Genomic DNA, 60948 nt, shown 5'->3' with positions numbered 1-60948 from the left:
TGGAGGCACTCGCAGCAGCCTTTGCAACTCTGGGGTTTACAGCGCACTCGCACTCGTCTGCATGCGCAGCGCCGGGCGACGTCGCTCTGCAGAAATATCAGCAGTTTTTTTTTTTTACACGAGGAGGAGGTCCAGCCTAGGAACGGCGGAGCATGCATGACATGTACAGCCCTTATTTTCCACGTCTGTGAGCAGCAGCAGCAGCAGCAGCAGCAGCAGCAGCAGACACTTTGTTGTTGTGGCTCCACAGCAGCGAGTGGCCAGCTGAGATGAGAGAGGCGCACACAGGAGAGGGAGGAGATCACCGAGATAAGAGAGGCGAGAAATAATAAAATAATTTTATTTTTTTTCTTTTAAAAAAGGACTTTGAACTACAACCTTTCCACGGATAGTGAGGGGACTGGTTGAAGAGATGGAGATGTGGAGAGTTTCTCCTCCCCAAACGCACGCGCTGCTGTGATTCTGCTCACGACGGTGATGATGATGATGATGTTTGTGTAGGAGTGTTTTATTTATTTATTTATCTTTGGTCAGCCAGTCCCTGTACTGTGTGGAAACAACTCCAGTCCAAGAGGTGGATGGAACTGTGTGTGTGTGTGTGTGTGGATACTCCAATCTACACCAAAGCTGCTGTCATTGTTGGAGCTGGTGTGATCGCGTGTGGAGTGGGTTGTTTTTCCTCTCAGTTCTCTCCCTCTGCAAGTATGGAATGGCACGGGAAATGTTTGGAGGAAGAAGTCTAAGAAACGAAGCTCAATGAGGGAAATCTGATCAAGGACACGTTTTGCTGTTTTGTTTTCTGTCAATTTAAATTTTTAACCACCGAATTGGTTAAATTCTGATCCGATTCTGATCCATTTACTCCTGATTCTACTTTTTATGTGGACTTTTTTTTTTTTTTTTTTTTAATCACACACCCTATTATTCAGTGTCTGACATCCATCCATCCACAAAATCAGCAGAGGTCCGAACCTGAGCTCCCAGGAGCCCAACACTTCCTCAGATGTGACACGGTGAATTCCTCTTATCTCTGAAGGTAAGACTCAAAAGTTTTTGCTCTATTCGCCCATTCATATGTTTTATTTGTGCAGTATTTGTAAACGCGTCAGCTGGCCAAGTCTCCCCTGTAGGTGAACTTTGCTGCATGTTATAAATTGTTAAAGCTACATGGGTAGATCGTTTTTTTCTCCTTTTCAGCACCATGGACAGAGACACACTTGTATAATGGAAGAAAATTGCTTTTCTCCTCTCCTATTTCACCCAGAACATGTATAATTGATTGCAGCCCGTATACCCAACATTAAGCACCATAGAATGTGTTTTTAGGAGCCTTTTGTCTAAAACCATGGTCAGTCTGCAGCAGTGGGTGGGTTTGTGGAATCATCACATACAGATACAGACAGAGAAAGAAGGAGAAGAGATAGATGAGGGGAGGATAAAGGGTTCAGTGCTTTTGAACAGACTTGCTGGTTGGCCCGGGTCTCGCCACATGCTGACAAAACAGCATGGCCCATGAGCCACAGCTACTGTCACCAACTGTTAGCGATGGTCACGTCCAAACTGTTGGCTCCAGATATTTTTAGGGTTTTGGTGGAAAGTCGTAAAAAAGCTGCAATAAAAACGAAGCACTGATCGTGGATAAATTGATTCCATTTGAGGACAAAGAGAAGCGGGGTGAAATCCATGTCGTGTGGTGAAGAATGACATGAATAAAAAATAAGTATAGCCAGGATTATTTACAATATGTTAACAGAGTTAATGGGACACAGTGTTTTCTGTCTCTAAAGCAGCACAGGGAAACTTAATGAACATGAAGATCAGTAAATTGGGCTGCTAGAAATAGAAATACTTATGTATTTTATGTGTTGTAAAAGTGGTCGGGAATAGTTTTGTTGTTCTCCTCCTATAGTATAGACATGTGCCAACATATGACATGTGTATTTCCTATACTGTCCACACTGGACACTAACCTGTGTTGTGTAAAGAAAGACAGGAAACCTTCTTATAAGAGCATCATTTGAGAGCCCAGATTTCAGCCTCTACTCAAACAATTTTGTACACTACACCGGAGGAGGAATGGTATTAATCAATATATGCTGTATTGTATGTCTCTAGAAGGGATCTGGTGTTATTGATCCTACTGTGTTTTTATACCCCAGACCGTTATTCTCATGCATAAATTAAAACGAAAGATTGTATTATCATGGATCTGCTGAGTGTGTGTCAGTGAATTCAGTTTTTACGTAGTCAGTGCTTTGGTCATGTACGTAAATATCACGGCTAAAGACATTGTGATGCTAGCGTATGGATGACAAGTTCTAATATTAACACTAAAACCAAGTCTTTAGCCTAAAAAAGGGCATTTGCAAGTTGTGAGGTCCGAGCAAAAATGTCCTCACAATGATGGTTTTTCAGCCAAAAATCTGTCGTAAACCCCCTCCCTAACACGCTGTGTTTTTATAGTGCCTTCAATAAGGGAAGACAAGGATGGGGCTTTTGTTCCCATGGCGACTTCCTGTGTGACACTTGCCGGAACCTTGGCCCCCTGAGAGATCAGTCATACTCCTGTGCACACACACACACACACACACTCGAGACCTCCTTAAAGCGTGGGGGTCTTGAATATGCGTCTGCTCACTGCTGCTGCTGCTGCTGATCCTCCAGCCTCACTGTCATCACAGTGTGGAGAGAGAGAAAAGAGATGAAGGACAAGCAGATGAGTGGGATGTGAAAGCAAAATTTCAAAAACAAATGGTTGATGGGGAAAAAAAGATGAAGAAAGGTGTGGAGAGAGAGATGGGGGTGAGTTTGAACAGTGTTAGGGTAGCATATCCACCTCTCCTTTTTCAGGGGCGTTTAAAGTGTTATCACATATCAGCTTCATTACCTTTTAAAATGCATGTTTGGGATGGCGGATCATGATAAAGCCACTGTGGCCGAAGCAAAGAGGAGAAAGCAGATGGATGGTTGGATTGAGACTGGGGGAAGGGAATATGGCTGCTCTGTGATCATGTTAAACAGTCACCACCCGTTTTTCCTCCCTTCCTCCACCCGCCGCTCCATCCTTCCTTCCTTCCCCCCCCACCTCATCGGCTCTATATATGCTGTATCCTCTCCCCTCATCGCTACACCCTGACATGCTCACACATCATACTCGCGCACAGAGGGGTTCCTGCGCAGACATCGATATAGGACTGCCGTGTGCACACACACACACACAAACACAAAGTCGTTGGTCATCTGGCCTCATCCCAGGGAGTGATTGTTAAAAAAAAAAAAAAGAAAAAAAAAAACTGAAGCTCATACCAGGGAGTACAAGGGAGGTGAGGGAGGCAGGGATGGAGAGAGCTGAGGAAAAAAACTCTTCTTCCTGAATGAATTTCATCCACCTATGATATAAATAGTGCCAATAATTGTTTTGTGTATGGGAAACAGAGGCTTTCATTGACAGGCACATCAAAATAAAAGTCTAAAGTGAGGATGCTGTTCATTTCATTGGCGACGTCTCACCAAAACAATGATATAATACAAGCTTGAGCGTTACCACAGGAGATGCCATCAAAATGTTCAGATCTGTACTCGACTGCAAGGATGAAACTTGAAGATATGAACTGTTTCAAACGTGCATGTATCGAGTGGCTTATCTGGCCTCCGGTTTAGTCTGTTTATTTAGTCTGAATTCAAGGTCAGAGCAGGAGAGAGAAACTGCAGTTGTTCTGCTGCAGATTTCCCCTCGAATGCAGCGAAGGTCAAGTAAAATAAACATTCAGGCCTGTTTACCCAAGTTAATCCATCCATTACAATCACCATCATGGACGTGGAGAGCTGTACACTCACAGCGCAGGTTAATTCGATGTTGGATATAGTGTTGGCATCTTCTCATGACATTACAGAACCACAACATGTGTAATGTGACCAAGAGAATCTTGTTTTTGCTGGTTTCTCGATGTTAAAACTTCCTCTGTGTGTGTGTGTGGTGTATAATGTATACATTTCCTTTAGCCCATTTGCACAGCTAACCTGTCTGTGTGGCCTGCAGCAAGCTGCATATATTAATAAAGGCATACATCCATGCTTTTTCATCCGTAGGGGTAAAATGCAAAGTCACGTTTAAAGCACATACGCTTTATGATGTTGAATGAGAGAGTGAAAAACGGCAAACGTCAGCATGTTCCTTCTGCACAATTCGAAGCTCAGCAAGGTCATGACTCAGTTAGAGTTGATCGCAGCACATGGGAGGAGTGATGATTCTCATTCATAAATCCAACTCTGTGCAGCGTCGCTCATTATGCATCTCTGCGTTTTCTGCCTGACTGCACTGTGCTTCAGCTTGATCAGCTCCAGAGATTAGCACACTCGGAGCGAGCTCGGAGAAGAAGTGTGTTCAAGTACAATCAGAGCAGAACTTAAGTCGTATAAGCATAAACCACCCTCTCAAAACAGGAAAAAAAAAGCCAAGGAAAAACATTGGTCTATAATAGCCCTGTCGCCATAGTAACCCCGAGACCCCCCTTTCTCACTTTAACTCACACTGCCTCTTCAGCACTGACCATTAGCGCTAACAACTGAGCAGCCACCGTTTCCTGAGCTTTTATCACATTCCCATCAATTATCTATACATTTCATGAAGTGCATGCAGGTTTACCTCCAGTCTGTCCTCTCATTGTTAACCTGTGCTGCCTTTTCGTCCTCTTTATTCCTGCACATTCCGATCTTCTTCTGTCCTCTTACACCACAATCACAACGGCTCTCCGCTGTATTTTTGCCAGCCATCCACCTGTAACCACCTGCATGTTCTCTCGACCCTCAGAACGCAGAGCATTTCGGCTGCTGTACACAGAGGGTATAAGAAGAATGTGCAATATAGTGTCTTATATCCTTTTTTTTTCAGCACAACCTAGGCAATCGAATGAAAAGAACATTTCATTTTCACCAACTATATAAACACACCTGAGCAAACAAAAATAATTCAAAATGTTTAAAATTAGTGAAATTTTTTGAAATACGTCACCATTCAAAGTTCTATTTTGTGTCTTCGGCTCAATTATTGCTACTTTATATCACTGCTAAATATGCAATATAAAATGAATCTTAACTTACTCATAACTCAACAACACATAATATTTTTAAAGCCTGAATATAAAGGACCTATAAACACACACCCCCAGGATGTCCATATAAGGAGTTGTGTATTATTCCCATGGTAAATTATCATAGATGCACCTGTGGCACAGATCTGTGCATCAAGACTCTTAAAACTCTCATAAAATGAGCTGTTTCCTGTAATGAGAGGGGCTCGATGTCACCGTATGAGCTGCACAGGCAAACAATTTAAAAGTGGCGAACAGTAAAGCAGATGTTCACCATGCAGGAATTTTCAGCTTTAAGAAAATTTCCATTAAAAAAAAGTGCTATTATAAGTTTCAATGATGACACTCAAGGTGTTTTTGAGGGGGAAATAATGCTGTTGATTATCCCAGTCCCTCTTTATTGGCCGATGATCACCATAGTTTTGTTTGTAAGAGATGTTTTTGCTGCTCTAATGCATAGACGTAGATTAGATTGTGATGATTCAGCCGCTGACTTGCTGACCAATTATTTCAATCAGTGGAATTTAATGGGAAGCCTACAGGAGGTCACGATTAAAGTCAAGTGCTTGCCAAGACTGACATCGGTGTACTGGCAAAAGTGGCTTTTTGTTTTCCTGAAGCACTCGTCAGTTGTTTTTCGCTGTATTTTTTTTGTTACCCGTCACTCACAATTCGCCACAGGTCGAATACAGGAACAGGAAAAAGCTGTTCTATTGGCAATCGAGTGTTCTACTGCAATTTCAGTGTCATTTGGCTGCGTTGTGTGCCCTCTGACACACACCTGCTCGGAGCAGATTATTTAAACACTTTTCCTGGGCTGAAGTCCATGTTCTCTGTTTGGTCAGGGGATGGAAATAGAAATGCCAGAGAGAGAGAGAATTTGCCCCAAAAAAAAGAAAGGAAGAAATAGGCCGGAAAATGAATTCATGTGCATAATTTAATGAGGATTCAATGTGATATTTTGTGCATAGTATATTTTCCTAGAGGGTCACAAGGATGATGTAGTGGTTAGCGTTCTGAACAAGGGCCTTTCTGCACACTAAGAAATCAAAGTACGTGACTGTACCTAAAAAGGTACAAATTGTACTTTGATTTCTTGTACATGACGTTTGCATGTTCTCCTCATGTGTGCGTGGGTTTTCTCCAGGTTCTCCAGTTTCTTCCCAAAGTCCAAAAACATGCAGATTTGGGGTTTAGGCAAATAAGTACACCCAGGACTGGAGACCTGTCCTGGGTGTACCCCGCCTCGGCACCAGTGTCCCCCTTGGCCCTCTTGTGGAGGATAAAGTGATGGAAGATGAAATTAATTTATAGTTGTAGCCTATGAAATGTGATGATCTCCTCAGTTTGTGCAGATGTGTAACGTCTGAGAGCTGAGTCCATTTCTGCCTCAGAACCACCGTGTTTCCAGTCGAGGTTTGTGCTTTAAAACATCCTGCGCTCCTTAAGCCAGTGAACGTCCACTTAGCAGAGAGAGTTATCGTGGCGGCGGAGAGCAGAGCAGAGAGGGAGACAAACAGCCATGTAAATGGATAAACTGTCTGAATGGACATTAGTATATATAAAAAAACAACAAAAAAAAACGAGGCCACAGGGACAAGAGAAAGAAAGAGAGCTGGAAAGCACGAGGCACTTGAAAACAAAAGCGAAGTGAATGAGATTACTGTCTGTCAGTGTGCCAGCAATATGGATTAGGACATGAAAACCAATTGCCTGTGTGTGTGCGTACGTGCGCGTGTGTGTGTAATTTAGGCGATATTGCAAGTAGCTCCTTGTACATAAAATATAAATACATACACTCATAACTTTCTAGTTAAATGCTATTACACTTAACAAGAAAATTGCTGCTGCCAAGAGTGGGCAGACCTCTCCTCTCCTCTCCTCTCCTCTCCTCTCCTCTCCTCTCCTCTCCTCTCCTCTCCTCTCCTCTTCCTCTTCCTCTCCTCGCCTGCAGACCATACGCTTTGTCAGATGCGTGCAACAAGAGCAGCAGCTGGGGTTAAGTAGCAGTGAGCGCTGCCATAACCAGGTTAGGATGCTTTAATATGACATGACCTTCACTGCACCACCTCTTGTTTCACTATATTTACTCTGGCCTCCAGAGACAAGGCATGCATGCACGGTGCCTCTGAGTGTGAGTGTGTGCATGCATTCACTGTACGGTGCATTTCAATGCATACATTTAGATTAAATATCAGAGCGTATGGCCTGGTCAGGTAACATGTCCTTGACTCAACAGAGGCTCAGGACTCCTTCACACAGGCTGCAAAAACCAAGCAGCCTCTCTTTTATCTATCTCGCAGCTCAAAGACTGTGGTGACACAGATGCAGACACTTTTTTCTAATGTGAAAAAAAGAGCAACATTTAGAGAAAAGATGAAAATATCCAATGTCCATCAAGAACTTTGCAAAAAACGTCAACTTCAAAGTGCAGTTATGTCAAAGAAAATTTATTTTTACCCTTAAATGCTGTTTTTTTTTTTTGACTGATAAGTTGACACATGTGACAACTGGAAACAGCAGGAGGTTTGATTGTACCCTGGCAAACAAGATCAAATATGAAAACCATAATTACCTGTGATCTTTGACGTGGTTTCCTGTTTTTTATATATTTCTTTTTCATCTAAACTTTAATAACTGTATATGGAAATCAGAAAAATAATGATATTCGATGTCTACTGGAATACCACTGACAGCATTGTGTGTTCCCCTATAGAAAGTATTCCAGTGATCTCACCTCACCATTGTCTTTGCTGTGAAGCCAAACAGATCCAGATATGATCACACGGTATCTTTCTGACATATGGGACAGTGTTACCACAAAGGTATCCATCCAAGTTGCAAGATGACAGCAGCTTATTTGATTTACAACATGTTTCGTGACACTCCAAGTGTAAGATAACATGTCAGCATCCATCTTAAGTGTTCCTATTTCTTCTGTATTGTTATTATATCCTTATATTTCATCATTTAATGGGTCGATATATCCTCCTATATTTTATTCATAATACGCCGTTGCTTGGGAAGAGAGAGGAAAGCGTAAAAATGTGATCTAATGGTGTCTTATCTATCCAGGAAGGGGATTACATTTATTTGAGCGCCAGCATAATAAGACCATGTAGCCAGAAGGAAGGTTCACACACAAGTGTGTGTGTGTATACACTTCACCATGTTCCGTAATAATCTATTAAACTGTCAAAGTGGCAGACTCGGCACAGTATTATCGGTTTGCGTGGCTAACATTTTTTTTCCACATCAGGAGCTCCCTGCGGACCGCGCTGCAAGTGTCACAACAAACCGTCTCATCTGTCACTGTGTTATATCGGCTGCAGACGTGACTGACACTCAATTTACAAACCGAGAGTGAACCAAGTCCAGGCAGTGTCTGGCAGAGGTGAACAGGGCAAGGCAGGCAACTGCTTGGGGCCCCGACACTCGGAGCCTGAGGGCTGTTTTTACTGAAATGTGCAGTGACAAGCCACATCCCCGTCCCCCTTAAACAACAATGTGGCGATTTGCAATGACATCTCAGTAGGAAATCTCCCAAAAGGGGCCCCACACTCACAGCTATTTACAGTATTTTATTGTTCTTTACATTTATATTTTCACATTCTATTTTTAATTACAAGGTTTTTCCACGTTATTTCATTCATTTTGAAAAAAAATGATGCTGCCGTCAAAATTGGTCAAAAAAGTCATACTATAGCATGTCGTCGAAAAATTGTCAAAAAAGTCATTCTATAGCATGTCGTCCAAAAATGGTCAAAAACGTCATAGAATAGTATGTCGTCCAAAATTGGTCAAAAAAGTCATACTATAGCATGTCGTCCAAAATTGGTCAAAAATGATTAAAACGTCATAGTATAGTATGTCGTCTAAAAATAGTCAAAAAAGTCATACTGTCGTATGTCGTCCAAAATTGGTCAAAAACGTCATAGTATAGTATGTCGTCCAAAAATGGTCAAAATTTGTCAAATAAGTCATCCTATAATATGTCGTCTAAAATTAGTCAAAAAAGTCATACTATAGCATGTCGTCCAAAATTGGTCAAAAATGATTAAAACGTCATAGTAAAGTATGTCGTCTAAAAATAGTCAAAAAAGTCATACTGTCGTATGTCGTCCAAAATTGGTCAAAAACGTCATACTATAGTATGTTATCCAAAAATGGTCAAAAATGTCATAGTATAGTATGTCGTCCAAAATTGGTCAAAAAAGTCATAGTATAGGATGTCATCCAGTGTAAAAAAAAAAAAAAATCTATGCTAAATCAACAGTGAAGAAAAAGAAGATCCACTGTAGTGAACCCAAAAATTGGAAGCAGCAGCAAGAAAAAGGGAAAAAAATAGTTTGTTCTCTGTGGGTCCCTGAGACTGCAGACAATTGCGTCTTGTATTTACGCACTAAGCTGAAGCTTTAACCACTGCTTATTTTATTACAATGCAGTTGTTTGAGGTGTGTGAGTGAGAGGGGGAACAGACACATTGGAATAAATTGTTTTCCCCCCGCAGCCTCAAAAACCCTATTACCTCTGTTCGCTTACAAATGAAATGCATCTGCGCGCAAACAACATGCACACAGGTCGGCTGTGACTTGTGGCCTAGATTAAGCGAGAGTGTGTGTGTGTGTGTGCGTGTGTGTGTGTGTGTGCGTGCGTGTATATGGGCCACACAAATACAGAGCGCTGTAGATTTGCATGTTTTTGTCAGAATGTGGTGCTTGCAGTTGTTGCTTGTTAGTATAAGCTGACATTGAGCTGTCATTCTGCCGCTGGAGCAAACCACTGGAATTGGCTTTCACAGCTCTGCTGCCTCATCAGTGGCTCATTGAGCTGGTTGAATCAGCAGCGGAGGAAGTCGACGACACCCTGTAGAAAGACAGAGAAGACCTAGGATTACGACTGCTAGGTCTTCAGATTCTCTCAAACTTATAGCTAATTAAAGTGTGCGATCAAGCTGTGTGGTGTTCTTTAAACTGATTAACTGATGCTGTTTTATTCAGGGCCGATTGTAAATATTCTGTCAACTCTCAGCCCTCATAAGCCCACATACTACCTTCACAATCCTTGACATGCCGTGAGGACACCTGTTCATCAGTCATTATCAGGGCTACGAACTGTCCTCCAACGAGTCATTCAGCTGGTTAGTTGAGAGAATTGTAATATTTCTGAGCCAACGTCAGCGCCTGCCAGAGTCGAGATTATAGGCTGTCACACGCAAACTGCTGGTATTATTTGCACAGCGGGGAGTACAGCATGGCATGGCAGAGGGGAGGAGCAGGAAGTGCCATGGCACGCTGACAGAATGTGACATACGCCATTGTTTCGGGGGGTGATTTGAAAGCAGAGGATAACACAGACCATGTAATGCTTTCAATCCATTGAAATCAGTGTTTCTATTCTATTCTCATTCATTTCATTGTCGCCTTTTAATGACGTTATCCCGTTTGTCTTTCCCTGCTCTAACTTTCACCATGATTAGTCTAAAACAGGGGTTCTCAAAGTTTTGATACCTGAGGGCCAATTTAGGAACCCAACATTGGACTGAGGGCCGCCAAAGGAAAAAAAACAGAAAGAAATCCCATTTGTAATAATTTTAATGACCAGATTGCATTGTGGGCCGCCAGAAATGTTTCTGCGGGCTGCCATTGCTAGTTAGCCGATGTGTTGTTTTTTGTTGTTTTTATTTAATTGTGTGTATTTTTCACTGATGAATCACGACCACTCACAGTTTGCTATGCCCTCAGACGCTAAAGCTCTCCCCATAGTATACACACAATCCCATGCTCAAACAAGTGTTACGGGTCCCACAGTGTTTGACCACGTATCAAATCTAATTCTGTTAAAACAGATATAATGCAGCGACAATGAAGACACGGAGTGTTCGTTATTGTGTACAGGTTGCATCTGTAATCATTTTCACAAATTCAAAACAAAATAAAACATATCAATCAATCTCCCTATTTCAGGTAAACAGTTCATAAATAGTGTTGCAGGGTAAGTAATCAACCATTTGGGCATATAAATGTACACCGAAGTGCAAAAATACCTCCGCAGACTCGCCTGCCAAACAAAACACAGGGCATAGTAACAATGACCGCGTAAAACACCTCCACCGACCTGCCTGCTAGACAAGACACGGGGCATAGCGTCCCTAATGTCCCCGCGAAGCAACGCGATCCTTTTTAACTTTTTCTCCTGATTTAAACTTCATGACACACATCCACATGACCGGAATACACATCCCGCAGACACATATACATCTTATGGTTCATAAACACTATTTCTTTCTCAAGCACTGACCTGTTAAAACCGATATAATGCAGCGACAACGAAGACACGGACGCCCCCATCTGAGACCACCCGGACCGCAACAGCTCCGGCCACAAAGGTTCCGCTTGCATCCTTTTCCATCTATCTCGTCAGATATATACTTATGTACATACATTTAACTGTGAGTGACACATTAGTATTCAACAGGGGAATTAACCCGACCCTTCAAAAATAAAAAATAAAGATTATTTTGCCCATTCAGTAAAATAAATTCAAATAAATGTGGTGACACAATTTGGGTGCACTACACAAGGTTCTTTTTTAGTTTTGTTTTTTTTTAGACGAGAGAATGGTTTCCTCTTAATTTTCATAATGAAATTGGAAGTTCTTGTTCATTTTCCCTGCATGAAAAACATGTTTCAGGTAGTCCCCTTACAATTTCAACTGGGAGAACAGCGAGGCAAGGTCATTCAGATGGATGAGAGGCATTTACTGAGTGGTGTAATTAAATGGGGACCCCAAGGTCACCATTAAGTTTTTTAAATGTCCTCATGGCGCTAAGTTCACACCGGCCAAGAGCCATTTGTATGATATATCGTTCACAGAGGGGCTCTTATTACAGAAACGTTGGCCACGTTGCTAGGACACATGAGAAGGATAAAAACCTATTCCTGGCTCCAGCCATGGCTATCGAAAGAACAAGTCCCTGTCTTTTCTTCACCCACGCCCCAAATTATGTCTGCATCTCTCTCGCTCTTGGTTACCTCTGGGATTTCCTTTATACCCGATTCAAGGTCACTGCTGGAGATGAGCAAGTGCTGGCCATTGCCTTTCATTCCAGGATTGAGGTTAGAAACCTTTGCCTCGGGCTCGGCATGTGATGCCATTATTCTCGAAGGTGGTTGCCGGGACACAAAGAAGATGCAGTAAAGTTAAAAAAAATATTAAAAATAGTGAGCGCAGTTAAATTTTATGCTCAAGCAATCTGAGCCGAGAGCCTGCGAGGGAGAAACAAGTGACGCCACTGTTGGGATCAGCACATTCACACATTGTGTCAAGGATTATGGAGGAATTAGTAAGCTTATCTAAAATTATGTTTACTTCAGCGCATTGTGGAAAAAAAAAAGGTGTCTTTAGTGTTCACCTCTTAGAGGAGCGCTGTTGTTCACGTTAAGTGTGATACAAGTAGTTGTGTAAGTGATGATAAGAAAGGGCAGGAGACAGATGTTGACACCCACCCGTCTGCGCAGCGATATGGTCGCAGCGTGCAAGCGGGTGTGAATGTCAGATTGTCAGTTTAAGGAAGTTAAATGCTGTAACGTCTATCTGACAAAACAAAGCAGCAGGGCGTAGTGATTTCCTGGGGTCTTGTCTTCCCGGCAAAGATGCCAGACAATCACTGAGAAGAGCGATCCGCTGTTAAATGGTCAATTAAATGTATTTAGCATTTCACAACCTCTGTGTAAAGACTACATGTAGATATTGAGCAGTATGTGAATGAATGACTATGATTATGAATAGAAATAGTGTAATTGAGATGACATTAAAATGTGGATCATTCCAATTTTCACAGCATGATGTTTATGCGTATATAGCCTATATCTGATCAGATTACAATGTGCTGCAGGGAACATGAGTGCTATGAGTACATTAGTTGGACTTGTGATGTGAATGGAATGTTCTGGTAGTTCACACAGCAGGAATAATGTATAATTATAATAATCCAGATTATTAGTGACCATAATGTAGTCACTGAGGTTTCCAACAGTTCTGCTGAGCAAAGGTTCGTTACGTAATGAAATAAGACGGAAAAAAAAATAAGATGACAGTGTTCATGGTATGTTGGCCACACAAATACAGATTTGCATGTTTTTTGTCAGAATGTCGTGCTTGCAGTTGCTTGTTAGTATAAGCTGACATTGAGATGTCATTCTGCAGCAAACCACTGGAATTGGCTTTTGCAGCCCTGCTATCTATCTATCTATCTATCTATCTATCTATCTATCTATCTATCTATCTATCTATCTATCTATCTATCTATCTATCTATCTATCTATCTATCTATCTATCTATCTATCTATCTATCTATCTATCTGTTAGCTTAAAGTTGGCTAAAAGAAGACATTGCTATCTATCTATCTATCTATCTATCTATCTATCTATCTATCTATCTATCTATCTATCTATCTATCTATCTATCTATCTATCTATCTATCTATCTATCTATCTATCTATCTATCTATCTGTTAGCTTAAAGTTGGCTAAAAGAAGACATTGTTAGCTAAGAGAAGTCTTTGCTATCTATCTATCTATCTATCTATCTATCTATCTATCTATCTATCTATCTATCTATCTATCTATCTATCTATCTATCTATCTATCTATCTGTTAGCTTAAAGTTGGCTAAAAGAAGACATTGCTATCTATCTATCTATCTATCTATCTATCTATCTATTAGCTTAAAGTTGGCTAAAAGAAGACATTGCTAGCTAAGAGACGTCATTGCTATCTATCTATCTATCTATCTATCTATCTATCTATCTATCTATCTATCTATCTATCTATCTATCTATCTATCTATCTATCTATCTATCTATCTATCTATCTATCTATCTATCTATCTATCTATCTGTTAGCTTAAAGTTGGCTAAAAGAAGACATTGCTATCTATCTATCTATCTATCTATCTATCTATCTATCTATCTATCTATTAGCTTAAAGTTGGCTAAAAGAAGACATTGCTAGCTAAGAGACGTCATTGCTATCTATCTATCTATCTATCTATCTATCTATCTATCTATCTATCTATCTATCTATCTATCTATCTATCTATCTATCTATCTATCTATCTATCTATCTATCTATCTATCTATCTATCTATCTGTAATCATACAACTTGGTCTGCACTGCAGGTGGAAGTTATGGAAAATATTGTTATTATGTTTCTGGCTAAATGTCACTTGAATACTCACTGATTAACAGGTTATTATTGCGCTGTAATTGAATAGACATAATCACAACCCTGGATGAAGCATTTCTCTGCGAGGCTTTCTTTATATGTGATTGGAGCTTTGTTCCTGCGAGCATTAAAGCAAGTTCCCGGCACAGAACCCCTGAGCGCTCTTGAGGGCGTCATTCATACTGTGGCTTTGTCTGTGCCTCCAAATCTGTGTGTGTGTGTGTGTGGTGAAATCACTCTCTGACGGCTACATCTGTAATCGAGTTCATCCCATTGTTCTTAGGGCATGTTATTGTCTCCTGTGTGCGACTCGGAAATCTGCCACCTACTGTGCGCTTCACCCCCACTGAACTGAAAGCCTGTCAACAGCCATTATTCCTAGCAAGACCTCCACTGTGATCCCTGCCATGTTTCATCAAAGCGTGGCAGTTTATTCCAAAGCCCACTGTCTGAGCATGTTAGCTAGTGCTAAAATTATTGCACTTGAGTGTGTGTGCATGCGTGCGTGCGTGTGTGTGTGCCCGATGCTGTTCTTCTCTCGCTCCAAAAAAAAAAAAAAAACACTTGTCATTCCTGTGGATGAATACCAGCAAAACTAGCTGAGCGGACAACTTTTCCCTCCCTCCAGTGCATGTCCCATTGGAGTTACGTGTTTGTATGTCTGTGTGTGTGTGTGTGTGTGTGTGTGTGTGTGTGGTTAAATAATTAATACTGTTCGACGCCTTCCCGCAACACATCCCTCAAACAGTGATCTGATTAAGGAAGCCCCAGGAGAGACACTGCATGATTGTACATTGTGTATATATGTCTCTATATGTGTGTGTGTGTGTGTGTGTGTGTATACATATATAATGACTTCCATAGGGTTTGTTTGCAAGTCAAGGTTTTGAGGAATGTGTGTTTGTTTTTGTGCACTAGACACACAAAGCTACATAATGATTCATATTATTCTGCCACCAGGCTCTTCCCTGTATTGTGTGTATTGTGTGTGTTTACGTGCACCAATTAAAAAGACAAGATCGGAGGTTAGGTCATAGTTTTAATTTGTGATGATCATGAATTTCTTATAATATACAGAATATTTTGTGAAACAGTGTCAGCAAATACAGTAAGTTAGACCCCAAAATTGTATGTTTTATATGGTTTATGCAGTGTCATGAGCATTTTTTGTCTTTTTTGTGTGTTTTTAACCTTGAAATTATTTTTTGGAGGTCATTGAACAAGTTGCAAACACAGGTCCAGACAAACTACCTCCTTAAAAAAAATCGCATCGAGTAAGCACTGCTGCACGTAAAGTCGCAGGCAGCAAAACAAAGATCTGCAATACATTAAACCTTGATGAGGGCGATGCTTCCCCGTCAGTCTGTCTGTTCTAATGACTTTGACTCTCAGTTGTTGGGTCTGTTGTTAATGTGAGACGCATCATTACCGATAGTCAGATTAACGATTTGTGTAAATACCTAATTGACATTCACTGCGCTTGCGACTTGACTCAAAATGTAACTTTTTAAGTCAAGTTTCAGTTCATTATTTACAGCGTTATATGGATTAAAAAATAAAAAAAGGTTGTTATTAACGACTCTAATGCAAGAATGTAAACTTATAGACTATTAATTCTTCAGATTTACTTCAGGCTTGAGAGTGAATAACCCGTAAGTTATTGCATTTTCCTTCTTGGTCTAACTCAAAGCCGTTCAGGCCAAACTGCTCTGTCCTTCTTGTTCTTGTATATATTGATTTGTTTGGTGCACTGTGTGGCCTTCTGATTGGATTAGAGTCCAGCTGCATTACAGCTTTGGGGTAGAGAAGTTGTCTTTGTGTCTGTGGACATGAGCTACTGTAGAAACTGCCTGATCCATTCTAACTGTATAGAGCGTCTCCAGAGAGAGACATATCAGGATGAAAGCTAATACGGCTTAGACAAGTTACCCACACAGGAATTCTGCATGATTTAAAGGTTGTTGTTGTTTTTTTGCAGGGTGAGAAGGTCAGAGCTGTCAGTTATTTGATAAATAGTCGCACAGCAAAATGCATGTGAGTGATAGCGGCTGCTTAAAGAGATTTGTTTGCATGAAGTCCTGCTGGAAGTGATAACTGGTGCCAAGTCACTGTAAAGCGTGACGCGAATAAGCAGGAAACAGCATGACTGTTCATTTATATTTAGTTCCTTTTGCAGTCTTTTTTTTTTTTTCTTTCTGTGTTTCTATTTCCGGGTGTGTCCATGTCACAGCTGAGTTAGACCTATGCTGCTGTGCGCTCGTTGCTGTTAATGGCTTGTGCCATTGAAACATGGCTTAGTCACAAGCCCGCTGGCCTATTTTTGGTTTCAGGCAATTATCCGCAACACGGTCTCGGCTGTGTGGTCCTGTGACACTTCCAGATTGTGGATGTCATGAAAAGGAAAAGGTCTGTCTGTCGCCGCATGTGTCAAATATCCGCAGGCTTTCCAAAATATATGCCAATGTTTCTTTACCTGGGGTGACACTGTTTTTCTGTCTTTTTTTTTTAAAGAAGAATGACTCCATGGTGACAAATACACACTATTTAGTACTTTTACTATATAATAATAATGAGATATGCTAGGTAACAAGCAAAGAAGACCCTAGAATATAGATAATACTAGATTAAGGGCAAAACATTGTGCATTGTCATCAAATTATGTTTAATTAATGTTTTTTCTTGTTATGTTTCATGCATATTGTGGTTCAAATAAGCCACTTAAGTTGCACGTATGGCTATGATACAGCAGCTAATATGTGCTTATACTATATAAGAGGTCACGTGACATCAAATTAGAGGCATCAAATGCAGTTATGGCCTTGAAGACCCCTGTTGCAGTAGTGGTAACTAAACATTTAATGCATCATGTAATTTGGATAACTTGCTGAAGGTTTTTTTGAGGAAAATTACATATAAAATGAGCAACATCTGAGCTTATTTGTGCAGAATATGCAATAATAGAAACACTAATCATTAAAAAATAGGCTGAAAATCCATTATGTGCATCTGTTCTGCAGAGAAGACCCCAGAATATAGATAATACTGGTGTATAAATTAAGGGCAAAACATTGTACACTGTAATCAAATTATGTTAAAGTAATGTTTTTTATTCTTATGTTTCATGCTTATTGTGGTTCAAATAAGCCACTTGAGTTACATGTATGGCTATGATACAGGAGCTAATATGTGTTTATACTATATTAGAGGTCACATGACATCAATGTAATCATGTGAGCATCAACAAAATTAGCTAAATCTGAGCTCATGTGTGCAAAATATGCATTTTAAAATCAACACTGACCATTAAAATAGGCTGCTTTGTGCATTTGTCCTGCTGTGTTCTCTGTCCACATCCGGCAAAGTACGGCACTTCACAACGTGACGGTGTGTGATTCTTCATTACGTTTCCCCCGCGATCACGAGTCGAACACAAAGCCATCACAGCGACAGACACCTGAGGCCCTTCTGTATTCATGAGCAGGAAAGAGTTCAGTGAATTGTTGATGCACTCTGCCTGCCTCTTAGGAAATTAAGGGCCCCGCGTTTGACTGATCTGAATGTCATTACACTGTTTTGTGATGAATGCACATTACTTGTGAGAGCAAAATTGAAATTTAAAGCCTCCCGGCTCTCGACATCTTACGGTATTTCAGCTGCTGTAGAGACTAAAAAAAAAAGAAAAAAGAAGAGGAAATTAAAGGCGAGGTTTGAAATGGAGAATGAGGTCAGCAGAGTCAATCATACGGATGCAAAGGGTTTTATGATATACGGCATTCACAACCCTGTGTTTTTTTTCTTTTATGTGACAGCTGCCAAAGATCCCCCAGTGTTGAGACAAATATCACCCACCTGAATAAATATTATGACTCATAAGGAGATTATGGCTCAGCCTAATAACCCTCACAGCTACTTCATACCACCTATATAAATGTTAATGGAACATAACATAACAATAAAAAGACATGGATATAAGGAAAACGCACCACCCAATAGAATGATACGGTATTAGTCCAATATTAAAAAATATTGCAATATGATGTAAATTAAACAAGCGTATATATTATACATGTATAATTTCAATATAATAACTGTAATAAATAGACTTTAATGGATATTATTTTGTTATTGTTCCCTGTAACAAACATATGATTCTGTCTCTTATTAATCCTAGTCACATGCGTAACTATTTGTATTCAGAACGCTGTTTCATAAATGCAGCAGAAAGCGTTTAAAAAAAAAAAAAAAAAACATGAAATATTGCAATAATGAGCCGTTCCAATTTCACCCACACACCAATCAACTGTAGATCTACACTGTGAATCTGCAGAGTGGACTGAAAATGGTTTTAAAAGCTCAGGGTCACGCAATCTCTCTCTATTTGCCTTTGTTTTGACCTCTGGTTGAGCTGAATTATGCAATGAAGGTCACAGTGTTTTCTCGTTTGCACTGCTCCTCGCACCATTCCTTTCCCTTTGCTGCTCGTTGTCGACTTAGAGCATTAATCCCATCATGGCTGTTTTGTTTTCTCTGCATCATTTGATATTCCCCTTGGTCTAGACTTTTAAATGATCCCTGTTTCATTAGGAGATGAATCTGATTAAGGAGGCTTTCAAAACGCTGTTTCACTGTGACTTTGAAAGGCCCTTTGAAAGGAGTGTCCTCAAACATCCACCGATATCAAGCCATCACTGACATATTGGCTGCGTTCCTGATAGCTGATGCATCGGGGAACAACTGTATAATCGCTATATACATCATTACATACGTTACACACTGTATATGATACATACTATCCCAGTTCACATTAGCTTAATCAATGAAACCTGGTGCAGGCATCATATTTTGGGCATTACTGAGAAATAATTTCATAATAGCCTCTCAGTGCCGTGTAACTCAGAGTGTTCCAAGAGCGAATGGCACTTCTGAATCTCCTCGAGACTCTGTTCCCGGCCTTAGGGAAATCTGGGCACGGCGGTGATGGGGGACTTTGACAAATCGCATGGCAGTTCAGAGAGAGGCCACCACAATTGGCTGTTCTACTAAGCAGTTGGAAAGGTCGCTATTCAATCATTGATAATGACTGCTTACTCTGCAAGGCAACCTAAAAACAGCAAACGGTCTAAAAAAAAAGAAAAAAGAGGCAGTAAATGCAATGAAAGTGTCAACATCAGCACAGAGATTCAGAATTGGGGAGATTTGCCTCAGGTCATCTGTTGCATTGTGTGCATGTTGCAGCTGATGAATGGGGCTCAGGATAAACACATACAATTCCCTCCTGAAGCCAACTAGGAAATAATAATATATTGAATAGCCACTAGGGGGCAACTATTCTGAATGAGAACCAGTGTCCTTTACAATCTCAGTAAACAGTTAATGCTGATTTATAAATAATTTTACAGTTTAGAGGAAATTATGCATCATCCAACAGGAGCCTCGTTGCAGGTGACCTTTCTAACATAGTTCTGGCCGAATCTGAATTCTGGACGCTCCAAAAAAAGGATGTTCACATTCTGTTGCTGCCTGGATAGACCGCTGCTATCCCAAAAAATGTGAATGAAATCCAATAATCGTCTCTTTTTCCCGCCTACAGCAGCTCTCTGTGTCATTGTTGTTACAATCGATTATTACAATATTGACCACACGAGTAGATTCTGACCTTTCAGCCTATCCTCAGAGATTAGACATGTTTAATCCCGGGGACATGCAAACAACCATATGTTATGCATGAGGTCAAAATATTAGAAAATGTATCACATACACCTATATTTCATTTTAAAGGTGCATTATGTAATAAATCTAAAGCAACTGGACATAAACTCCTCCTAAAATGTCACAGAGACTCAGGAATAATGTTCATATAACAAACTGAACTCACCAACAACAACAGTACAGCCAAAATATTTATTTTATTAAAAAAAATCTTTTGCAGACTGCAAATCATCTTTGTGTTTTGAAATCATGTTTTTGGCATGTGGCGCCACCTACCGCCGTCTACCAATCATTGCAGTCAGTAGAGTCTCAGCTGCCGAGCAACCACGGGTTGCCAGTTACGTCAGAAAACGAAACCCAAAAGACCTTGGTATTTTGAATTTGAATGTAGAAACCGTTTTTGGCCACATTCTTACATATGGCGCATTTAAACCTCTGCTCATTTATCTCACATCATCATCTCCGTCCCCCTCGATCACTTTGTCTCCCCACGTCGTTTATCAAATCACCTGCTTGGGCGTTCTGATCGCCTGCTTCCGCTCTCCCGGCCGACATACCTCTTACTTCTCCTCTCATTTCTGCCTCTCATCTTCTGTAAGAACGCTGATTCCCTCTCTCTCTCACACACACACACACACACTTCCTATGTGTTACTGTCAGAGATCCTGTCTATATCAAGAGCAGCATTTGGTGGATGATTCAATTACATGGCGCCTAACTGCTGGATAATTCAATAAGCACCACTGAGGCGACATAGTGTTATAATCTACTTAATAAAGCCTGATGAATCATGTGCTTTCTCCTCCTCCATTTCTCCTCTGTGTCTTTCTGCAGGGTGTTGATGGAGAGCCATTCGAATGACAGCCGGGACAGTGGTCATCACCGGTGGAATTCTAGCGACGGTGATATTACTCCTTATCATCGCAGTACTGTGCTACTGTAGGCTGCAGGTGAGGCCACGGAAAGCGTTTTAACCTCTCTCTCATTCGTTTGATTGCAGAGCAGAAGGTGAGATGTGTCCTTCACAGCTCTTTGGTGATTACCAGGTGTTAATCTCTGGAAGTGTTTCAGAGGATGGTGGAATTTTCGCCCTCCAACCACACATGTATGGATATTGATTTTGGACCAAGCGACAGTCTGCAATCTGCAATACAATTCATCCGTTTCCTGTGAAACATACAATATTTAAGATATTTCAGCCTGAGTTACAGTGATGGACTGATCACATGAGCGTGACCAATATCCATGTCAAATGATATATATAATTTGACACGGATATGTAAATATATATATATATATATATATATATATATATATATATATATATGGAATATATATATATATATAAGGAAAAAAGCTCTTCTACAGCTTGTAGAGCAGAAACTGGAACACACAAAATAAGTTTCGGCTCTTCTAAAGTCACACCATGCAGCAAAAAGCGTTAGCATTTCATCAGCATCTCTGACTCCCACTCCTCTTTACACATTCTGAAGGTTTTTCTCAACCTACTTTAAAAAAACAAAACAAAACAAAACAAACATTTGTCGCTCTCCGTCTTTCTTATATTCAGATAACCCGTCTCACCTGAATTAAATGGAATTAGGTGGAGAAAAAAACACTACTTTGGTTTTTTTTTATGCTCTACAAACTGCAGTTCAATCAAAACATCACACTAATAACACCACCGGGGAGCATTATTTGCTATTCCATCATGTGGAGCTCTATTCTGCTATTTTTATCCGTCCCTGGAGCTGCTTTGACGGCACCGGAGTTCGAACAAAATATCTGGCGTACAGAAAGCACTTTTTATATTTTAGTAAATTTCTAAATGGAGCAGTTTTTTGAACAAATTCCCTTATCTGGGTTTGATTGCTACCACCCTCATGTATGGGTATTGAATCCCCAACCTTCCGGTTGACAGAGAACCCGCTTTACCACTGTTCCCTCGATGTGAAAGTGCCAAAATAGCATTAACATTTTTTATGGTTAGTCTTGTGCTGGACATGTCTCAACTATCACCTGCCTGCCTGTTGCCTGGCAACTACTCAGAGTCAAGAAATAGCCTGGCACGTTACCTGCCTTACAACAAGGTGTTGGTAGGCGATGTTTTTTTTTTTTATCACTTCACAACCATTTAAATGATATCATTGTAGCTCTTTCTCTAACTAACAGTCACATAGGTACATGTTTGGGTGTTTCAGCCTCTCTTTGTCCCTAAATCTGCTCTATCATGTGCTGAAATCAGTTTGAACACCAACCACAGATGAAGCTTAATCTTTTTTTTCATGATGTATCCTAGAGTGCAATTAAACAACTGACCCTAACCCTGACACTTATTTGTTTAGCGTTTAATCAGCACAAAATGTGTGCTCTCAACTTTCAGCAACCATGAGTTGCATCTGTTTTCAAGACATGAAAAATACCTATTTTCCCCCAGTGGAAAAAAGAAAACAATTCCTTCTTACCCTTGTTGTTAAAAAAGACTCCTTTGATATTTAATTAAAATCAACATAATTACTGGGTTTAATGTTGGTATTGTGGTGTTGCTCTCGCCATTATCTTAATTCTATTCTTTGAAGCGTCTTCTTTTTCCTCGTGGATGCGCTGTTTCTGTTTATGCTTGGAGGGATAGGACGGGAATCAAAAACGTAATTGGGCTGAAAGTGATTATAATGGTGTAATCATTTGACTGTGATTGTATCCAAAACTAACGTCTGACACATGGGATTCAGGTTTAGCGCTATAGGAGATTGAAAGGATTGATCTAACTACCGAACACATTGTAGATTCAGACCCTGGCTCCTCTTATCTGTGTCCTCAAGTGACTTTGAGCAAACTTTAAATGGCTCATAATGGTCAAGGCAGGTGTATTCACGGCGTTGTGAGTGGATCAAAGGGCCAATTGTAAAGCACTTTGTATAAAACTGCAATTTCTTTACAGAGCTCAAATTTGCAAACGGATTTAAGTGGAAATGACCATACTGCATGTCATCTTCTCTACTTAAAAGGCTGATTATGGTTCATGGGATTCTTATTAAAGCATATTTAGTTGGATGGATGAATTGGAAAATGAAGCCCAGTCAGTGGAAGACAAAGAACTCTTAGGGAATTCTATTCTTCTCACTTGATTTACAACTTAAAGGGGTAATGAATTGGTGAAGTTCCATGTTCCAGCTGAACATCTCTCACTTCCTAGTGTGTTGGAGAACCTGCGCAGCCTCCATTTAGCATCAAAACTCCAAAAAGATGTTTGATGTTATAGGCTATTGTAAATCCCAAGAACAATTTTCCATATTCTGAATGAAAGGGAGCAGAAAAAGGGAATCATCTTATTCAATCTGCCCCTAAATACTTTACAAAGAGAATCATATATCTAACAAAACAAGAAAACATCATATATCTAACAATACACGTTGAAATTTGTGAAGTAAACATTTTCCTGTGGCGTTGGTGGTCATAAAACAGTCTGCAAACTAGTTGTGATTGTATGACTTTTGTTTATAAATGTAAATAATGAGCAAGAGTCTGATTTTATAGAGAATGTTATGGGTGTTTTTGTCTTTCTGTGATCATGCACACATCTCTTTAGACAGACATTTATCCTTCTTTACTACCAACACCATGTTGGTCACCACTAATGTTCTTCCTTTTCTGTCCTCCGTTCCATCTTTTCCCTCCCTCTCTCAGTATTATTGCTGTAAGAAGGAAGAGTCCGAGTCGGAGGAGGAGGAGCCAGACTTTGCCGTCACCTCCCGCCTGCCGCCGGTCCACTCCAATCACAACATTGTGGCGGCGACGGCCGCCTCCTCCATCCCGAATGGCCCCGCCCTCTTCTCCACCCCTCCACTGGCCAGGAAACTGACCCGCTCGCAGACCTTCTGTCCGTCATGTACGCACTATGAGCTGCCTTTCTACCTCCAGCCTCCTCAGCCGCAGATCCACCACCAGCCAGATGGGGGGCTGAGGAATGGAGGCGATCGGGTCAGCTACCGCAGTGTCCAGCAGCAGGACCTGGAACTCCCTGTGCCTGTGAACATTTCAAACTATCGCAAACCAAACCTTGCCCGGTCGGTCACCATGAGGGACATGTTCACGCGCAGCTGTAGCATCAGCACTGATGTTTAGCTCGGTGTAGGTTTCGTTTATAAATGGCATGGAAAAAGCCTAAGTTGGACTGGACTTGAGTCAGACTTTGTTTTTTGTCTTCTTGACCAGTTTAGTCCAGTCCGATGTTGCTTAATCTAGTCTAGTCTCATACTTCTGGTCACCTCTTGCAGAGTGGAGGACTCAGATGGCTCTCAGGATAGCATTTTCAAAGGTACTATGCTCAGGTCCAGGACCTTACACTTATATAATATGACTTAGAGAATAACATGAAATTGTTTTCAACTTTGTTTTTTTTTGTTTTTTTAAACAAGAATGGAATTTGTGTCTCCCCCTACTTCCCCTGGACCCTGCTCCACACGGAAAAGACAAAACCCTGCTATGTCAGAACGACATAATCGGCAGGGATTTCATCTCCTGCCTTAGCTGCTACAAACAAAACATGATTAGGAGACGTCCGATGTTTTTCTCCTGTGTGATGGAATGATCTGTATTATTCCTCCATCCACAGATTATATGGATTACCGCTCACTACGAGTGGGTGGACGGAAGAGAACTTCATGTTTTAGCTGCCACAGATATTTTAGGTAGATTTAAAGGCCATAATATTTTAAGACCTAAAGGGCTCATTGAAGATGAAGTGTTTTCCACGTCCTTTCGTAGAAGTCTGAAATTTGATTGAGTTCCTTTGAGCTCCTGCTGACAACACAACGTGAATATAGAGGATTTTACTCGACAGTACAGTAAGATTGTGGAGTGGATTGTAGGTGCCAAAGGAGGTTGGATTCTTGTATTTGTGCCCAATTTGTGTGTGTGCTTGCATGCATGTGTGCCTGAAGGTATGCATGTGTGTGTGTGTGTATGAATTGATAGGATAGAATCATTCTTCCATACAATTAAACACAGTCTGTAAACCCCAAAGTACGCCAAACCCAGTGGTGGGCAGCAATAAACAATTACTGTACGGGCCGAATTGTAAAGGTAATGTTTTCATACCCTGAATATTCATGTCAACACAAAGACTCTTGAGTCGGTTTCTAACAACACATTTAAGGGTTGTTTTTTCTTTGAACAGATAAGTGATGTAACACAAAAGAAACTTGAATGGCAACACTTTTAAATTTACGATTCATCTTCAGTTCATTATAGACTGATGTTTCCGTTTGTGGACGTTTCACTGCACTCTCCAATTTGTTGATATCTGGATTCGTGGGTTAAGGATGAATTCACCTCTAAAGACACAATAGTTAACAGGTCAGGGCATACACTGCAGTCTCTCTCTGTCGCTCTCAGTTCTCTCTCTCTCTCTCTCTGAGGACGGAGGAATGTTTTATATTTTGCTATAAAGGACTCATTCTTGGTACATTTCTCCCCCTACACTTGGCAGACCGCGGCCTGGGTTGGAGACCTGATATTGTGACTGGTGTTTTATGGACATGGGACACACATTTTTATGAATGGAATTATTTTCTGGCGGCTGTGTGAGGAGTTTGGAGCTGATTGGATTGCCCTTCTTGGACACCATCCCACCCCCACCATCCCACATGGATGGTAAATGTCCTCCTCTTCTCTCTCTATCTCTGTTTATTTTTAACATGCTCATTTATTTCCCCCCGAAGAGTGAAACAGTAACTGGCTTTGTTTTATGTTTTTTGTGCTTTTCTGCATATATACTAGGTACACACTCACACACATGAACACACACTAGTTAGTTCCTCAGTGCTATGCTTTCCTTCTTTTTGAAACTGAAACCATGTGACAGATGCACAGGAATTGTAGTGCCATAAATAATGACGAGAGAAATATTATTCCAATTATTATTACGAGTGTATATTCAAATGACGTGTTGCTTTTATCTTAAAGTATTTGAATTACTTGCTTTATTTTAATGAGCTAGTTGGTTTTTTTCAGACTCAGTACAGTACAGCAGAAATGTTCCTTGTTTCTAATGTATAACTAACGGACACATTGTTGCTAATAAAATGGTGTGAAAATTCCGTTGCGCTGTTCTGTCGTCGCTCATAATCTCGCCTAAACCGAATGAAGGTGTTTGAAAATACGTTTTACATAGTGGCCAAAAAACGGTTACTACACTCAAATTCAAACTACCGAGGTCTTTTAGGTTTCCTTTTCTGACGTAACTGGCAACCCGTGGTTGCTCTGCAGCTGAGACTCTACTGACTGCAATGATTGATAGACGGCGGTAGGTGGCGCCACATGCCAAAACATGATTTGCAGTCTGCAAAATATTTTTTTTAATGCAAATATTTTGGCTGTACTGTTGTTGTTGGTGAGTTCAGTTTGTTATATGGACATTATTCCTGAATCTCTGTGACATATTAGGAGGATTTTATGTCCAGTTGCTTTCGATTTATTACATAATGCATCTTTAAAATGGTGTTGATGATGTTTATCAGTGGAGTTTTTCTTATGACTAGAATTGTGCAGGATCTGCTGGCTGCCAAATAAAATCATCCATCCATCGTCTTCCTCCACATGAGGGTCGCAGGGGGGCCGTTGGTGCCAATCCCAGCAGACAGAGGGGTCACCAGTCCATCAAAGGGCCACATGGAGACAAACAACCATCCACTCACACACAGAAAGCATGGTGCATCTTTGTTTATCTTGTTTTGTAAGATGCTAAACACACGCATGAATACAGGGTGGTGTGAATGTTTCCATAGACCATTTCCCATACAGTCTTGAATATGATAATTTTGTTTTGTCTCAATATGATTCTGCTTTTGTTTGATGCTGGCAATGTGGTAAAGCTAATAAACCTGTTAAGAGAGAGAAAATGCTGTTATTTTAGCTGCCGAATGTTGTATTCTGTAGGTTGTTCCTGGTGTAAACATGTCAGAGAAGGAAACAAGAAGAAGAAAAAGAACAGTGGAGCCTCTGCCTCGTCCCAGAGGCAATTAGGTGAGAGTCATGACGGCAAAATGTGTTTAATTATATGAGGAAGCATTAAAAGCAGCAAGAATGGGCCTCTGAAGTGTGACGATAAACCAGCCCCTAACAGAGGTGACACATTCATTGTCACCACAACACAAGTGATGGTCACAATGAAATATCACCGGCACAAGAAGACTTAAAGAGGTGGAAATGGAGGAAGGTTTGATTATGACATTAAAACTGATTGAGTTAGAGTAGAAGAGGCTATTTACAAGACAATAGAAAAAACAAATAAATAAACAACCACTGAAAACTATTTCAGAGAGAGGAAATGGGGGTAGTTATTAGAAGGATGAGTCACAGCTAATAAATGAGAAATAGCACATACCACAGACAGATGGAGGCGTAGGGGAGCCGATATTAAACCGATGCCTCTCCGGCAGAGACATGAATAGCCATTTTATGATGGCATTAATACAACAGCGCTGCCGGAGAGACGTCAAAACCCTTTCACATTATGATGGATTCCCTTTGATGCAGATATTCAAACTCCCCACTTATTTCTACACACGAATCGCAAGTACAGTAACCCGGGAAATCAGTGTCACCCTCGCATTTCCACCCACGAGACAAATTGCCTTGAAATGTGTTTATTTGTGCTCGCGGCGCAGACGTCGTCGCTTACATGCATATAATAGTAAGACTCTTGAAGGTGACACTGAAGTGTGACTTTCAGGAAAGTGCCGGTGCCTTTTTGAATCCTGCGTTTGTGTACTTGCACCTTTGAATTTGTGAAAATTCTAAAGAGGGAGAAGAAGACTTCACCTCAGCTTGAGTCAGCTCAGCTGGAATCGCAGGTAAACACCTGTTGATGTGCATCAGTACTGTTCTGATCTTTGCAGAGAGGTGAAAAGGTGGGAGGTATAGTGCATGCCATCTCTCCATCAAATCTTAACAAGACTCTTAGGCATCCTAAAAGGGAACAGCAAGACATTACTGTATTTGTTGGTATAAAGTGTTTGTTGCATATTATTTGTGCGAATAAGCACTTGCTCAGGCTAAATGAATTATTTAGCAGCGTAATCACCTCCAGTGTAAGCAGAGCTCGTAGCAATGGCCTTTTGGAGGTGTATTGACATTTTATGACATGCTTTGAATCATCCTCCTCACGCTGTAGCAATGCACTCACTCTCTGTCCACTGCATCTCTCTCCTTCCATCCATCCTCTGCTATTCCTCCCCCACCCTATGACGTTGTGTATGTATGTGTGTGTGTCTGTTTTATGGTTCCATGGCCATAATTCCCCAGCAGTAGAATTTAGATGCAGCACAGATAAGCAGCTGGGACTCACTGAATTATGAACAGGATAGACGTGAGCTTTCCAGCAAATATTACAAACAAAAGCTTCCTATATCCCAGCTCCTCCTTTCCTCTTATTGTCCCGCTGTTTCACCCTTCTGTCCTGTTCCTTCCACTTGTCCACCATGTCCTCGCTCTCCCCCCTGCTCAGTTTTCCTGTTCCTGATGGCACTTGTGCTTGCTTTTTAAACTCAAATTCAAACAGTAAACAGGGCCTTTTAGATTCGATTTGGCCTGTTTTTGAAAATAAAATAATGTTGATTTGTTGAGAAACACAATCAATGTTTCTTGTCGATGAAGGTCGTCTGGAAATTAAGACCTTGTCTGAAAAAATGTTAGCACTAAAAGTGCTGAATGTCTGTGCACTTAATTGTTAGTGACATGTTGTACACTATACATGCCTAATTAACAAAACAACAGCCATTCCGGAGGCCACACTCAGTGCTCCGTTAGGCACATTTCTCTAACACTCGCAACTGCGAGCAGGAGCTATTACGGCCAAGTGTGCATAATCTTTGGATTTCTAAAAGGAGAAAAAAAGGCCTTGCCTCCTGTTTGAATTTTTCATTCCCTTCCCTCTCTGTCTCTGTATAACCACTAATAAATAAGCAATGAATCCTGAGGACATAAATCAAGAATGGACTAGATTTTATATCCTCCAAACACCAACATCAACTCCTCCTGATACCCTTTCTTTTCATTCTTCACCTTCTCCATATGAATCTCTTCTCTCTCTCACCCACCCATGCCGTCCATTTCTGGCGTTAAAGGGCTAAATCTTCTTCTGGTGTTCGTCTTCCTTTGGTGCTTGTGCAGTGGACCATTCTAGAATAAATCTAGTCCCCATATGCAATGCAAATATATGTGTGTCAGTGTGAATGTGTTTGTGGATTGAACATGACCTTTTGCTTTGCTAATCCACCACTGATTAAATTTGGAGCATTGGTGGCACTGAAAGGCCAGAGAAGCAGCTTGGTGGGTGAGCAGTCCACAGTGGCCTCCGTTCAGTTTAGCACATGCAACAATATCACTCTCTGATTATGCAATATTCGTCTCAGTCATGAAGTGTGTGGGTTGTTTCAGACAGAGGGTGAAAGAGATATAGTCTGTAAGTGCTGAGAGAGGCAATTAAGAGAGAGAGAGAGATGAGATGAGGACAAAAATAAAGACATCAACTTAAGCAATGCTTTGTCACCATCTGGTGGCCAGTAGCAACAGTTGTCCTAGACATAGTATTCTGTAACGTAAGGAGTTTCGTTTCTCTGATTTGTGTGGAAAATAATAATAATAATAATAACAATAATAATAATAATAAAAAATATATATACGCTCTCGAATTTAATGTTGTTTTTTTCTAGTAGATATATTAAAATATGAAGGTTATCCCTCTTTTGTCACATTTTTATTTTTATTTTATTTCATTGATAGAATCTGCTCACAGTACCATTTCCAGGTAGATACAAATAAGAGCCGTGAACGCGTCTTGGTCGCCATTTTCACGCCGTCGTTACTATGGTAACCAAAACTACCCCGAGTCCCGCCTCTTGGTTTCACGAACCAATCAAATTCCAGCGTCAGTCTGTTTTGCCGTCAGGGCGCGAGTTACAAACGTCCTAATGCTCCTCATATGTTGCGCTCTCTGCTCAACGAAACTGACAGATAATAACACACAGTTCCGTCGAATTTAAGGCAGCATGAACACAGAGCAGCTGACTGAAACGAACTCTACTGCTAATAATTGTCCGAATTCAACGCCGGAGGGGAGTGACCTGAAGAAAGCGGCGCTGAAAAGGTAATATCACCATTAGCTCTATCGTTAGCCTATCAAGCCAGCTAGCTAACATTAGAGACGAGTGCTGATATTGCTCTGTCATATCACCATTAGCTCTATCGTTAGTCTATCAAGCCAGCTAGCTAGCTAACTAACATTAGATACGAATGGTGATATTGCTCTGTAGTATCGATATTTGACAAATGGCACTTCCATTGCTATGTACTGTAACTTGTCTGTGATGTTGGTCAAGCGTTGCATTTATTTATTGTAGTTTCCTCATGGGTTTATTCACAGAATGATATGTGGAGTTATATGCAGTGTATCCTAACAAATGTATTAGACTACCTTTCACAGCCATGGCTTCCCTAAATTAACAGCATTGGCAATTATGAAAAGTGTGTTTTATGTTTCTGTTTGTATGAAATGTCTAATAAATTTGTTAAGCGCTGCATATCATAGATTGCATTCCCTATATCTTTTCTTGTTACTGTTGGTCAATCTTTGACTACAGCTCTCCTGAGCACTGAAGACTATCCTCTGTTGTTATCTTCCCTTTCACCCCCAAGACTGTGTTTTTTTATTTATTTTTTTATTTAACCTGTTCAACCATTTAACCATGGCTTGAATAGAGAAAGATTTTAGAGAGCCAAGACTGCTCAATTCCCTACAGTGTCAATATAATCCCATATCCCGCGAAGTTAACAAAATGTTACATGTAGATGAACATCAAAGCAAAAATGACCATAATCTCTTCTGCAAATATAAAAATGATCAGCCATTGTTGAGAAAATGAACACCAAGCTTTTGTTGTGTAAGGTTTGAGGTATTGCTGTACACTGTAAGAGAATGCAAATTTGTTTCCAACAGCACTACCTTAATCTAATATTTTTTTCTTGTAATAATAATATTTATTGCTAGCTGTGCACTGTGATGTGTAATGCTGCCCTATACGTTCCAGAGTTCTTATTTACAACTCAAAGCACTCTTATCGATGCTCTTTTCACTTCAAAGCCTGCACCCTCAAAATATTTAATAAAACACACTTTTAGCCTGTTAATATGTCAACACTATATCATGAAACATCTGTATTAAACAACTCCATGCTCTCCTGTTTCCTTCAGAACTCCATTTTCAAAGTTCAAGAAGATACACTCCAAGTTTAAATCACCGGTAAGCATATCCCTTTCTCTTTCTGTAACACACATTTGGTGTAGAGCCATGTCATGTGCATTTCATCATCACAGTTCTGTACCTCACAGATTCAAGTGTCCGAAAGTGCAAAAAGTAGCGCAGAGGAGGTGGCAGAGCTTGAGAGGAGAAGAGAGCAGCTGGACACAGAGATAGCGCAGCTGGAATCTGAGTGAGTACAGCTGTGTATGTTTGTCTCACTACATTTCTACAAGTGCAGTTTGAAGTGTTGGGCTTAAGCATGCAATCCTGATAGTTTGGTTTAGAATGAAGGGATGTGAGAAAATAAAGAGCTCTTTAAATAATACACAGGAAATATATTTTCTGGATGTAGTTTTGTAATTATGAATCTGTTTTGCCTCTTCTGTAGATGTGTGTGTGCATGTGTCTCTATCTGAGTTATTGTTGTGATGTGCTTTTGTGTGAGACCAGATATGTGTATGTTTCTCCAGGGGATACAGAGTGGAGGAGCTGGAGCGTCACATTGATATGTTACATGAATACAATGACATCAAAGACATCGGACAATCACTCCTGGGACGTATAGGTATGATAATAACTTGAATAGTTGGACTTTTCAGAGTTCTCAACAATTCTGAAGAAAGTCTTTAATTTATACATGAAATTGCAGTCCAAAAAGCGCATAAAGGCATTCAAAGCAATCTGATAGAGTATGAACTTTCATATTCGCCAGTATATAGTGGCACCTGTTGTGGCCCCCAGGCCCCAATACTATTAGGCTTGCAATATCTTCAATAGCATTTTTGTAGCCATGACAGTTGCCCAATAGCAGTGATGACTTATTTTAAGCAATATCTTTGAAAGCTCTGCATAGTACAGAAAAGTGAATGTTGCAAGATGACAGATAACCAAAACTGTCAGCTGAATGAGCGCTGTCATGTCTACATGACTCATGCTTACTCTTCTTTGCTCACTTATTGTCAGGCAGTTTGAACCCTGAGAAGACTAGATGATAGATGAGACACATGACAATATGTCTTTTAATGGTGAAATGTTGATGTAGAAGGAAAAAAAATGTGACCATGTTACTGAAATGCATCTCAGTAGGTCCCCTTCAAAACAAATTAAACATCAGATTCACACATGATCATATTGTTGCCTTGGTCCATGGTAGTTTGGTAATCTTTAAATGTTATAGTTAAGAGTATCATTTGAGGGCTTAAGCAAATATAAGGAAAGGAACTCTTCTGAACCTGGCTCAGTCACATTAGGCTGCACCTATATTGATGAAGTTTTCACAGTTTGCCACTAGAGGGCACCAGAGTGGTGTGTTTGTCTACTTATTAAAATTGAAAAGAAAGCCCAAGTATTTACTTAAAATCTTAAACCACTAGTTACGGGTTTGATATATTTAAATTGTATTGGCCTGGCTGTTGAATATTCAATTTCATAAGATAAGTACATCAGAGACAATGATCAGTGGCCGTAGTGTCACGCTTATTTTGGTCAGCTGGGTAATATTTAGTTTCCCACCCATCTCTTTCTGTTGAAATGCACCACCCCAATGAAATCCTTCCATATCCTAATGGATGATATTATCAGCACTGTGTTCTGACAACATTTGACCTCTCCCCTAAAACATTTATCATAGCTTGTGTCACTGCCTCATAATGCAGTAGACTGCAATATGTAAGTGAGTGTTGCAAGTGTCTATTTGTGCACATGAGCTGCATAAGGTTGATTAAGTGTTAAGTTTGCCCCCTCCTATTGTTTGGAAAGTTACTCTCATCTGTGCCTACAAACATGACTTTTACCCTACTTTGACATACAGATGCTGCTGCTGGTATGCTCTAGTATCACTTATGCTCACATATGTGCAGAAAAACTGGATAAGCCAGTATTTTAAAAGTGTAGTGTGAGTTAAAAGCGGTCTCTCTCTCTCTCTCTAAAATTTCCTCCAGTACAGTGAAGAGTCAGGATGATAACTAATGTCCTCTTGGTGAATGGAGATGGCTTTTCCCCTCTGACACAATGACAGTCTTTCACATGGCATCACTTTTAGACGCACTCACAATTGCAATCTCTGTCTGTCATGTAGACACATGGATACACAAACGCATTTACACACTGTTTAACACAAATACATGCATCCTCTCTTTACCCACACTCCCTGCTCCCTGACTCTCTCTCTCTCTCTTTTACACACACTTTCACAAAGAGTCTTCACTTAAACACTGAGTCGCTGTGTTGTACTGTATGCCGTTATGCTGAGAGGGAGGTGGTCAGTGGGCTGGCTGTGGAGTGAGACAGGGGACAAGTGGAGATGCCCTGCAATACCCTTTGAACACAACTGTCCCTTTGTCTTTCACCATGTCTGTCTGTCCATCTGTCGGTCAGGGTTAAGGTCATTGTCATAGAGAGCTGCCCTTTTTTTGCTTAAAGTATGTCAAATATTCAGGTTCACAGCTGTTTATACAACATTTGAGTGTCTGTCACAATCAATTTGCCCTTTACTTATTTTGCCCTCTTTAATCATTAAGTCACCTGGCAGTCTTCACACTTGACAGTTGCTAGAGGTGATAATATTTCATTCATAAATTTGACACTTCAGGCTCTTAAAGTTGTCATTTACTATCCATACACAACACTTTCTTAACTGAAGTGACATTTGTAAAATGTCAGTGATGACAGATCCAACATAATTATTGTGCTCAAGGGAGAATTCCATGAAAAACCACTTGCATACTAGATATGCACGGTCTACTGTGTATGTACAACGTATATATGGGAAAACAAATAGTTCTTTGTATAAGGGGCCAGGCCAGCAAGACTTAGCATAGCTTGGATTTGCATGAATCAAAGAGGGTGAGTTTTTGCTAGCGGGGATCATTTATCAGTCGTATTAGATGGTAAATAATCTTAACACATGGCTGAAGAAAAGATGATTTAATATTTGTAAGATGAGAAGAAAATAGCATTTGAGTGGAGGTCAAATTAGAGCTCTGTTGTTTTTCTTCAGAGCTGTGGAGCTGCTGTATGAATAATTTAACCATGTACAGAGTCGTGCTGTAAATACTATGATCAGGCCTGGGTAGTGTTTTGAGGAGTGTTTGAAAAGTAGACAAGAGGAAGTTGAACACGCAGTGTGTAGAAAAGGACCTAACCCCCCCTCTTTGCTGTGTCTTGCAGCTGCTCTGAGGGGGACCACTACACAAGACGTCTACAGCCACTTTGGACTGGAACTGGATGACTGAGGAAAAACATTGAGAAAACAGTGGTGAGAATGGGACCAAGGAGGAGGGATGTTTATGATTTAAAAAAACAAAAACAAATGCTTTATGGCTTATGGTGTGATTGGAGGAGGTGAATTGACTTGAACTTTCTCCTTCAGTAAAAGTTTAAATTCTGTTTTTTTGGATAACAACATTGAGCACAAACATGAGGCCCTCCTTTAAATTGCTGTTGTTAATGACTCTCCAGCACACGCAAAAGACACACTTTACCTTTTTTAAACATCTTAGTAAAGGCTTGTTCTACACTCACTGGAATGGAGAGTGCTCTCTAGTACGTTACATGAAAATCTCATGTAGAACTCGACAACAGGTTGAAAAGGCCTTACTGATGAACTGAAGCTTTCAGTGACAGAAATGCTGTTTTCGTATCCTGTGACTGGAGGACATGCCATGTCAAAAAACACAAAGCTAACTAACTTTCATACTCCTCAAATTACTTGGTGAGCTGTTGTTTCCACTATGGAGGTGTTTGTATTTCTTATGGTTGCACTTGTTTGTTCATGTATTTAATTTGTAACACTCTGTAGATGCTTCTGAGACACAGCATCATTTGTTTTGATAGTTATAAGGTCATTTATAATCTTAAGTATTCAGAACTCCCTAGAATTTAATTTATAAAGTATTGGCCTGAGATGTATATATTCTGCAGAGAGAATGCAAAAAAAAAGTGGCATGATGTAGGTGGGTGTGCCCTTTTCTGGCCGACAACCCCCTAACCCTGCTGGAAATGCAAGAAATGTGTATGTGCACTTTAATCTCACATTTGTAGGTCAAAGCTCATCCTATTTTCTTATCCTAATCTTTGTATTGCTTATCTATCGTTTGCCATCTCACATAGTGTGTTTTATTGTGGTAAAATAATAAAAAGTGCAACATGTTTTTGATCTGATTACACTCCACTATCATGGGGACAACAATTTGAAATGGATTACATGCACTGTAAGGAGTTGCTCTATGAGAGTGTTTGATATATGAGGCGCGCAATAAATGAACTGTCACTGATAACTTGAGCACCAGCAGTAGTGACCTTCAGCCATTTCTATAGGATGCAACTTATAACATTTTATGGTTACATAATGTTTTCAGTGACCTGTTGTTGTCACGCTTTTATGATGGGGGGGAAAAAGCACATTGTCCTGCCTTCCACTGAAGTATATGCACTTTGCAAGGATTAAACCTTTATGAAATGACTATTATATTAACAGTGGTGGACAAAGTACACAAACCACATACTTGAGTAAAAGTTGAGATACCTCATTTAAAATATTACTCCAGTAAAAGTGGAAAAACTCCCTTTAAACATTGAGTAACGTACTCGAGTAAAGTACAGATGTGTTTTAAATAAAACCACCCAGCTTCTTAAAGATCCAATGTGTGATATTTAGAAAGGTGTGCGTTCATGCAAACAATGGTTAGTTGCAGTATTTGTGACTCTTGGGAAAATACAACTGCAGGATTTCACCTAAAGAACTGCGGAAATCATCCAATGAATCATTAGATGTGGCATTTGGTTTCAGTGCAAACTAGCAGGCTGGCTGCTAATATTTACTGAACGTCTTGACCAACAAGGCACAAGAGGGAATGGAGTCTCGTCTATTGTGTGAAGCCGCGTCCTTCCCCATTCCTGGGGTCTCCTTTTTGTTGACATTATAATGAATGGATGAGGTGAGGCGGACTCGGAGGGAGGGCTCGTTTTACGCCACATGGTTCCGCGTCAGGCAGGACCTCGTCCCTGCTGCTGGATGGAAACTGCTGTCTCCTGTAGACACATGTAAACGGAGGCTCACAGGCAGGGCCGCGCCGCATTTCCTCTTCACCAGTGCCGCAAACCCCGCCCCAGCCGGATGGGGCATGTAAATAAATGGCAGTCATCTATTGGCGCACGCACCCGTCCGTCAGCACTTATTCCTCATACACTGATGCTACGTTGACGGTGGTGGGCGGGCGCAGCTAAGAAAATTATAAGGTCATTTGAATCAGGCTTGCTAGCGAGGATATCGGCGGCGATGATCACCGAAATCATATAAGTGGTTGTGACAAATGAACGGACGATGATCATAGTGTCAGAGGCGACGCTCGCAGTCGGGACGAACTGACTCCAGATCCTCCGGAGGAGAGGAGAGAAGACGAGCAGCAGCAGCAGCAGCAGCAGCACCGGCCGCGGCAGCAGCAGTGTGGTATTAACACCAGGATAGAGGATCCCGGTGCGTGCGTCTGTCGCTGTGCGTTTCTGTGAGAGACTCCCTGTCAAAGCCAGAGCAGCGGAGGTGGCGGTCAGGCTAGCTCTTAAGCCGATCAAGGTGGAAACGCACACAGCGAGTTTTCACGTCAGGGATTTCTACGCATCTTCATGCTGTAACGGTGTGAGACAAGTGCGAGGTATGTACGCATAAAAAAAACCCATCACAGCCCGGAAAGATCGACTTGAAGTGTGCTGATCATTTGCTAGCCCCAACAATGTCTCCTGTCCTTTGTCAACCTTGTGCGCGCTGGACCTGACTGACTGCTCTGTAGCTGTATGTGTGTGTGTGTGGGCACGTTCATCATCTCTTGGTTTATGTTCGGTCATTAATGTGAACATTGAGCAGGATCTTTCAGCATCGTCCGGATAGAGGTTGCTGATGTTGTCACACCGCCCCCCCCCCCTCACGTTTCCTCGTTCATAAGCTGATGCGCGAAATGAGCTGCGCATCTTTGCGTCCCAGGCGCGCCTGTTAACGGGAATCCAGATCGGGTTAGCACGGTGAATATTGTGCCAGCCCGGGTTATTGCTGTTGAAGGCCCATCTGTCTGAGAGGCGAGCGCACATGGTGTCGTCAAAGCAGCAGTGGGTAGAGCCTCTTTCTGATTTTTCCCCATTATGTACCGCAATATGATGCTACGCGCCTTTTAAATTTCCGGGTAGCAGCAGCAGCAACGGATGATGAAGCCCTTTTTTTGCAGCTGCTGCCTGCATTTCCTTCCCCTAACGTTTGTCACAATCCATAATGATAATGTAGATGCTTTGGATTTAAGTAATTGAATCCACACATGGCGTCGGTTTAAATAGCAGCACAGTTATTTTATTGGTATTTTTCATCACCATTACAACCACATGCTGGGATGAGGAGGAGCACATAGTGTAGTAGTAGTAGTGTCTTATCATCCCTTTCTTGAAAATGCCGTTTGATAAGGCTGCATATTCGGAATCACAAGGGCCAAATTAACAAATACTCAAGAAAGCAGAACCTCTGAAATATTGCAATATGATGATACTGCATCCTGTTTCAGTGGATTGGCTTTATATTTAAGCCTCTGATTACTAGTTGACATCTGACTGACTGAGATTATATTTTTTATATTATTTCTGCATATGACATCATTTTATTGTGGGAGTTTTTTTTACATAATATATAGGGGTGGGAATCACAGGGTACCATACAGTGCACGATACATGGTTCCACGATATCAAAAAATATCACGATACGACGATCTTGTGATAACCAGGACAATCACATAGTGATACATCGCAATATCTGTTTGACTTAAGAAAACAAAATGTCCGTGAAAGGTTAAAAGTGCAGGAAACATCCTCTTCTTTGTCCAGGTAACTTCTGCCCAAGTTTCCCTCATTCTTTTCAAGGGGACACCAAGTAGCGTTAGGGACTTATTACTTTATTAATATTTGCCCTGGCGTATCGATTATCGTATTGCATGAGGATGGACGACGACATATCACCAAATCGATATTTTGATCCAGCCCTAATAGTATAATTTTTAAAGGGATGGGGTAATGATACTATAAGCTACATTGCTTATAGGGTTCCAAAATATCGCAATACGTTGTATTGGTATGTGTATAGTTTCACCAGATTCAGCCCTAAAGTTTACAGTGTTATTGTCTTTCTACTTAGGTGCGTCTACAGTGCGTAGCCTATGGAGAAACAAATTCAATTATTAATTGAAATTAATTGCATAGCAAATTGTAATTATTCTCATTTCTATGAGGGGGGTTTAATTGTAGTGTGCTAAGCTAAAATTATAACACTCAATAGTTTACCTTTTTGGAAAGTACTTGTCCAAACAGAACTAGCATAAGGAGCAGTCTCCATTTATAGCAGTTGAAGCAGTTCTCTACTTTGTGTGGACATTGCAAAGACAATACATTTTGTGCAGACCTATTTTTTTCCCCCCCTAAATGACCCTGTTCCTCGTCTCATAATCGTACACACAAAAACCCTTCATTGTTTTTTTTTTTCTTTTTCTAAGGAGGCCAATGAATAGATAATAAGCAATGTAAATCTTTTACTGGCGTAGGATCATCTTCCTGGCTATCAGGTGGCACTGAACACCAGTGTCAACACAAGCTGTTTTCTGCTCTGTTGTACTTAGCTGTCACAAAAAGGCTTTTAGGTTTTGACAAAGGTCACTGCGGCTGTGGGCTATATCCCAACTGTCATGTATTTATTTCTGTCATTTCTGTGTTATTATGGCCCGTTACAAATTTCATGAAAGACTGGAACACACAATAATAATTGTATTCAGCGCTGATTCATTGGACTGTGCTATATTATCTCATTAGGGGTTAAATTTAGGGCCGCTGCACTTGGTTGCCCATCTTTCACCTGTCATCCAAGAGTCCTCTTCATTTCTGACTGACTGACTGAATGACTTAAAAAAATCACTCTCTACTCCTGTCATTTACACTTGTTGTCACGGGATTCCATAAACAATGATCTCAGGTGACTCCAACGTCTTTAACAACTGCTGGTACAGCAGGTGCAAGCACTAATTAATTAGTGACATCAACAGCCTTGTTAACAGCGTACAGGTTAAATAACTAATACCAGTTGGTCAGAGCGTAGGAGAGAGGATTCTTTGTGACCTTGATGTTGATGTTGCAGGAGGTTGAAACACAATGTTCACAAGATACGACTGAAGAAGCAGATTTGAGAAATGTTGCTTTTGATTGTCGACCAAAACCACATTTGAACTTTCTCCCACTGACTGCGTGTTTGGTCTAAAATGTCTTGTGATTGCTAGTAGCAACAGTCTGCAGCCTGTAACCATTGAAACGTGTCTGTTCTTTCAGGATGATGCGATTAGGGTGCTGCACAGCCCTGCTGTTTGTGCTGAGGCTGCTGGTGGGCTTGCCTTGGTTCCAGGTTATTCCGGCCATCCTGATCTTCTACCTCGGGAGCGGAGGATGGAGCTTCCTGCAGATTTTTGCCAAAACGATTGGCAGAGACTTACAGTAAGCGAGTTTAATATTGTGTGATAATGATGAACAGTCAAACCTACAGAAAAGTCATAACTAGTAGTTCACTCCTAGATTGCTGTTCTACCAGTGAAGTCTTGCTGTCACAGCCATTGTCAGCCAAAATACTTTGCAGTGTGTATGTAATTTAACAGTGACTTTTTTTGCTCTGTACTTCAGAGCCGTGGTTCTCAAGTTAAATAACGACTAAGATTGTATTTTCTTTGGTAGTAGAAAAACCCACATTCAATGAACTATATAGAAATGAAACCCTCTTTATCACTATAAAGTTACATGAATGTTGTCAATAAGACTTTGGACAGAAGAACTTGGATACAAATCTGTCATGTTGGCTCTTTCAAAGACAAATTGTTTTTGACAAATAAAGAATATTAACCCTATAATGCATTAGTTAATGAAAAAATCAGAATGGGTCCATTCAAATATTTCACATCTTTGCTAAGGCCACTTGGAGTTCGCTATAAATCAGAATGATAATTTATTACTGTGGCAGTTTTGGAATAATGTCTGAGTTAATTTTTTCTTGCAGTTTTGTCCGTAGGAAAAACCTTTTGTTAGCAATCTGTGCAATAATGCAAAAGGGAAATCTTTAAAACCAGCTTTTTAAGAACTTAATGACCGTAGTGCCTCGCGACCTAAGGCGCTCGCTCAACAGGCCCCAGATATTGGTGGTAAACAGCTGCGTATTCCTGTTGTGCATGTTTTAGAACTATGCGACATGGCAGGAAGCCTGAAATAGTTACTTCAGTTTGCTCTTTTCCAATCCTATTTTACCCTCTACCACTCTTTCCTGAAGCTAGTATTTACAGTTGGAGGTTGCCATGGTAATTTGTTCGTGATTAACTTCCTAGTGTCCTCAATAAGTTCCAGTTGTGGTAAAACAGGAAATTGTGAAAGATAATTTTTATGACCTCTTCATGAGAGTGACTTAACCAATGGTGTTTTGTGCTTTTCTTTAACACATTGCATAAGAATATGCATAAACTGAGGTTTGCAATGACAAACATCTAAGACTGACTACTAACGACACTTCCACCTCCCAGTTATACTTAGCTTCCAATACCACAAACTATAATAGTATGTGGTTCTCAGATGAAGTGAATTTTTAACACTGTCTTTGTCAGAGCAGAACACTGTTATCTCAATGACTCATAAATTCTTACTTTTGTCATGTGTAGTCAGTGACGAGGCTCAGGTGTGTACAGCGTTAGACACACTGTGATTCACATCTTAATGACTTTGCACAATAAACCACTGCACACATAGTAAAAGCACCACAAATGCTGGCGATTGTAACTTTGTCGCTTGGTTCTCAGACATTTGTTTTGCATTGCTGTATAAAGAAACAATAACTTGTCAAATGTATCCATCATAGAATATGGAAGCTTTCATGTGTAAAATGTAGCTCGGTAAAATGATTGCATATCGCACAGATAATGAAAAAGCCATGCAACAATAAGATATGGTTATCATGCCCAAATATCAGGTCAGTTCAGTTTTATTTGTACAGTGCCAGATCATCAATATGAAATGAATACACCACCACAGTGTTGCCATGCAATAGCTGGGCGCGCTCATTCTATTTTATGATTTCTGTATTTATTTAATGCCCATAAATGAAGAGAGTGAGTGATTGCCCTTTGGACCTACCAAGTCATTATTGTTATAATCGTTTTTACATTTTTAAAAATGTTCCCACACTACAGGGAGTTGAATAGATTAAAAACAAAAAAAAAAGCGTTAGATTATCATTCTGTTTTAATTAAATGTGTGTTTCCCTTCCCTTAGTGCGGCAGGTGTGTTATTGCGAGTGAAGATGAATGTCAGGCGACATGTCAAAGAGAAGAACACAATTCCCAAGATCTTTGCAGAGACAGTGCGCCGCCACGGGGACAAAACGGCACTCATCTTCGAGGGGACGGACGAGAAGTGGACCTTCCGACAGTTGGACGAGTATTCCAACAGAGTGGCAAACCTGCTGCTAAAGCGGGGTTTCAAGGTCGGTTAAGAAAATAAAAAATTTCCTAAAAGAAAAATAGACTTCTGTGCCATATTTAAGAATGTTTTCAGTGCACATACCTGGTTTTGGTTGATCTTTAAAAATGACTGCCAATTTATCGGAATAACCTTATTTTAACCAATAAATGGTAAAAATAAGTGGTTTATCACCTGCAATACGTCTTAGCAGCTACATTGGATTTGTTTGTCATATTTCTTACTTATCTCATTATTCTTGTCATGTTTATATTTCATGTAAAATTTCATAAGTTTTGTCTGTTGTGTTCTGTTAATCTAAACCCAAATTATTTCAAGTTTTATATCAGTGAACCATCAGTTAATGACAGTCCCTCTGTTTGTGTTTTCCCTCTTCAGGAGGGTGATGTGGTGGCTCTCTTCATGGAGAACCGGTCCCAGTACGTGGGTCTGTGGCTGGGAATGGCCAAGATTGGAGTAGAGGCCGCTCTCATCAACTTCAATTTAAGACTGGAGGCCTTGGTCCACTGTGTCACCATCTCCAATGCCAAGGCTGTGGTGTTTGGTTCAGAGCTGACGGACGGTGAGAGCGAGCGAGGGAGATGTGTGGAGTCTGACATTGGAAAACTATCTTAAGGATATGTGACAGACAGATTTTATTTGCTGTGTTCGTAATATCGTCACGTAAATAGCTGCAACTCTGAAGTTTGTCTCAGAGGGGGTTTACAGTCTGTATACTGATGAGTGTTGCTCTGCTTCCGCTGTGATGAGTGAGTTGAGTGGTGCAGCGAGACCGCAACAGAGGTCATAAAAGACAAATGGGTTTTCAAGGAGGTGTCTCTTTAATATCAGTCCATGGAGCTTTAAATGGCTGATGGGTGGGAAGTGGAGAAATGTCTCCATCGTCAATCTGCAGTGGCCAAGGTCTAAGTAGACTGATAAGTGATAAGCTGAGAAGGATAAGGGGCATATAAAGCGAAAGATGGATTGACCTACAGCAACAATATGTACAGTATGATATTCAACTGTAAACTGTATACAAAGTGAAAAGGATATCACAGAAACTGCAAAAGCCCAGATGATCACATCATTTGTCCACTGTGTAGTGGTCAGTTATTTCTATTTAGCCGTCAAATTAAAATGACTTATCTGATTTTAAATCAAATTTTATGTGATAATATGTTCGATCTACTCACCTGGATTGTGTATTGTATCACATAGACTTTGGAAGCACTAATGCTATAAAACCGCAGCACCTAACTGCAGTGGTTGAGCATAAATTGGCGGTTTTTTTATATATATATATCATCATGGGTTAAGATGGTCACCCTGGGATTATTCAGACTCTTTGAATGTATGACTGTGGACATCTTGTCCTGCTAACGTTCTCGTATGTCTTTTTTGGAACCATTTGACGAGTTGTGCTCACAAATTATACACTGTTAACAGTATTTTGTACAGGCCCCATCACTGCATCCTGGATGTAGCACCACCCAAGATAAAAGTGATTGGTTGAAGATACACAAGCAAGCAAGAGCCCTTCCCCCCCCCCAAATAGCAGAGTAATAATGGGTGTGGCCAGACCAGACCATTCTCCTGTGCTGACACAGCACTGTGGTGTTGGCAACTATCCTGGGATTGATGGAACAGTCCTCAAACTGTCGTGCCTTTAAGTAATTAAAAATGCAGCCATTTGGCAACTGAGAAAGCAATTTCCAAGTCGGTAGCATTAGCACTGACTCGATGCTTTTAACTTCACATACTGTACTGATACACAAACATGGAGTCTTCCTGCAGACGCTGACAATGAAATAATCTAATTTGCTTTAATGTGTTTGTCTCCCTTTCAAAGCCGTTTCTGAGATCCACAGTTCAATGGGGAAGAAGGTGCAGATGTTCTGCTCTGGAGACTGGGATCCGAAACGAGTCCCACAGGGAACGGAGTGCCTAGAGACCCTGCTGCCCAGTGCCCCGTCTCACCTGCCCAGCCGACCCCTGCGTGGCTTCACAGGTGAGAAGCGATGTTTTCAGTGCTTTTGGTGACTTGGTACCATATTTTAACACTGAGAGAGTTCTTCAAGTAGGCTGCCATTGTCTTGAGGATTTCCACCAGGCGCGTTACAGCAGCGGAACGTCAGTGGCGCGGTTTTGCACCGTCCTCTGCGTTACGGCAGCCCAGCGGTATTCACTGATGAACATGCGATAATCCTGAACAGACGCAAGTTTGTGAGATCCCGCGACAGATAACGAAACAACACAGCTTCTTTCATTCTCAGACGTGGAAGAACTGTGATTTATGTTTCGCCACTTCAACAATCTCTCGTCATACATTATGACTCTCAGAGACCCTCTGATCAATTGAGAGTTGATCTGGTAGCACCGGTTACGACGTAATATTGATGTGAAGTTGCGATAGGCTATATGACCTGCGTATTGTGTTTTATTTTGAAAGGGGGGCGGAATTGTTTTCTGCTCTGGAACGTTGAGCTTGACGTGACTCAGCAAAGGCAACAGCAAAAATAGAACTGCCACCTATCGATATCGTTGCGGTGTGGCGAGCCACTTCTGGGACGCTGCTGAGACGTTCCGCTGCAGCGCCCGGTGGAAATGCTCACATTGATTAGAATGGAGGCGATCAGCAACGGCGACCGCGCCACTGACGTTCCGCTGCTGTAATGCGCCCGGTGGAAATTTCGAGAGAAAGGAAAGGATTTTCTGTTTAGAATCGCATATAATGCCTTACTAGAGAATATATGAGTACCCATGTACACTATACAGGTCAAAGGGACTATGAAATGAATCCCAATGAAATCTCCTCAGTGGCTGCATAATCTTTACAACACATTAGAATCCCTGTTCAGAAAAGGTTTTTTGTCATCTGTGTTTTGTTAATTATGAAAATGATGCATCAACCAGCTAATCAGTGAGGTCTGATTCAGAATATTGAATCAATCAAGGTTTAGCAATGTGCTAAAGGACACATCAGCACTGCATGGCGCTTACAGGCAGGTGCAGCAATAAATCCTGTGACCTTTGGTCATGTTCATGTTTAACAAAGCGTTTCCCCTCCCAATCTGGACAGATTGCAAACAAAATGCATCAGGATTAGAACTGACGGGTCACATTCAGATGTAATTAAAGTGTAGTGAGCATTTCAAGTGCTGCTGCCCTGAGGCAGCTGTATGTTGTGGTTTAATTAGATTAAGTATGTGCAAGTGCATAAAGTAGAGTAAAAATCCAAACACAAGACCACTGTGATACCAGTAATCTCTCCATTGCATGTGACAGAAATGTGTTTACATCTGAGTGTGGGATTCCCTGTTAGCTCCTGTTTTTGCTTGATCTTATTACCTTACAGTCAGAATTACTGTAAGTCTACTGTAGGAGAGATGAGTATATGACAAAAGAAGGAAGTTGTAATGACGCAAGATAACAGGTGTCAACTGCTGTAAAACAACAGACAATAAATGTAGCCCCCCCCCCTTTATGTTGCATTATAAAAAGTCAGTTTTCCCATTTATAAACTATGATATTGTTTAATTATATCATAGCCACATCTCTTTTGATGTGGTTTCAAAAAATTAAATGATCATTCTCAGTATGTACAGTATGCATTTCTATAAATATTAATTTACTACACCTGTAAGGGCCTGAAAGTGCTTGAATCTTAGAAGAGGTGTATGAACACTCTATTCAAACAGGTTTACCAAAAGCTACTACTTACACACTTGGACAGAAAACCAGTCCTATTGTGATTTTATTGTTAATATGAGTTCTATGTGTGTGCTCTCTGTTTCAGATCGCCTGTTTTACATCTACACATCAGGAACCACTGGGATGCCTAAAGCCGCTATTGTTGTGCACAGCAGGTAGGAAGAAGCCCTGCAGCTATTGAACAGACGCACAGGAACTGCAGCTGCTCTCTTTTGTTGATCTGTGCAGCTTTGTTGTATAGTACAACTACTGGTGGTAGAGAATATGGTTTGAGGTATACTTACTTTCATCTCTTGTCTCCTGCCTCAAACTTTCCTTGTTTTCAGGTACTACCGCATGGCAGCTTTGGTTTATTATGGCTTTAGGATGACGTCAGACGATGTGCTGTACGATTGCCTTCCACTCTACCACTCTGCAGGTAAAGTTATAACCACACTGAACACACTTTACCTGTCACACCAAAACAATGTCAAGGTATTAATCCACTCTGTGACTGAAGCATGTGTTGATTTCATTTCTCCACATTGTGTACAACTCAGCTGTGTATGTTGAGCTCACAGAGTGGGCCTTGTTGTTGGCTCGTCTTGAGGTGTGATCACATTCCCTCAGAAGAGCTACACAAGAATTATTACTATACTACTCTTCCTCAGTGTGGTAGTAACAAATTAAATCCATCACACCTGTTGCTATAATATCTATAATATTTGTGTACTGTATATTTTAACTTTACAACCCCTAATGGCTTCCATTTCTCTGTCCACAGGAAACATTGTGGGAGTGGGCCAGTGTCTTATACACGGCATGACCGTAGTCATCAGAAAGAAGTTCTCTGCCTCACGTTTCTGGGACGACTGTGTCAAATACAACTGCACTGTAAGCAAAGTGTAATTTACTCTCCCCTGCCACACATTTACTTATTGAGTAGCTCAATGTGGACGCACAGAGTTGAAGAATCACTGTATATCCTGTCGCAGTAAGAGCAATTGAAAGCGTTAAAGGTACAGTGTGTAGGATGTAGCGACATCTTTTGGTGAAGTTGCATATTGCAGCTAAATATCGCTCACTCGTTAGATGGAAGCCTCCAGATATCATTATTCCAAGGATGATTCGTTTGTCAGTTTAAAAACATGGTGGTCCAAAATGACAGCCTTCATAGAGATGACCTGCTTCTAATATAAATAAAAAAAAATGTCACTGTCCTCCAGATTGTGCAGTACATTGGTGAGATCTGCAGATACCTGCTCAACCAGCCAGTTCGCGACACGGAGCAGCAGCATCGCGTGCGCATGGCACTGGGTAACGGCCTTCGTCAGTCCATATGGGAAGAGTTCATGAACCGCTTCAACATCCCGCAGATTGCAGAGTTTTATGGAGCGACAGAGTGCAACTGCAGCCTGGGCAACTTTGATAACAAGGTGGGAACATGTTCTGCACAGACTTCAGAGTAGTTTATCTGACACCTGAAGACATCTGCCACTCAAGTGAACATCTAAATGTTCCCTGTATGTTCTTTTATTGTGTTCCTCTCTTAGTTCAGGTAGCTTCTCATTAACACAACACCCCCCAATGATGCCATGTTTTTCTGTATTCTAGATTGGAGCGTGTGGCTTCAACAGTCAGATTTTACCATATGTCTACCCTATCAGACTGGTGAGGGTTGATGAAGAAACCATGGAACTCATTAGGGGACCTGACGGCGTTTGCATTCCTTGTAAACCTGGTATGTTAACACCAATCAAATGTTTGAATTACAGTTAAATAATGCGTTTTTTAAAAAAAAGAGTACATGTAAATGTTTTTGTACCAAGTGGCAACCAGTATTGCCATCACCCATAAGAACCTGGCTCCTATTGGACAATATCAGCTGTCAATCACACTGATGTCCACTCATATGTACCCTGATTTATCATCTATTTTACTCTAAATGTCATCATATTAAACTGAAGAAGATCATAAACTAGAAATGGAAACCATTAACTCCTCAGAGAAATATTTACTGATGTTATAAACTGTGTATATATTGTGTTAATATACATTAACTTCTGTGTACTCCTCAACCTGCAAAACTGTAAGACGATGTCCATTTTTTTTGAAATACAGTCTATCGTTTGTTTGTGTTTGATCTTGGCTGAGTGCATGTGTTTTTTCATTTTGCTTTGTCACATTATAGCATGATTTTAAAAAAAAAAAAGAAAATACATTTAAAATGTCATAACTGCCATTCATACATTCATAACACACTCTGATCTTTCACGCTTCTCTTCTTGTCTGTCTTTTTTCCTCTCCGTCTCTCCTTTTAGGCGAGCCTGGCCAGCTTGTCGGCAGGATCATTCAGAATGACCCTCTTAGGAGGTTTGATGGTTATGTCAACCAATCAGCAACCAGCAAGAAGATTGCTCACAGTGTTTTCAAGAAGGGAGACAGTGCCTATCTCTCTGGTTAGTTACTCATGCAAACATGCACTTTACTGGCTGTTTTCTCTGCTGATTGGAAGAAGAAAAAAATGAATGTGATCTTTTGCCTCCTCTCTCACCAGGTGATGTGCTGATCATGGACAAGCATGGTCACATGTATTTCAAGGACCGCACAGGGGACACTTTCCGCTGGAAAGGAGAGAACGTCTCGACAACAGAGGTTGAGGGGACACTCAGCAGGCTCCTAGACATGAAGGATGTGGTCGTGTATGGCGTGGATGTGCCAGGTAACAATCAGAATAAAATTGTTTAGCTCTCTAATGTGCAGCCTTCCTGACTCATACTCTCCTTCACACTTGAAACATGCTTAATTTGTCACTGCCTCTTTTTGTTGGCTGCGTTCAGCAGTTCATCAACTATATATAATATCAATCTTTTAAAAAAAACAACTCTAAATCACAGCCATTCTATCTTTGCTTATTTTTCAAGCTATTGTGACATAAGTCAATTCTACAATTCACATATAAAACAGGCAGCTGTGAATGAGGCTTTGCAGTGTGAGTGACAGAAATAACAGATGCCACGACAGTTGATTTCATCAGATTAGACAAGGGGGGGGGGCTATTTTGGTCAATCGGTGACAATCAAGTCACAGTTTCCCATATATGGAACAACTGCCCATCTAACATATGAGAAAATAATAATAGACAGGCAGGTCTCATCTGCTAGAGGATGTTCACCAACCTATGAACATCCGTGGTCCACAGAGTTAATCATCTGACGTGTCTGTTTCTGTCCACACAGGAGCAGAGGGAAAGGCTGGAATGGCAGCCGTCGCCGATCCGTCTCACACCTCAGACCTGGAGAAGTTGGTGAAGGACATGGAGAAGGCGCTTCCTCCGTACGCCAGACCCGTTTTCCTTCGCTTTCTCCCAGAGGTCAACAAGACAGGTACTGAGCCCTTTGGAATTCCAGTATATCACATGATCATGTCCTTGATGTAGAATCCTTTCAATAAATATGACATGAAACAAGTTACTGCAAAGTATTTTACAGTGTTGACTGTACAGTGGTGTGGTTTTTTTTGTATTGAAAAAAGCACCATCTTTATTAATGTGTCTGCTTTTTTCCAGGAACATTTAAGTTTCAGAAGACAGACTTGCGTAGAGACGGCTTTGACCCGAGCGCCACATCGGACAGACTCTACTTCCTGGATTCCAGCAGAGGGCGCTACGTGCAGCTGGACGAAACGTTTTATCGCTCGATACTGTCAGGGAAACACAAATTGTGATGCCGATGGCTGAACCACTAGATCTACACATGCACACACGGACACTCGCACACACAAAAACATGCAGAGCGAGAAGGGGGAAAATTGTAAGAGCAGGAAACCTTGAATGCACAACCCGGTCCCTCATATACTCTACTCCACACACATATTAAAAAATAATACGCATACAGTGATAGCCATACTCGTTCTGTGCACACATTCAAATGCCAACACATACACACACACGCCAGATAGCCCGTTGATCCCTAAAGCAAACTTACTCTAATGCACACACACACGCAACACCATTTTACTCATCCCCACCTGAAATCTCCCTGGCAACTTTCTCTCGCTACCTCAGCAAACACAGAGAGGCAACAACTCGGTAACCAGGTCTCACGAGCAGCCCCTGACGTCTTCATCGTGGTCCATCACACCAGATGATTTCCTGCGGCTGGGTGGACATCACCAGAGAGGGTGGGGGGGGTTTGAGGAGAAGCAGGCTGTCTGGCATCTGGAATGTCAAAACCTGAAACTATAGACGGACTTTATGGAGGATAAAGGGGAACGTGATTTGAGTATGTACAGTTTGTGGGACAGAGGAGAGACCCACAAGGACCTTAACACACTTTTTCTCTCTCTCATTGTTATTTTAGTTAAGGTTGTTTTGTGAAAGACTGCAGCCTGTAATCGTCGACTTCACCTGCACAATTAGCCAGCAGGTACAAACCTGTGATAACTACACCTTTTTTCCCATTTATCTGAAGTTTTTTCCCCCCTTGAACCTCCTGATGTCCTGGGGGGGGGTATATGAAATGTGAACTGCTTCAGAAAGCCTTTGACATGCAACCAACGGCTACAGAGTTCGATTTAGACCAGTGGTTGAAGCTGATTTCTCTACTGAAGTGCAATAGGGCTCCGGGCTCCAGCCGTGCAATAAACATCAACACACGCACACATATATAAGAGCTGATATAAAACAAACAGTTTTGCGTTTTAAAATATGTCTGCATTACACCAAATATATTTAAGTTGTAGTCTTTGTTTACATATTTAAGAAAATGTGAACACTTTTAGTTTAATTTATATTGTAAAAGCTTTTCTCGTTATTTCTAGTCCGAATGTATCAGGGTATTTATTTTGCGTATTATGTGTATCGCTCGCTATTGGGAGTCCTCGTAAATGAAGCTGCTGTTCCAGACTGGGTATTGAAAATAGAAGAATTGTCACGGTATCGATATCAGTAACTTTGATGCTGATTCTTCAACAAAAATGTGAATTTTTATGCCCCATATTTCCTCCTTTTCTTCTTTGAGGAATGAGCTCCATCTGTGGCCGTAAACCACCTGCGCTCCTCCAGATCACACAGCCAATCGGGTGCTCCGTTTGTCAAATGTTGACACCTTTGATATTTCGGTGATAGTTGACTGATACCGCAGAAGTATTAAAGTTCGATACCCAGCCCCTGCTGCTGCTTTCATGTTATATCAGCTGCTCAAAACACAAAGTAAAGTAAATCTGACTCATTCAACCCTGGGCTAAAAACACTGGGCCTTTTCCATTTCAAGACACAGCGCTGTTCACTTGCTGAGCTGAGGTGCAGTATCATCCGTGGCTGTATTGTGCAGGTTTTGTCGTTAAAAAAAAAAATGAAGTTGTTGGGTGTGTGTGTGTGTGTGAGTGAATATTCTTCTGAATCCTATGAAGACTTGACTGAACAGAGAGTAGCACTGAATCGCCTCATGGGCAAGCACTCGTGTTTTTAACAGTATCCTGTTGCTATAGACTGATGTTCTGCCAGAATCGGGAAAGCCGAACGATCCAAAGATTCAAAGGCAGGGAGTAGAGGGACGTTGTAACGCAGAGGGTGCATCAAAAAAAATAAAGAAGAAGAGCGGTAGAAGAAGAGGACATGTGAAATGTCATAAATTGTCTTGTCTTATGTTTCCGTCACTGTCATCAGAGCACTGTGCCTTTACTGTGAGTTCACCTCCCAGATTCACAGGCCCTGGCCCACACTTGGTTTCTCGTGATGTTTGCTGCTCACTGAGCTCATGTCTGTCATAATCTCATGTGTTTGTGTCCATGTGTTCGGTCGAGAGTAGCCTCGCACGCCTGGCAGAGCTCAGAGTTTACCCGGTTTCCTTCGTCATCCGTTAAGCGTCGACGTGTCGCTAGGCAAGAGTCGCAGCATCAGGACAAACAATCATAGCATCAGCCAGTCCTCACTCCTACTTGTTATTCTCACAAATGATCAATTTGTTGAAAAATAATAATAAATAAATGTATTCTCTTTGTCCACGAACCAAAGATATTTAGTTTCCTGTCCAAAGCTAAAATCTGAAAATCACTCAATTGTGAAAATAATAAGGGATTCATCGGTTATTGTTGCAGTCATAGTCCTCACTGTAACCTGCTGTCTTCATTTGATAAGCATTTGTTTCTCCCCCCGAAATTACCTTTCAGCTGAGTCACTGCTCAGCACTTACTGAAAGCCTCCATCTTCTGCCAACCATGTTTAGTCCTCTCTCCATTTAATCATCTCTTCCCTCTGTTCTCCATCTTGTCTTCTTCTTCTGGCCGTTGGCCTCCATCCGTTCAAGGAGGCAAGCGATGCCAGGATCCTGTCTGTCCCCCGTCAGGTACTACTGTACTGTACTGTCTGTCTGTCTGCTTCCTCTTGCTGTGCGAGTGTGCTCCTGTTGTTGATTCACACAATGGTGAGAAAAAAAATCCTAATTGATTGAGGTGATTCTTTTAGAGGTGTTTTGCTTGTGGTTCTTATGTCAACTCTTGGGATTGTTCTCCAACTGCAAGTTCAGAAATGGCTCTTTTTCAGATGCGTGTTTGCCATTTTCTTGTCTTTTTCCATACCCTTTTACAAGTGATTCCATCCTACGTCATTCACCAGTACAGCAGTTGCAGGTTGTTGGCGACTGTCAATATGAAGACTGTCAGTCAATTAGAGGACTATAAGTTTTCATCACACGAGACTGATTCTCAATAACGCTTCCCTTTAGTTTGCACTGACTGACGAACACAGTCGACCTTGACTGCTTCCGTTCGTGTGTGTTTATCCAAACTGACGTTCATCCCTGCTCCCTGTTTGTAGTTCAGAGTCACGTGTTCTTTTAATGACGAGTGTGAATTATCATGAATGTCTGAAAAGCAAAACGAGTGACCGATGATGAAGATTTTGTAAAGTGTTGTTTTATATATATATAGAGAGAGAGGGAGAGAGAAGGGTATGCAGTTTGGCTGTTATGATGCTTCTGAGGGGTTACGCTTGTTATACCCGGACCACCAGGGGGCGCATGACTAAACAGCCCCACATTAGAGCACTCTGAATAAGATTTACTTTTTCCTTTTTTTTATGGAATTAAATTATTATTGTTATTATTTTTGAGTAACTGTTAATTATGATTTTGATTGTTTCACTGTTATGTGTTTGTGTGAGAAATTGCAGCGTTGTGACTTTGGTGTAAAAGGGGATTTGTGCACGAGTGGAAGACAATCAGATCACCAATTGTTTTTTGTGTTTTTGTTTTCTGTCTCTTTTTTTTTTATTATTGCACAAGAAAAATAGCCAGTAATTTGTGAATTTATTTGGTTGTAAATGTTGACCAGACCTGGACACTGTAGGTCAGTAAAGAGTGTGTGTGTGTGAAGCAGCTTGAAGGCCTGCAGGGAGTGAAGGGTCTGTGGGAGTGGAGAGAGAGAGTTTGACCAGAGGGGGGCGCTGTACTTTCACCAAAACTGACTCAAGGCAAGCTAGAGAAAGTTGAGGTCAAGTGTACTTGGTGTCTCTTGCAGTCATTGGATTATGAGTGAAATAATTATATTCAACTATGAATAGAAGTGTATGTATCTCACGTGATTTTTATTTTCCAAAATGTGGAATGTTTTCCTAATCCCAACAAAGAATAACGATTAAATGTGTCTATTGACATGATTGTTATAATCGGTCACAATGACTCAAGTTCTCATCTTTAGCTTTTTTTTTTGCGATAAATTTCCTGTCAAACAAATTATAATTTACCAGGTAATCTGTGCTTTATTTACGTTATTATTTGACAGATACCAGGTCCCCTAATTATCACAAGATGGTGTCTTTAGCTGAATAGTTGTGCTCCAAAGTGAACGGGCAAGTCCATGAATTAAAAAAAAAAAAGAAGACTTGTAATCAAAAATGAGATTATTCCTAAGGGCAGAGTGAAGTTTGTAATAATGTGTGAAAGGATTATTGCACATTGTGTGTGTGTGTGTGTTTGTCTCTCATGTCGCCGATCAACATTATTCAACCTGCTTTTTTCCTCTTTCTCTCGCTGTCAAAGTCCTCGGAAATGTCAAAAAGGTCTATACAAGAAAGCAAGTCTGCCTGTGTGTGTGTGTGTGTGTGTGTGTGTGTGTGTGTGTGTGTGTGTGTGTGTGTGTGTGTAGTGGAGGTCTGTGAGGTTTACTAAGTGTGTGTGTACACACTGATGTTCCTCTTGTCCACAGAAGGCTAGCTGTATACATCATGCATTTCAAGAAAATGAGATAAAATCAGTGCTGCAAATGGAAAATGATTTCATCGTTATTATTAATAAAAAAAAACTATTTCAATTGTTCACTGCGGCTCTGATTGTTGTGACACTCTATTATTTTCCTTTACTTCAGAGAACAACAGTCGGAGAACAACATGGCCCATTTACCCTAAAAGGCTGCTGTTGCATCATTGCAGCAAATCTTTGGTTAGTCGGTTCACTTTGGGTTATATTAGACTTTCTGTGAGAGACATTCTGGGTAAATACTCTGTACAATTATTACTCTGCTGTTTGATTCAATTTCTGAAATTCAAAAAATCACAGAAAATTGGTAAAAAATACTGACTTTGGACATTTGGTACATATTTTAACAGCTGGAAGTTGAAGAAAAACACATGTTTGGTTTTTTTTGGGGGACATTTAATTTGTTGTAAGCTAATCTTTTTGAAGAAACTCAAACAGAAGTCGACTCACAACTCTTCTGAAAAGCTGAGTGGTTTGATCTTGTGTCCCATAAACTCACCTCGCTTTCAAACCCACTTTAAACATTGATCGTAATGCTCTGTATGTTCATTGACTCTCCTCACTGTTGGCCTCTTTTTTTAATATTGACACAGTCAAACCGATGTCCAGGAAGCCTCGGAAGAACTCATTTGATATTAAACCACGTTATTCGATTTGTGTCTTTTAACCAACAGGAGGACAAACGGATTATTTGTGTGTGGACTTGCTGGGAAAATGAAATGAGAAGTGAAAACAAAACTAAAGTATTGCTTCTTGAGCCTAAAAAAAAATGAGGTTATGAGTAATGTTTGTTATAATCATGATCAGCATTCTCTTCTGTGGAAGAGGTCATGGTTTTCCCCTCATGTCAAAATCATTTCCACACAAAAACAAGACAATGGGACGTCCTCGTGACTCTCTATAACTTCTTTAAAAACTAATAAATAAAATATGTGATATTCCTATTGTTTAAATACTTAAATAAAAGTAGCACTTACACGTTGACCAGCGTTAAATGTCCTCTTGTGTATTATGACTTAGTCATATTGAATAATAACTTCTGCCTTAAGAATTTATATTTTAAAAGTGTACCGCATATTCCTTTATATCATAATCCTAAAGTACAGTGGTGTTTAAACGGGAAGTCATTTGTTTTATGTCCGTACCATAGACCACTCAACTTTGAATGGAGGTCTAAGGGAGAAATTAGCCTTTTTCTCATGATTTACAACATCAGTTGAGACCATTAACCTCTCATCACCCAAGAGGTTAATGGTCTCAATCACTAGTTTTGGGTCTTCTTCAATAGAACATGAGATTGACAGATGGTATCGTCCAATAGAAGACTACTACTATTATTATTATTAAAGTAGACATGTTGGCGTATGATTTAAAACACAAAAGAAGTCACCGCAAAAAGGTTTAGACGAGAATTCTACCCTGTTCTTGTCTTCAGATTTGTCCCCACCCACCCCTGCACTGCAGGTGCAACCACAAATGCCTGTCCCATCCACACTATAGGATTTTCTAATCTGACTTTTTAAAAAAAAAAAAAACTTTGTAACTGATTTTCCATGTTCTAATCCTGAGAAAGCACAGACAAGACTATTCCGTCAAGATGCAGAACCAGATTCCAGGAATTTGGGATCTCACAGAAACTCATGTGATTTAACATGATTTCAGAATATAAACAGTGACTGTCAACGTCACTTAATAGCTGAAAAATGAAAAAAAACTGGGTGCAGAATCGACTTGACTTGAACAAGTTACGGTTCTAAACAAGTGTACTGATCTGATCTGGTCAAAAAAAAAAAACAGATTCTGGATTCCAAAATCTGGCCATTCATCCTCTAGTGTGGGACAGGCTTAAGTCAGGTCTGATAGTATTGCCTGTCAAAGCCTGTTTTCAGATAAACGATGCAGCATTCAACTGATATAACATGATGTCTGTTCACAAAGACAGAATAATAACATCAACAGCTACAAAGTTACATACTGCAGCTTTAAATACACTTTAGTCGCATCGTGAACACAAGTGCAGTTGCAGATCTAAACTCTGCAGTTTTACTGTATGTTGTGAAAACCAGTGAGAACCAAACGAGCCTCAGCTGATGCTCATAAACCACACACACACATGACATATTCCTGTACTTTTTTGGGGGGGGGAAGCGAAGAAGTCTAAGTCTGGCTTCTTTGAAAAAAAAAAACCACACATCTTCAACACTTGGCCACTGTTCACAGATGCTGCTGATTGGCTGACGACCATGTGGGTGGATCAGGGCAAAAGACAAACATTGCCTCAGGTCTTGCCACTCTGTACCTGTCGTCTGTCAACTACAGTTCACTTCAGGCTCAGGTCACATACCCTCGCTCAACCTCTTCGGCGCGGCGCATCACGACACTTCATTTGTCTCCCCCCCCCACCTCCCCCCCTGCAGCCATGAGGACCGCGGTGGTCGCCGTTGTCATGGTGATGTGCGTGATGATGGTACGGGCAGATGTGAAGCCACAGAGAGATTTCAACCCGCAGAGGGTAAGATGCACTCGCAGACACACACACATTCACTGTGTATTCTGTGTATTTATATCTTTATAAGGTCCAAAAAAAGCAAATTTATCTGTGGGGATATTTTGTCAAGGTTAAGAGGTTTTGGTGTTAGGATAAGACACTTAATTGTTAGGGTAAGGGGTTAGGGGAATGTATTATGTCTGAGTGTCCTCACTAAGATGTAAAAAACACAAAGTTTGTGTGTGTGTTTGAGAGCGACTTTTAAGCTGGTGACACAAAACAAACAATCATGGATTTAAGGCCATGATCCAAAACACTCATGAACAAGTGAATCCATGAAAATCGGGAACATATTCACTCGTTTCCTGTCGCTGATTTGAGCAGCAACAATGTTGATGATGATTCTCAGACATTTACCAGCCAATCTGGTGTGAATGAAGCCCGAATATCACTCAACCTTACATGTTGGCCATGTCTTAGTGGGGTTTTTTGGTTGTTGTTTTCATTGTCTGCACCTGCTGATTCCCACATCGGCTCTTTATCTACATGCAGTGGCAGATAAACGTTAATTCAACATTCTCACTCCTTATCCAGTGTGGTTTTAGAAAGCGTTTTTACAGATGTGAGGAACTGCTTGTGGGGAAAACAACATGGTAGTAACACGGCTCTAGTGTTGTAAAGTACACATACATGTTACCTAAATACAATAAATGTTATATTAGTCTACATTTTGTTATGTTATTTTAGCTTGATTTATTTTTTCATAGGCAAATATAATAATATATAGAACAAGATGCTCCAGATGCTTAACATCTTGTGCGTGCGTGTACGTATGTATACGTGTATATATATATATATATGTATGTAAAAATGTGTACATATATACATATATGTGTGTGTATATATACAGTACATATATGTGTGTGTGTATATGTGTGTATATATATACATGTGTGTGTATATGTGTGTATATATATATATATATGTGTGTATATATATATATATATATATATATATATATATATATATATATATATGTGTATGTGAGTGTATATATATATACATTTATGTGTGTGTGTGTATATATATATATATATATATATACACGTGTGTGTGTGTGTGTATATATATATATGTGTGTATGTATGTATATATGTGTGTGTATGTGTGTGTGTGTATCTATATATATATATATATATATGTATATGTGTGTGTCTGTGTATATGTGTACATATGTACACATATATATGTATATATGCTTTTCATAGAGGCACATTGAGTCCACAACTGCATAAAAATACCAACATCATCATCATCACCTCTAAGCCACATCATTGCACTGGCTGACACGTTCCTTCATCACGATAAACACGCAAACTGTTATTTATTTTGAGTGCAGCCCACATCAAACATCAGACCCCTCCTTAAATACTTAAATATCCTCTTAACGCTGCTGGAAATAGTCCCTGCACGCTATAAATGGCTGCTTGGTTGTTGTGAAACTGTATGCATGACACTGACATAGTTATATTTACACCTTGAGTAGGTTTGAGGCTGAGAATCCATGAATAGATAAACCTGAAAATCATGTACAAACATGTAACCTATGCATAAATGATCAGATGTTGATGAAAACATTGTCTATTTGTGTGTCTGTGTGTGTTCAGTTTACAGGGAAATGGTACCGTGTGGGTCTGGCCTACGATTCTCCAGGTTTTGTGCCCTACAGAGACAAACTGAGGGCCTCCATGGGCACCATCTCACTGCTGTCAAATGGCAGCTTTAACCTCACCATGTGGGACGCCACGTGAGTGTGTGTCTGTGTGTGATGTGTGGACAGGGAGAGACGAATGGACAGGTTTAAAGGAGATAAAGACACATTGTTGTTGTTCTTCTTCTTCAGACCACTCGGCTGTGTGGTTAAGACGTACCAGTATGACAAGACCAGCGTTCCTGGACAGTTCACCTACTTCAGCACACGTGAGTCTGACTCCGTCACCTTTGAGATAAACTGAGAACAAGAGAAGAGAGATTACTATTGGTAAAGTAATGACTCGACTTTCTGTGCGTCAGTATGTGAGTATCTGAGTGTGTTTGCCTGCAACAAAATTGTGCAATTCATGAGCAACTGAAAGCCACAATGCACAAGTTGTGCATGTGACTGTCTGCATGGTTTTTTCGAGTGTTATTTATGCTTCTTTCTCTCAGATAAATAGAAAAAAACATGTACATCAGTGCTATATATGTGTAGCTATATATGTGTATATATATATGTGTATGTGTATATATATATGTGTATATGTATGTATATATGTATATATGTGTTTATGTATATACGTATATATGTATATGTATATATATGTGTATATGTATGTATACATATATAATATACATATACGTGTATATATATGTTTATGTATATATGTGTGTATATATGTATATATGTGTATATATGTATATGTATATATACATATCCCATCTTCAATCTTTGTTTATACTGTAAATATCAAGCCCATACTGTCTATATTCTACATTCTATACATTCATTTAACTCGTTATAGTCACATTTTGAATATCTTTCTTGGAAATGCATGTTTATTATTTATTATCTTTACTGTGACAAATAAAAAAAAAAGTAAAGTAGAAATATGACGTATGTATAGTGTATGAGCTTTGTTTTGAATGATAATAATGCTGACGTTTGACTCTTGACGCAATTATATTATATTATATACACATTATATACATTTTATGATTGTTATTTTTCCTTTTTTAATATAAAAAAATGCACAATAACTCGTACTTGGTGTTATAGCTAACATTGTAAACAACTACAGTATCTATAATATATATTTCCTTCCATGTGTTTTCATTTTTTTTGTCCTTCATTTTTTGTTTTTTGTTAATTTTGATTTAGCAAATACTGTAAATATAGTATATTGTAACTATTCATATATATAGTATTTTAATTGTATTGTACTGTATTTGTTATTCTTTCTGTCAGGCCATAACATGGTGAAGGACATCACTGTGGTGGATACAAACTACAGTGAATACGCTATGGTTCTCAAACACAAGGTCTTTAACAGAGAGTACACTCAGGTGGCACTTTACGGTAAGACACACACACACACACAGGATGTTAAGCATCTGGAGCATCTTGTTCTATATATTATTACATTATATTTGCCTATGAAAAAATAAGTAAAGCTAAAACAACATAACAAAATGTAGACTAATATAACACACACTGCGGCTGTTCTGTCTGTCCACATGTGTCTCTGTGATTATCTGCAGGTCGTACTACGAGACTCAGGGTCGATATATTAAACCGGTTTAGAGCCTTGTCGTTGTCTCGTGGTTTCTCCAGGGAATCTATTCTGACTCCGCCTCCAGCAGGTAAAATGACTTCCTGTACGTTTACAGTGTAAACACATCTGGATCAAATTTAGCCGTTTTCCTTGACAATGTGTGGTTCTGTCTCACAGTAAACTGTCCCCCCTCTGGATCTGGACGTTAGGTGAGTCTTTGGTGCAGATTCATGAGCGCGTGATGAGTCTTCAGTGTAAATAACTGTTCTTCCTTCACAGACGTCTCCCTGAGATGATCATGAGTGGCTGTCTCTGTGTTCCAGTCCACTTCTTCTACAACATTATAGTCTGAAGTAACTGCAAAGAAATTTCTTTCTGAAAATCTGTATTCTTTTCTGCTAAAAACACGATAAATAGCAGATGCAGAAACATTTACTGACGTTCTTTTTTGTGTGTTTGTGTTTTTTTTGTTTGTTTTTTGCATCGTTCCATTGTGTTAACGATAAATACATAAATAAGTGAATGAAAAAGAACATTTCTGGTGAACTGGTTAAGTTTAGGGGTCGAGTTTGGCAAAATGAGCTTTTTCAGATTTTCAAAGTAAAAGTGTTGTATCCTTCGCAATAATATTTACATATTTAACATATTCATGATGCAAAACAAATCTAAAAGAACAGGGAAATGTGTAATTGAAACGCCAAGTGTGTGTATGTGTGTGTAATTTAAAGTTGAATGTTTATAATTGAGCATTTAATTATGCCATATTTTGTCTTATTACAATTCTAACATATTTAGTATTATATTCCGTCTATGGGCTGTCAGATTGACTTAATGTGTGTGTTCATATATATTTGTAAGGACCAAAAAGTGTGTCAAACTTTGGGAGTGAGGACATCCTCTTATTTTGTCACCCCTTAAAAATTTATTTTTGGGATATTACGACTTGGTTTAAAGGTTAGTCTTAAACAAATTTTACTTGTTGAGGTAAGGAGCTCGGGAGTGAGTGTCCTCACTACCAATGGTGTGCAAACGTGTGTGTGCATGAATTTATTCTCAATGTTAATCATTTAAATAGCAGTGTAAAAATATGTGTCACATTATGCATCTCTGAAATTCTGCACTTTGGTCAATTAAGTGTATCTTAAATAATAAAACAGCAAATTATTCAAAGCCTCTACTTGAGTGTTTGTTATATGCTGAAAGTGGGATTACTTTATTTACACTGCTGAAATGGTTAAATAATGGAAGTATACACTTGGACGTGTGAGTACTTTAATGTGTATTTGTTTGTTACAGGTACTAAAGGTGCTTTTGTACGTTTATGTGAAAATCAGGGGCTTACTCTGTTACGAACAGCAGGGGGCAGAC

The 60948-nt window shown here is 40.3% G+C and overlaps 4 protein-coding genes across 4 annotated transcripts; all 4 read left to right on the top strand.

Annotated features, from left to right (window-relative positions):
* Window positions 1–20885: 20885 nt before the first annotated feature.
* LOC310937829 (protein FAM163B-like) lies at window positions 20886–24153 on the top strand (the record flags this gene model as incomplete). The annotated part of the gene is made up of 2 exons (XM_083902201.1): window positions 20886–20978; window positions 23716–24153. 2 exons carry the CDS (start codon window positions 20886–20888, stop codon window positions 24151–24153), a joined length of 531 nt encoding a protein of 176 aa, XP_083758327.1.
* Window positions 24154–30080: 5927 nt separating this feature from the next.
* On the top strand, window positions 30081–34563 carry swi5 (SWI5 homologous recombination repair protein; the record flags this gene model as incomplete). The annotated part of the gene is made up of 5 exons (XM_083903024.1): window positions 30081–30178; window positions 31282–31330; window positions 31420–31520; window positions 31801–31895; window positions 34499–34563. 5 exons carry the CDS (start codon window positions 30081–30083, stop codon window positions 34561–34563), a joined length of 408 nt encoding a protein of 135 aa, XP_083759150.1.
* Window positions 34564–39674: 5111 nt separating this feature from the next.
* On the top strand, window positions 39675–49252 carry slc27a4 (solute carrier family 27 member 4; the record flags this gene model as incomplete). Its single annotated transcript, XM_083902668.1, has 13 exons — window positions 39675–39835; window positions 41648–41858; window positions 42233–42416; window positions 43686–43844; window positions 45633–45702; window positions 45874–45965; window positions 46311–46420; window positions 46753–46962; window positions 47141–47267; window positions 47848–47985; window positions 48084–48248; window positions 48766–48912; window positions 49095–49252. The coding sequence occupies 13 exons, from the start codon at window positions 39675–39677 to the stop codon at window positions 49250–49252; spliced, it is 1932 nt and encodes a 643-aa protein (XP_083758794.1).
* A 6948-nt stretch (window positions 49253–56200) lies between these two features.
* On the top strand, window positions 56201–59789 carry ptgdsa (prostaglandin D2 synthase a; the record flags this gene model as incomplete). The annotated part of the gene is made up of 6 exons (XM_083902300.1): window positions 56201–56293; window positions 57937–58076; window positions 58173–58249; window positions 59274–59384; window positions 59567–59668; window positions 59758–59789. The coding sequence occupies 6 exons, from the start codon at window positions 56201–56203 to the stop codon at window positions 59787–59789; spliced, it is 555 nt and encodes a 184-aa protein (XP_083758426.1).
* Between the last annotated feature and the right edge of the window lie 1159 nt (window positions 59790–60948).

The sequence above is a fragment of the Microchirus variegatus genome (assembly GCF_963457635.1).
Source record: "Microchirus variegatus genome assembly, chromosome: 16".
Classification (NCBI taxonomy): Eukaryota; Metazoa; Chordata; class Actinopteri; order Pleuronectiformes; family Soleidae; genus Microchirus; species Microchirus variegatus.
Note: the sequence above shows the minus strand (reverse complement) of the source record. Positions and strands in the feature narration are given on the sequence as shown.